The 60,948-nt window shown below is 43.5% G+C and overlaps 1 protein-coding gene across 2 annotated transcripts; it reads right to left on the bottom strand.

The window, feature by feature from the left end:
• Positions 1-11,732: 11,732 nt before the first annotated feature.
• Positions 11,733-58,555, bottom strand: LOC105432026 (uncharacterized). Of its 2 annotated transcripts, none has more exons than XM_011646608.3 (6): positions 55,904-58,555; positions 37,279-37,534; positions 32,926-33,199; positions 29,804-29,968; positions 14,772-14,848; positions 11,733-14,344 (listed from the first exon to the last, which is right to left on the bottom strand). In XM_011646608.3, exons 1-6 carry the CDS (start codon positions 56,445-56,447, stop codon positions 13,753-13,755), a joined length of 1,908 nt encoding a protein of 635 aa, XP_011644910.2. In that variant the 5' UTR covers positions 56,448-58,555; the 3' UTR covers positions 11,733-13,752. The 2 variants fall into 2 exon arrangements, with proteins under 2 accessions (XP_011644910.2, XP_088927342.1); XM_089071216.1 differs by having other exon boundaries at positions 11,733-14,332; positions 55,904-58,554.
• Positions 58,556-60,948: the final 2,393 nt, after the last annotated feature.

Genomic DNA, 60,948 nt, shown 5'->3' with positions numbered 1-60,948 from the left:
CGTTCCTGTAACGTCATTATCATTGGATATTTGTTGATTATTATTAATTCAGTTTGTAAGAATATCCTTTTCGATATTTCTGAAAACAGGATTATATATCTGATTAATATATCTACTTGATACCGGGAAATAAAAATTGTATCCTTACTAATTGGAAGTTATCCTTGCAAAAGGTTGGATGCAAAATTAGGGTTGACACACAACCCGAAAGGAACTGAATACATCTGTATTTAAGTTGCTTTCGCGTGACGACGACCGAATGATGTTAGGCCTCCGGTTCCGCGGAATCGCACTTGCACGCTTCATTTTTTGCGTTTTCGCGCACCTGTTCGACGGTAATTTCTCCTTTGGCGATCCTTTGGCTTGTCACTCTGTTGGCACCGCTCTCACAGAAGCGTATACGTATCGCAGAGAGACAGCTGACAGTCAGTTGGTATAATTCTTCCTTAATAAAAGCAGTCTTGCTTTCATACGGGAGAGGAGCAATCATATTTGAAGCGAATTATTCTGTACACCTCATTGCAATTATTTGTATTACTCGTTATTTTATTCGTTATTTTAAATGATTTATCTAATACAGCATTATAAAAATTATAACTACTCAAAGAAATTACGCAAGTATAATTTATAATTATTTTAAACTTTAAATATTCTTTTTTATATTTCTCAACGAGCCTTTCTAAGATTTGCAAAGCTTCAAGGATTTTGGAACTCTAAATATGAAAAATTTGCTGAATGAAAAAAAAGCAACGCAAAGGTCGATATGATGAAACATGGGCGGGTGGGCGTCAGTTAAACAATTCTATAGTAAAAGGACGAGCAAATGGACGCATTTGGCGGAAGGAACTGTAACGTCCCTTCGAGTTAATTACTGCCAGCGAGACGGCGCGAACTCGAACCTTCTCTCTCTCTCGCTCTCGCTCTCGCTCTCGCTCTCTCTCTTTCTCTCTCTCGAGCGTCTTGTGCCCTTTACCTGTAATTTACGTGCCGGGCTTTAGATAACCGCCGCTGTTGTTCCTCGCCGCGCATTTCACTTCAGGTACAACGCTTAATTAAACTCCGTGTGTAGCTGCTGAGACGCGAGAGAGGGCGAGGAATGCTCCTCGCCCCGGCTGAAAATCAGCCGGCCGGATAACAGGATTTCGCATCGCGTGTGTCGCCCGGGACAAACAATCAGCGAGCATCCACCAGCGAGCTCCAGTTGTTAGGAATTAAGGCGGCTCCTTCATAAGTATTTTCAAGCACGGCAGATGGGAGTTATTCAGCTTCGCGGAAAGGTCGGTTATATCTATAGAGAATACATATTACAGATATAAAAAAAGAATCTTCTCAGATCTTCATCTAGAATACGAAAGACTCTGGCTCTCGTTCCTTGCATACTCAAAATGATAAAGAACAAAATATCTAAATAATTTATATCGAATTTAAACGATGCTCGATCGGCGCTATCGTAAAATTAACGCTTATCGCGGACTTGAAAATCTTTCGAGGATGTCGCAAGTTCTGCGATTGACAGTTAACATTGTTTTTCGCTTGAGAGAGTTGAAAATTCACAGGAGAGGCCCGCGCGAAAGTGATTCCAGGGTGATTTCGCGAGTCGATCGTGGCGGATCGCACGAATTATCGGGTTCCTGTTAGTTGCGTGTCGAGTGTTGCGCGCCTTGGCCGAGCAGCTCTTCTCCTCACGACAGGACAATTGCCGCGTTTCCTGATATAGTTTGCGCCCTTCCAAGTGTAACGGACGGAAAGTCCGCCGCGGGATTGGACGTCGCTCTTCCGAAGCGAAGGGTCTCATCGCGAAAGATTTCTCCCCCCCCCCCTCCCCCCTCGATTTTTACGCCGTCCCGATAAATTCACATTTCTATAATTCATGTAATAGCTTAATGGGAATGTTACATCGATCACAGCTGGCTCTATTTATCTTTAGGACGTTCAACTTGGGTGTTAAATAATACAACAACGGAATTTTTTTAATATTATAAATTAATGGGAAGTTATGTATATCGCGTGGGAAAGAGTCAATCAGTATTTTGATTCTATCAATTTATTTAAGCTCAAGATGTCGTAAAGGGAAATCTAAATATAGTATTCAAATAACGCACCCTCATATGTTATTGTAGTCAAATATAACTACACGAGGTAGGGAAGCGGTAACAAAAAAAAAGTCAATCGTCACAAAAATTGAGATGCGGAATAATGTATGAGTACACACGGAACGAGACAATGAAAAATGAGTAATGCTTTAAATATATGTGTGTGTATATATATATATGCTGCCGTTTTCCCCTAAATGCACAGGGTGGCCGCGGTAATGCGGAGGATATCATGGGGAAGAAACATTTTGATATGGGGAATAACTAGAACCTAATACACTATTCCCCTTTATTTCTATCCTACACTCCCCTCGCGTTTAGTGACGATATGTGACAGCTTATTTTCCAAAAGAGAAAAGAGAGAGAGAGAGAGAGAGAGGGGCTCACCGACATCCCCTAATAGGACCGATACGTTTCGCAAATATAATCGAAACGATCATAGTTTATCATCACTCTCGCGTTACTCTTCTGCATCAATCTGCATATCGGAATGACTTTACGCGAATGTTGTTTGCAGAAATATAAATTTGCCTGTTTTATCCGTCAAATAAAGCTCGGAAGTTACATTCCGCATTTCCGGAGATCAAATGTTGAATGTTGTTTACACAAGTCGAGCATCGCGCATGAGATAAGTAATTAAAAAGAAATTCATCTAATACGTTCAGTAATTAAATATAAATTAAGACATACGAAAAAATGAGATTAATATAATATAATAATTATTTAATATAAATTCAAGTAATATATATATATATATATATATAAAAAACAGCTTCTTTCAAATTTCTTCTTTTCTTGGCAGTTTATTCGTGTAGCGTGTAGAAATTCGAAGAATTGGCTGACTACGGATTCGCATCGACGATTGCAGTTGCAATTCTTACCTGCGAGGGGAGCCTGCGCGCTCAGGCCAATCATCGTTGCTCGAAGGAGCGTGAAGTAGGAGGAGCCGAAGGACATCCCCGTTATCCGTGTCCTGACGTGGCGTGCGCGGTGCAAATTGGCAGCTTCCTTCCTGCCGACGCTTGATTCGCCACCATCGAAATCGCTCGAGCGTCGAGATCGAAATCGCGAGCGGTTACCTCGATCACGGATCTCCTCGGTTTCGATTTACGAGCGAATCAAGCTCACGCGATCGCCGCTCTCGGGAATCTCTCGAATGGCCCCTTATTGTATCGTTAAACAACGAACGCGGCATTGCAAATAGTAATTTTTGCAATCTAAGGAGGAGATTGCTACGTAAATACATTAGCGAAGATCCTTGAAGATTGTCAATTGTTACAAAATAATCGCATTAACGCAATAATATCCCTTTCGAGATTTCCTTGGTCTACTGCACGTCGTAGTAGATTGTTGATGGATAACGATGGATAAAAGCGATGGCGGACCAACTATTTTATCGAACAACGTTAGAACGTTAAAAATGAAAAATGTGATCAGATGTAGATGCGTAAATAAAGCATCGTGTTTTTCTATCGAATGAATAAAGTATTGCGTATCCTGTGTAATGGCAATGGTAGATTTAGCGTCGTGTCCGTTACATAACTTCTCGAGCTGGCGATCTTCCATTTCGTTGCATTACTTTCGGAATTTTTTTTATATAATGCGAAATATACATACTTTATATCTTAAATTACGTTACATTCGTTTGTTATGTAATAACACGAGAGAATTGAAACGCACAGAATTAAGATGTGTAAGCGATTTGAGATACGTGTAATGTACATAATGCCGTTCTGTAATCAAAGAATAGTGATATAAACGAGCGATCTATAAAAAGAAAACACGTAAGAGCGCTGTTATGTTCTCCATGGATTACGAGATCCGTCATGGAGATGAGAGTGAACACGCTCCTCCCGTCTTCGGGTTCTCCAAGGGAAGCCGAGAACAACGAGAGAGAGAGAGACTCAACGAGAGAGTCGCCCGCTTCATAGCCGAGCGGCACAATGGGATCAATATCCCGCTCGGGAATAAACCCCATAATCCCCCAGCATCTGTGGGCCACCTGCAGTCGTGCGTTTCGTCACGGGTTAGCCGTGCGTTTTTCCTCGGTGTCACCCGGCCGCGAGGTGATTTCAAATATTTGGACAAGGTGCCGTCTAGGTCCCCCCCCCCCTCCCCCTCCCGCCCCCTCCCTTTAGGCACGATCGAACCAAAGATTTTTCCGTGATCCGCTTGACACAACAACGCTTAACAACTGACACCGTAATCCTCGACTTCGCGACTTTGTAATCGCTTCGTAAATAAATTGAGTTTTTCGGTTAGAGAGTCGATAAAACTAAAATGAGATAATCCATACCAATTAAGCGTTAAGAAAAATATAAATTTAAATTGTGATGTTGCGTGTATTACATATATTTTTTTTACATCACATTTTTTTTATATTAATAAGATCAAGTTCACGAACGAATCTTATTTTTCTATATTTCTAAATAATAATTTTTTAATTTTCTCATTTATTTATTTTTTTTTATTTTTTCCGATAGATGTCTCGTCGTTGATTTCTTTGGATTGTGATCATTGTCCGAATACGCAAAGGTTAGTTAATTTTAAACTCGAGCGGTCGCCCGTGATCGACGAGGTAGTATTCCCAGAAACCAGAAAAGAAATCCCCAGGCTCGATCGATCATGATTCCGACCGGCGACAGCCCTGAACACGGGATTACGCGGTGAATCAAGGACCATAAGGACTTGGTTTATTCTTCGTTGTTGCTCTTTTCCTCGTCACCTCGTACTCTTTTTGAAAAGGGCGGGGACGATCGCACCGGTCGAATGACAATTCAGGAATCCGTCGCAAAACTCCAAATATTTTCACAACCACGCCAACCTATTGTCAGGCTCGGGGATTACCCTGAAGAGCGCGACATGTCAGCTTTCGAATCCGCTACAAAGATTTCCGTTCGACTTATTTTTGCGAGCAAACTTTTCTCAAGCTCTATGCTAAAATAAAATTAGCGAAAAACATCTGCATGATTTAAATCATAATTACAGAAAATTATAACTGTAATATTTTATTTTGTAATGAAATTCAAATTATCCAAGCTCTTCATTTTATAAACAATACCATTTCAAATGAACAATTTCAAATCAATACTACATTTTCTTTAAAATCTATTCACGTTAATTTTCAAAACAAGCACACAAATACTCTTCCATCCTAATGAAATCCTTTTCGTAAGATTTTTTTCTCCATCAATCTTATATAAAATTTACTTTTACACAACTGTTGTATCATAATAATAAATATTTTTATTAAATTTTTGGAATTTCCTTGAAATCGATAAAACGATTATGTAATGTTCGTAAAAATTGGTGGGGCCCACTTGGGTGGTAGCATCGAAATGTGGACAACGATAGACTCTACTAGCTAACTTTCTTTTCAAATCAAGAGTATGATCGATCATCACGACATTTGGATTACGTTCTATTCAAAGGGACATGCTACAAGATACTCTCAGCAGGTAGCGAGCCCGCAGGACACGAATCGAATCGTCCGTGAAAACATAGATTTAACGCGGGTAACCGCTTGCGTTTTCCGCGCCGTAATCGTTGCGGCTAAAAGCGGCTCGCTTAATCGCACGCGGTCGAGATTTATTATTTATCCGCAGATCCATTGTCCTTAATTTATCGTGCGTTCCGCTTATCGACGTTTACGATCCTAATGGTGCTCGTTATCCGACGCGAAATCCACCGGCGGGGCTGTTTGAATTTTTCAAAAGTCGAAGCGTCGAATCCGTCGCGGATTTCCGAGCGCTTATTTGGTCTCCGCCGCCGTCGCAAACTTTCCGCGTGTCAAACAGATGTAAATCATTCACCGCGCCGACCGAATTTTAACGACTGCGTCGCTTGCGCGTTAAGCGATGCATTGAAAAAAATGCTGCGTACGCTTTTAGATCGGTGAATAAGCTGTACAGTTTCCTCTTGAATGAAAGAGTGAAAAAGCGTTTTCGCGCAAGTTTGAAATGTCGAAAGTGATTTTTTTTGTTTCTGGATCTATATTTCAATTTGTGTAAAAATGAAAAAATTATTACATTTGAAAAATTTTCTTTAGTAGAAATCATGTGAAATTATAGAGGAAAAAAAAAAAAAAAAAAAAAAAATAGAAAATTAAAAAGAACATATCAATTGCTATAGTACAAAATAATATTTTTTACGTTTCTAATCCAATCGGATTGATGCAATTATTTCAGAGAGGAGCAACGGTGCTCGTTTCCGAATTGAGTTTTGCTGAAAAAAACGATAGAAGAGCGAAAAGAAAAAAGGTAAAAAGAAAAGGGAGAGCTGGGTTCGCGACGCCCAGTATCGGAACCCAATTCCGATACACCCGATTGGATGTCGAGTGCGATCGATTTTTCTTCCAGCTGTAAATCGAGATTAGCGGCGACGCGCGGTAGGTCCGTGAGCCGAGCGCACGCTCGAGAAACGAGCGAACGAACGAATGAATGAATGAATGAACGAATAGAGGTGCCTCTATCCGGCGGAGATGGAAAAAGGGAGGAGAGGAGAGAGGGCGAGGGCCCCCCCCCCCTCTCCCCCGGGGGTCGGCTCGGGTTTCGCCCTTCGAGAACTTCTTTCTCTCCACTTCTCTCTTCATCCCCCGTCCTTCTCTCCCTCCGACCGGCTTCGGTAGTTGGGTGGCACCCATACTACCTAGGCTCGTTTCTTAACTTACCTAGCTCGGATGTCGCGAGCCAACGTCCCAAGCCAAGTCCGATCTAACGAAGACCACCGGGTGGTTCTCTCCTTTGAGCGCTGCGAGGTGAAACGTCGTTAAAAGGAACCAATCGTCGACTTTCGGAGGAATAATGAATCTCTTTAACGCGCGGGAAATTGTAAAATCGTATTGATGCGTATCTCAATGATGACAACTTTCTTTTGGCTCACCCGACGTTCATTTAAAATGGGTTAGAATTTAATTAACTGGGCACCTGCGAGATTTATAAGTTTTCTTGGTATTATTTAAGTAAGTAATGTGCGACTGCTGTATGTATTCCACAAAAATGTAAAAAGTAATGAGACACTGAAAGTCAAGACTAACCGTGGCAATAACGTGAGAAATGAATTACAACGAGAAGTAAATTACGGCCGGCTATCGCTTTAACAACACGCTCTATTTACGTTTAATAACTTATTAAATTCGCATATCGCGCAGTCTTAGGATAAATTACGTTTTTGAAATACATTGGAACGCACCAGACGATTATCCAATCGTACACGGGTCCGTAATACAGTTTGCTAATTTGAAATAATCTATTATGAGATAGTAAATTCATATCGTTCTCGCATGACTGAAAGCGATAATGTTATCACTTTCATTTTACCTTTGGAAATCGCGTGCCGTTGCTGTAGTGTGGAAATGTCAATCAGATTAGAACACGTGACTTTTTAGGGCATCCCCCTGGATCGTTTCCAGATCGTTTGATTTTTCAACAAGTTCGATCTTTCGCACGGTATTGCCGGTATCACCCTCTGATGTTCGAAGGGTTATTTCTCGTTAACGACAGGTGTCTCGCTTCCGAATCCCGGGGACTCCCCGCGGAGCCTCGCAGCATCCAGCACGTCGTCAAATTAATTCAATCAATTAATAGGTGCTTAAGCAAACACGCGCGGACGACGTGCATTGGTTAATAACCAACCGACCGGGTGCCATCTCGCCAAGTCGAGATGATCATCCCCCGCGTGCGCGTCCGCAAACGGCACCCTGCCCCGCGGGGCTCGCCGTTATGCGAGATTGTGAAACGGCAGTGGCGGCGGCTGTGCACACGCGTGGACGTGTACGCTATCCAATCGATATCAGTGGCATCCGCCATTTTATTTTACGGCTACCTGTTTCTCTATGGCATCCCGCAGGGCTCACATTTGCAAAAATGTTTCGAAAGAAAATGTTTCCTCTTTTCGTGTATTTCTAAAATCACTACTACTTTTGCCGAAATTCTATTTCTAGGATATAATTTATGCGCCTTCTAGCAAATATTTGCTGTTTTGTCTGCTTTTGAGAACGAGTGACAATAGACTGTCTCCAATGCAGGAAGCGTAGGAAGACGCCAATAAATTCTAATGTCAAAATCTAATCATATGATAGCATATATTTATATAGATTTTGAATACCACGTAATTCAGAGATAAGGCGATTGTTAATTCTTTGATAAATTTAAAAGTTGCTTTTCCAATCATTCAACTCCAAAAAAAGTCTCGTTTCAAATAACAATACATGTATGACAAATATATGTCTAATAATAACAGTTACTCCTAATAATATTAATTTTCGATAAACGAATGTTTATCCTCATTAATTTAATGTATCAGAGAGGTATCTATATATTTATAAATAAATTAAATAGAGACTATCTATATTTTCCATTGACGTGTGATTTGATGATATGATCAAAAATCCTGGTCATCCTTGAAGAGCCTCCTCAAGAACCGAAATACGGTCGGAAGGGGTAGTAGATGCCTCCTTAGTGTTTGAGAATAAATAATCGGAATGGGCGATTGGAGATCTGATAATTAGATTCTTAGCACCTGGGACATTTAATACTCCTAATAAATGTTCCTTCTATTCCTGCTCTTCCCCCTTCCGTTCACTCTCTTCAAATTTTTCCGTGACGTTCAAATTAGACAATTCAGTTCTTTTCTCTCTCTCGTCCCTTTCTTTATTCTTTCTTATTTCCGTCTTTCCTTCGTCGATTTATTTTCATATTCCTTTAGCTTTCAAATGCGGAATAATGCGGCCGTGAATCGGCCAGGAAGTGGGCGTTTCGCTATGGTGCTGCCAAGAGACATAAAGTGCGAGAGGAGAAGAGGAGGAACAAGGAAAAAAGGGCATGAGGTGACTCGATCGTCGTCGTCATTCCTCATCCGAGTCCTCCTCCTGGCCGTTGCTTTTCGCAAACTGGCTCCCTCCGCGTTTGTTCTCTCCAGGTCCGGCACTTTTTAGTCCGATCTTTCTCCTCTCTCCAACCGTTCTTCCCCTGGCTTCACCTTCCCGCGGGGGTAATTAACGATTTAACAGACACGCTGGATGAACGGTGCCGTGAGTCGGTTAAGCAAGTTGTTATTAAGACTGACGCAGTATCTCTCCGAGGAGGGATGAGAGGAGGAGACAAAGGGAGAAAGAAGAAGGAAGATGACGAAGGAAGAGAAACGAACAGAGTCTAGGAGAGAGCGAAAAAGGAAGAGTGAAGTTTATTACATATTCTAGAATACGCGCGAATCCCCCTGCGGGCATTCTATATAGAAGGAATTAGATTGTAAAGTACAAATTAACATAATAAGGTACGAAGTAAGACGAGCGTATCTCGAGGCGAAGAAGAATGCGGCAAATATCAAAAATTGTAAGTAAAGACGGAGCTGCGCGTTGTACATCATATCTGAAGGGGTGTATTATTTTAACGAGCACCGTAGGGTATAAAGGTTTGCAAAGTGCGCGTTACGTTAAGCAAAATCACAATAATCGGACTGGCAGGTCCGGAAAGGGGGAGAGACATTTTTAGAGAATCGAAACTTTTTAGACGAGCTAAAGGTACATCCGTCACGATGTCCTATCAAAGAAATGTCGCGCAAATTCGCAAAGGCGAGTAAATTAAGAAATTCGCCGGGAGTGAGCTAAAAAATCGTTTGGTAAAAACGACGTCACGGAAAGATGCGGGCAGGATCGGCGCCAAGGGTGGACCGGCGCGGCGGCAAGACGGGCAAAGCCCGTTAATGTTTTGTGTATTCAAATAAAGAGCGACGGCGATGGGCGCACATTCGCAAGTCGGGCCCGGGCTCGCCCACCAGCTAATGGGTTTATAATGCCTTCATTCCGCATTAAAACGCCACCGTCAGCTCGCCGACACCTCGGCGACGGTTGTCCCCGCGACGGTGTCCTGCGAGACCATTCAGGAACAATTCGCCTCCTGTCTGCGATAATGCGCCGTTCTTGCGCGAAATTACACGGTTATATAAATGTACCCACGGAACCCACGCTAGATGGGAGCAAAACGTGAATATTTCTTCAAAGTTCAAAGTCGGAAAGATAACTTTTTTTTTTGAGAGAACTAATACACCGTAAAAAAGGTACAATTGAGATCTCTCTCTCTCTCTCTCTCTCTCTCTCTCTCTCTCTCTCTCTCTCTCTCTCTCTCTGTGATATCTTGTACGAGAAATGAAGACATTACAAAGTCTAAAAGTTAATATAATTAAAAAATATTTAATGTGACATATCAAACAGCGCCGAGGTGAGATCAAAGAGAGTCCGAGATACGCCTGAAATGTCCGAGCGATTAAGATGTAAAACTGTGTCTTCTGGTGTCCGTGATAAATTTTTTGTAAATTACATTCTCATCAGAAGTCATTCTCCTGCGATGAAATGTGCTCCACTTTAATGAGCGAAGGCAGCGCATGCGTCCTCGGTCCTTTTACCGATGGCGCGATCGCGATCGCGTGCTTTACGACGGCGGGAGGGTCCCTCCCCTCAAGCGGCCGGACATCCTCGATGTTTACGACGACGAGACATCGTGCCGGCCGCTTTTTCCCTTTTTCCGCCGTAACGCTCTCACCATGTCACTCCTCTCGGCGCCGTCGCTAATACCGGATCCCGTCGCCCCTTTCGTGCCGAACGCGACGCGTGATTTACGACCGAAGGATGGATCGGCCGGCCGCGCGACTATTCATGCCTAATGCCCGCCCGATACGGCCGTAACGACGGAAATATATTCATCCTGCCTACTTTACGACACGATCGTCGCCCGACGAATTAATAAAGCGAACGTCCCGGCGAACGATAAATTTAATCCAAGTTTAACCTACTAATTAATTATTTCAATTAACGACGCAGTGAAAATTACGGCTCTCCTATGCGATCTAACGGGTGTTGGATAAGATAAATACATATCGGGATGATTACAAAAGAGAATCTGTAGAAATTGCTAAAAAGGACTGTTCGGTCGACTTTAATTTCAAAAAAATGCGAGATAGAATTTAATGTGTATAATGCTGTGGAAATGCAAATTCTAATTTCTTTTCTTAAGGTTCTTAAATCTCAACAGATTAAAGTGGAAATGGAAATTAGGTTTTCGTCGTGGTACATGTATGTCACGCGTGTTAACAAAAATTCTCAGCGAAAATGTTGATTGCGAGAGATCGATCTCGTGACCGTGTCGACGAACATGCGGTCTCGCCGGCTTGCGTTTTCAGCGAATGGCGACTCCTTCATCCCCTAATCGCACGGTCGGCTTGAGGATCGCGTGATGATGCCTTTAAACGGGGCATCCTGTAGCCGGTTAACCGTACAGAATCGACAACATTTGCCTAAGCGTGTACACGCCAGCTCGAGCAAAATCATTGCACCCGGAATAATAATTCCTTACCTTCTTGATCACATCACATTTACGTCAAAGATGAGAGAATAGTAGTTGATTAATAATCTGCGACGGGACGAGAAATAATCTATAAGAGAGAGAAGGAAAGGTTGTATTATTTATATCTCTCCTGCGCAGATTATTCTAGATTAAATTCTTGCTTGAGTAGGTGATTGAAAATGCAATTAGATATGTTGTTCTCCTACAATTTTTATAACTTAAAAGGGATAATTTTTGGGAATGAATGTGAAAGAAACGCACCAGATGACCAAAGAAAAAAGGCGGAACGGCGGCGCGGAAATATTCGGTACAAGAGTTTATTAGGGTTTATTTACAAGGGAGTAGCTTGCACAGCAATAGGTGTATGCGTTTCCTCACAACACAAGCATTAACAATATAACGCTCTACACTAACACTAATCGCCGCGGCGATAATAATCCTTTAGGTGCTTGCGGAGAACGCGCGAAGTGCAGCTCGGAGATCCTCCAATAATCCTTATATCCTTCGATTTCTCGGTTTCACCGTAAAATCGAATCTTCAAATGTTCAAAGATCTTCGATTCCTTAAACAATTTATCGTAAAATCGATAGATTTCCTTCAATCGAAACGTATCGCGTCCAATCGGCTCACTTCGCGCTTCCCCGCGCCGAAGTATGGAATTGAAACATAAATAACGATAACAATAGTTCGTGATATGAAATATACAGCTTATATTACAAGAGATAGAGGCGTAGTTATCTTATATCGCAAGTAGATATATGTATACCTATATACAAGTATAGACTTTATTCGCCGTACAACTTAGTTGCCCTTAAGGATGCATATACGTGTATTATGTACGGCAATTATGCCGTCTTGAGAACCAGGATGGTTACATATTTACAATCCGTTTGTATTTCTCGGGCGTGCGATTCGCTGAAGGTACTCGCTGAAGATCACCGTGATCTTTACAATCGCTCGTATTCGACTTCGAAAAAAAAACGTATAATTATATTTCTAACATATGCGAAAATACGCAACTGCGAAGTGATAGTTTTTAGACAAAATGTAGAAATATGGAGCGCACAACAAAAATCTTTCTGAAAATCGAGTTATCTTTTCGTAATTTCTTCTTTTGAGAATTTGCGATCGGACGATCAACCTGTGATGCCGAGAAATGTATAAAAAAAAAAAAAAAAAAATAAAAAAAAAAAATAAAAGCAAATAAAACTTAAATTGAGAATACTTTCTCGATATTTTTTGCAAATGCGTCAAATTTTTGCGCGACGATATTTATCTCTATCAGTTTCAAGATGCTGATAGATCCTTAGGTCTATCCTGACTACCAGGATCGGCAGTCCTATCGCTTCTGATCGTGAATCGAGGCAAGGATATGTACAGATCGACCTCCTCTCGGTCCCAGTTGGTTCAGTCGGAAGGACAACGGAATCGCCGAGTCACGTGAGACGACTCCAGTCCTCTGTGCTTGCCACCATGCTCGCCAAAGGTCGAGAGTTCAGCTGAGAAAGGCCAGCATTCAGACTCTCGGGTAACGTGAGTTTTACGTTTCTTTCCCTTGCTCCATCCGTCGTGACGTGAGAGAAAGATAGAGAGCGGCAAACTCGTGCCGTGGTCAACTCGACTGGCGCCATCGAGAACCTTTGACACTACAATTATCGTCACTATTCATGCTGAATTCTGCACGTTTCATCGATACTCATCGTCCTCCCAATGTCTCTCGACGACGCGTGACACGCGCGACGAAAATCGATCCCCGTTTGCGCAAATATTTTATAATGCTTTATCACGTATTACGCATGCATACGAAGCATACGTGCGAAGGCGCGTTCATCCTGTACTCGTCTAACGGAATAGAGACCGGCTCCTTAATAATACAATAAGGGAAAAAAAAACATAATAATTAACTACATAATAGATATTGCACTTCTAAATGAGAAAATTCTGTAATCGCTAAGAATTCTAGTAATCTAAAAAAGAACGAGATTTATAGTAAAAATAACATGATGGAAATCGACTTTCACCGCGCGCAAAAAGTTTCGTCAGTTCTCTCCATGAAAGAAGACGAATATTGCAAGAGGTATTAATCGCTACGCTCCGGTCTCAGTCAGAGAAAAGTTGACTTTCATCACATGAAGAGCAATTAGATTTTTTTCATAAAAAAATCACAATGCAATTCACGGTCCAATTAAACGGGAATCTTCCATTTCTGAGAATGAGAAAAAGCAGCTTTTATCGCGCAGTCTTAGTAAGTGTCTCAAGCTCCCTCTAGAGTCTCTTCACGAAGAAAAACACGACCAGTACTTTTCTAGCAAAGCGAGGGACTACGAGGGCGAGAGATCCTGGGCGTCCCTGCTGAGACTATCTGTGGGTGACGGCGTGGCCCTTCTGGACGGCGACGGCGACGGAGCAGCCGGCGTCGAGGACTTGGGGACGGTCGCCATGTGATAGGGCGAGAATCGGTGGTGGGCCAGGGCAAGGGGCGACGGATAGAGCGGTCGGGGGGCCGCGGGACCTGTCGGGTTCTGCTGGGAGCTGGACGCGGCCATTTGCTGGAAGAGAGTGGACCCGATCGACGAGGCCCACCAAAGATGATGGCCCAGTTGCTGCTGCTGCTGTTGCTGCTGCTGATGCTGTTGCTGCTGCTGCTGCTGCTGCTGATGGCTGGTACCAGCGGCCGAGGCGCCCGGGTATACCAAAGCGGGATTAACCAGCTGAGCGTAAGGGCTGGCGGCCACGGCCGCGGCCGCTCTCAGCAGCATCTGAGAACGCGCAGCCCATAAAGCTTTCTCCTCGAGACTGAGATTGCTCACGGCGCCCGCCTGAAGTTGCTCCATCTCGAATGGCAATCGATGCGGAAACCTTAGCGACTGTTGTTCAGCCAGCATTGACTCCATCGTCTCCCTGAAAGGGAAGCTGCTCCATTATGCATACCGTCTTCTAGCTACAGAATTCTTCGAAGAGATATTAATCACAAAATTTTCTTAGTCATTACATAGTAAAATTTATTGCTCGGCCATTCGTTCCATTTCCAAATTTTCAGATTTAACTTCTTTTGATATAAATTCTGGCGTCGCTTTAAAAGATTAATGATTTTCTTTTAAGTCTGCGATAGCTACCGACGATTTCATGTTCCAAAAAATAACCTTAACTATATATATATATATATATATATATATATTCAAAAAGGAAAGAGGTATTCGAAAAAGAAATCCAATTTCAATAGCGACATGAAAGGTCCATTTCTAATAAGACTTGACATTGATTTATGTAAAACAAAATTATCTCGTCACGGCAGATTTCGTCAAATTCGTCATCGTATGTCAGTTAGCAAGAAATTTACCTCTCGAAGTCAGTAAGACGTGAGGAGTCTCGAAAGCCCTTGGCGAATGGATTACTGTCGATCTTGAGCTTCGTGATCTGCAACAGGCGGAAAAACGGCGGTCGATTAGTACGTGGCGGACGGGAGGATTGGCGATCGGAGATCCGGTCGCCTCCGGACTCGCATTAACATCGGCGATCTCTCGCAAATTCCCCGATCTTATTACCCGGCGCGCGACAGACCTCGGCTCCGCTCGGGGAAAATTACGTCACCGGACGGCCAACGGCGCGTGGCGGAAAACGGCCGGCTGTTTCGAAACGGTTCGTTCCATCGATCGGGAGTCAACGGCTCGTAAAATTAGAAGAAGGCGGCGAAGCGACGTACCTATACGAAGTGGAGGACGAGGAGGTAGGGGAATCGGGAGGGGGATCGGAGAAGAGATAGGGGGACGTCGGACTGATGCACGGGAATCCTCGCGGGCGGGGGTTACGAGAGCGAATCGGGGATGCACCGGCCCCGGGATTTCTCTCGCGAACCATAGCGGGAAGTCGCATCGATGGCTGATTCATCGCTGGAACTCGACTCGGATATTACTTTTGACCGGGGCGAAATAAGCGACTGCGATATTGTCCGATACTGAATGTCGCACGATAAGCGTTAACCCTTCGATAAAGCTCTCACTGTGACATATAGGTAGATTGGACAGTTTCTCGATTTATCGACGATCAAAAGAGCCGGGGTCGTTTCGAAAGTGGTACAAGAAAAATTATGAGGCGTAACAAATTTAATGAAACTAAAAGCGTAAGTTTGTTTGTATACGTAGGGATGCTCGTGCGTACTATGAATTGTAATGAAATGTCGCTCTAATTCTAATCCAAAAGCATTGTCGAGAGGAAGAAAGCTATTCTTCGTATAATTCTTTGAAAGGTTACAACACTGGTTACAATATTTCTCATTGTCTCGTTTATATTGTACCGCTGTTAGATTCATTCACATGATCTAATAAATGATTTCCTTTCGCTTTGCTATAATATAATGAGTCTATTTTCTTTTAATATCCTTCAACTTCACGTTAGCAGGCCCGCTCGCTGTGAGGGCAAAGAACGGCTTTGTTCACGCTCAGCACTCAAAAAATCATCGGCCGCCACGGTGGTCGACGAGAAGAAATCCGAGAAAGTTTGTCTACGTGTTGACTACATATCGTCACGTTTGTAGTAGCTTCTTAAGTGGTTGGACTGCATTTCCTCTCTGTCCCTCCCTCGTGCACGTCACCCTTACGGAAATCTACCCTAAGTCAAATCTGCACCCTAAGTTGAATGTTTCGCATTACCTACGGGGCCCACCCACGACGGAAAGGGACGGATGCACAGGTGGCCCCGACGGATGTAAAAGTCCCCGATGTTAACGATTTAAACGACGACGCACTTCGTTTTATGCTATCCTTCTTCGGCAAAATCTTTGAGTAGGACAGATTTTTCGTTTGCCTGATTCTCGAGGGATACCTGCGTACCTGGACGCGCTTCCAAGTTTCCAAACATGAAAACTAATATTGAGTCGACACAATTTTCCGCATATTTAAGCGCGAAATGCATAAGGTTTCGCAAGTTATTCAACATTCATGATTACAAGACATTTTTAAACAACAAAACGATAATATTCCGATAATATTCTATACAGAAGACTAGTAAAATTTTTCGCATCACATCTATCATTTATTATCTAAAATATATATTATTAAAAATATATAATTATATATATTTATATTATTATAAATATATTTAAAAAAGTTTTAGAGAATATATAAATGTCTTTCAATCTTTTTTTAATAAATGGCTTAGATACCAAAGGTGTTAGCCAAACTTAAAATCAAGTTTTGAGCTTCGTAATTGGGTAATTAGAAGATGCCGTTAATTAACGCCTTCCCATGCGCGCCAGCGCACGGGAGGTAGGAAAACATCGGCGGTACCGCATAAAAATGTCAAACAAGCGCAGTGATATCCCTCGACACGAACCCATCTAATTTCCGTCCGGCGAGCCAGCAGGCATAAATCAGCCTTGTCTTCCGGGTCGAGTGTCACGGACGAGATGCGGCGCGGTTCGTCCGTACGACACGCTCCTGCCGATGGTTCAACTAGGGGGGTTCCCGACGGGTTCCTTCCTTCGGAAGACCCTCCCTCCCGCTACTCAAGATGAGGAATAACACGCGTGTATTTATTTGGAAAAGAGAGACGCTTGTCGCAACTCGAGTTGCCCGTAGGTGGTCCAATTAATATGGACCGTTCCGAAAAACTGGGAAGCAAACGAGATATTCTATCCTCCCATAATAACCTTATTATAATAATACTGAATATACAACGGATAGTTTCAATCCCCATATCGGGTACCAGTTTTAGAATTAAGTAGCCGATATATTTCCCCCCCCCCTCCCCCGTTTTCGATGTTACGTCTTTTCATTTTCAACGGAAGCCTCTCCCGAGAGCAGCGACGAATCTCGTAATAACATTTACATCTGTAATCTGCAATCGAAGTAGCCGTCATTCTGTTCGCATATACGAGGTAGCCGTCATTCCTGTTCTTCATACCTTTAACCGGTTTATCAATAGTCGCGATGACTCCACGGTAAAGCAATATGTTCTAGATAAGCTCACGAGACACGCGTCAGCATCTCTCCTTTCGCGTGTAGCATTGCGGGACGAGAACGAGTCAGCATTGACGACTGTCGAGGCTGAAAGTCGTCGCGCGACTTTCAGTTTATCTGCCCGTCGAAAGCTCGCCGCCGTTTTTCGCGTCCTCGGTGACGGAGGGCAAGAAAAAAAAAAAAAAAAAAGAAGAGAAGAGAAGGAAGGAAGGCAGTGTGAGGGAGCGACGAGCGGAGAGTGGCACTCTTGGTGTGTCGAGTGGGTGGTCCAATTACCCTACGGTTTCGCGCTCACGAGCAGCACGTGCAGACCTCGGTAATAAGACTCTTTCCTTCAAAGCTGAGGCTAAGCCGGTGCTAAGTCCGGGACCGCCTCGGTTTTAGTTACGATTCCGCTGACATCATTAGCCAAACATCTGGTTCGCCACCACTACCACCACTATCGTCGTCGTCGTCGTCGTCGTCGTCGTCGTCGTCGTCGTTGCTTCCTCGACAGCATCTCGCCACCTCCGACTGCGTTCTCATCTACATCTCCGCCTCTCTGTCCGCATTCGCTTCTCGTCATCGGTCTGCCTGACGATTCGCGTCGTCGTCGTCGTCGTCGTCGTCGTCGTCGTTACTTTACGAGCGGATCGCCGGCGATATTCCGTCGCGCGGGTCTTTGAGATCCGCGAGACGGACCATACCGGACGTGAGTTCAGAATGACTTCTGGTCTTTGATATCGGCGCTCTACCGCGTTTTACCGACCGTCATTCTTGTCGAGTTCTTTGCTTTACGGTAGGTCTGCTGGTTCGCAATGGCGTGGCGTTGCAAGATTTATACTCGCAAATTTTATTAAACGTCATGTTTCTCCATCTCTCAAAATTGTTAACTTAATTTTGAACATTTTCCTGAAGTGCAGTTAAAACTTATCTTATTTGTTAGAAACAAAGAACAAAATTTTAATATATTACTTGCAGTTTTGATTTTTCTAGTGCTAAAAGCGCTAGATTTTCAAATGTTATGGTTCATGTTATTGTACATTAACGGAAAATTAGTAGTTTCATGAATGTAATCAAAGGTCTTACGTTAGACGAAATTTTGAATTAAATGTTTACGTCGACGTGACGTGAACGAAAGTTCGATCGCGTTGATGGATGAAATTTCCAGCAATGTGGCGTTAAAGCCTCGACGCCACTGGGGCGGGCTCCCCGACAAACGTGGTCGACCCGTCGAAGTTATACGATTTCGCTGACACGGCTCGGCCAAACGCTTGGACCACTTCCCAGACCGATTTACGATGTCGGCCGTGTAGCGCGCAGCGAGTGGTACACCGCGTGATAAATTCGCCTCGCATACTCAACGTTCTGCACGGCCCGGTAGCCCCCGAGCCCGATGCCCGAGCGCATCGCCCGCCGCGTGCGAATAAATCCTCGGGGGAGATGCATCCCGAGAGATGACGCTCCGCCACGCATGAGAACGCATGTCGTGTCGGGCGTGATACGCGATGCGCGAACGAGACATCACCGGCGATCTTTCGCCTTCGCGAGTCATTAGGGAGAACGAGACGATTAACCGTAAGATTATCGAGCTATGGCTGATATACGTAACAGGGAAGTTTCCGTGCGTGAAATGAAAAATTCTGCAATTTAAAAGCAAACATCTTGAAAAACTGGTACACGACAAAAATTAATCCAATTTTTTTCAATACACTTTTAATATTATTAATTTTCGTAGCACGTCGCATACGCTCGATCAAAGTAAAAAACGTACCTTCTAAAAATTCTATTTTTCGCTTTTTATTTTGCAGAAAGAGAGAACAGAAATATATCTGTTTTCCGTCATATCAAGACTTAAGCATTTTTATCTAGAAACGAGATACGAGATATGTCTTGGGTCTCAGAAGACCGGATAAAAGTTGCGAACTCGCCTCGTTACCCACGACAATGTCGTGCCGTCATCACGCACGTCCCTTTGTACGGTCCTTTTTGCGGTGCATCACGTCCCGCGGGAGGAGGCTCCGATCTCGTCTTTAAACATCGACCGCCCGGTGTATATACGTACGTCACATACCGCGTTGGCAAAGCAATTTTCAAGAATCCTTCCCGCATCAATCGTACGGAAAGATGCCGTCGTCATTACTGACGCGGCTAATAGGCGCGCAAAAAGTCAGGTATACAGGGTGTCTTGCCGCTATCAAACCTTTAGAGAAATGCTCGTCGAGAGAGAGAATTTTTTAATTTCAATTTCTTATCTTATCCTTTTCACGAAAATTAAATATACAAAATATAATTACACGCTAATTAAATATATATCATTGATTATTATTTGAAACTAAATTTTCAAAATAGTATTTCGAATTCTAGTATTCCGATGATTATTATGTTTAATATTCATTCAACAAGGGTTTGAAACAAATGCGATTCCTCAGTGTAGAAACTGAGTGGGACACCCGGTATACTTGCGAGCGTCGCGGCTTCGACTTTCAAAGCGTCGTGTCACGCGACGAAAACTTCAATGCGAAATTCGCGCGTTTCCAAGGTCCGCGGTGTGGCGGAAAGCAATTTTCTGTGAGGAGCGCACGCAGGCGTCGGGCCCCGTTGTCGACCGGCCGGCCGCCGGCCCGAGGACAGATCGGCACGGCTGATCGAAGGACAGGTAGCCAATTATGTCCAGCTGCGGAGCGCCGGGCCGATGAAAATTGAGAGAGAATTTGCGAACACGGTGGGCGGAGCGGACCCAGGCGGGCCCGGATATTCCGGACGCCGACGTACACGTCGGGGTTAGCGTGCAGATCCGATTGGGTCCGGGACCAGGAAGTTCGCCTTCAAAGAAAACAGAGAAAAGACGAAGGAAGTCGGTACGGTCGAAGATACCAAAAGCCGAACCCAAAATTTACCCCCCTTCTGCTTCTCCCTTCACGCAGCAGATAAAGCTCTAAAGAAAACGGTGTAAATCTAAATCGCGTTCGAACAAGAACAGTTGAACAGTTTAGAGTGTTCGTCAGGGTTCGTAATTATATATTACTTTTTATATAATTAACTAACTCATGAATCTTGTCATTTCGTGATATATTTGTTATCTGATTAACGAACGTGTAAGCTGTCACGAAGTTATAAGAATTGCCGCGAGCGTGAGTTATTAACATGGACACTTTGCGTTAATAAAAGATATATAAAGATAGAAACGTTTCGCAGGATTGTATTTTAAAATGACATGCAATGTATTTTTCAACGCCACCTCGGCGATATTCCATCTGAGTTACGGCATCTGATCTTCGGCGTTTCTTCAGCGATTGATATGATCATCGTAATTGAATAATAAGCGGTTGATTTCTCCCGGTTCCCGGGATAACTCGCGCGGCGTCGTAGATTTTTGATAGGCGAAGTCGTTAATTGCGCGCGAGATAGGTCATTATGAAAATTCCGAGGAAGCGTGCGTGTTCGGGGCCGATTTAAATTTAAAATTGCCGACGGCACGGCGTGCGCACGCGGAGGTGATTAAAAGGCTCGTCTAATAACCGCTCGATAACCGCTTCGCGTTATTGTTCCGGCGCGCGCTCGTAATCGAATTTGCAAGACTAATTTGCGCGAGAGGCGACCGGCGACGCGGCGGATAAGCATCGTAAACTTCAGCTTAGCGCGGAATAAAGTCGACGTTATTTCACGCAACGATAATATTCCGTTTATCGGGGAACGCGCCGCGTCGATCGCGTCAAAATACGCGAGCATTATGCGTCCGCCGCGTGTTGTACGCGCTTAATTGCGATAGCGGCCTTACGCGACGGTAAATTATGATCCCGTAATGGACAGCTTGACGGATTTTTAATCGACATGATGGAAACGTTAGGAAGTCTATTTGTCTCTGGAATAAAGCCTTTGGCCATTGTTGTGCCATTTTGTTGCACATTTTGCATTGTGCAATGTATTACATAAAAACGTTTGCTGATGGTATCTCGATATCTCTTTATATTTTCAAGGGAAGCTTTCGCGTCCGTAAATTCGAAGCTTTTTTGTATGCCCCTTGGTATTTAAAGATTTTGTTATACTTTTAGATTATCGATTGTGATTGGGAAGAATCCTCGGCTGTAAGCTTCTAGGAACCTATATAGCAGAGATTTTCGCCTCCAAAATGCCCGATGATCCTCGAGTTTTTGAAACCGAATCTAATATTTACAGTCTCAAATTTTAGATTCTCGACTTTCCGAATCCCTCTAATGCTCTAATCCTCGCGCCCTTCTAATCTTCGGATCCTCCGTTCTAGATCACGTTAGATCCCCGGATAATATCCTCGGCTCTCGCGCGATCCCCGAAACTCCTTTTTGGGGGGGGGGGGGGAGCTTACGCGAGGCGTTATCGTCCCCCTTTACGCACAGATCCCCGAGACGCACACGCTCGATAGAGACCGCGCGAAATGAAGCCGTAGGTAATTGAAAGGGATGCTTTCGCACCCGAGACCCGGGTATCTAATAATAGATTTAATAGAGACACGCTCATTGAGGAAGAGGAGGCCCCGCGCGCTCGCTCGCCTCGGCGCGCTATTTAGTGCCGCTTGTGTGCTCGCGCCGCTACGCTCGCTCGCCCATCTCGCCGCCTTTTTTCGCCCTTTGCCGCCGAAACGCCGTTCTGCCGTTATGGTGACGACTAGCGATAAAATTAAATTATCATACGCCGGCTGATTTATAAATACGTCGCGACGGTTGCAAGACGCCAAGGGCGACGTTTTAATCCAAACGCGACGCCTCCGTCAACGGGGTGGTCCCGAAATCCGCGAAAAATTCGCTCCAAATTGAACACAAAATTTGTGCGTCCAAAAAATATTAACTTCTCTCTTTATCAATCCATCAATTATGTAACCTACAACGCAATAATTTTAAGTTTCTGATATTAATTTTTTATCCAATTTTACCCGAATACCCAGGTATTAAAATCTTATATTAAAAATCTTTAAATATAAAAAAAAATGCTTTTACAGAAAATAAATATTTGAGTTTAAATAAATTACGTTTTGTTATCTAATGATCGAGTTTCGATAAGCTCGCTTTGCGAAAAGTTTTTCATCTTCCAGTAGAAGTCTTGGATTTATACATACTTAATATTTCAGAAGGAAAAAAAAAAACACTGGTCCCAACACACCAGTCGCTGGTGTGTACCTCTCATTAAAATTACAATCAGATTTTAAGTAGCCTGTATTTACTAAGGAAGAAACACTCTATCTCTGACAGGAACGACCGATGCTTTCGATTATACGCTAGATATATACGCGTATAATATACCGAACTCATGAAAATTCACGCGACCATTTGTTCCCGACGGGCAGCAACACGCATCCGCCGCTCGCTACCGCCGGTGTCGAAGGGCCCCGAGAAAAGTGTAATATCAACACGATCATTAACGCGTCGACGTCGACGAGCGCGAGAGCGCGCATTTTAATCTCCTCGCTCACGTGACGCGCGCGTTGTCTCGTCTGGTAGGCGAATTAATTAATTCTCACACGCGCGATTTATCTCACGGGCTCTAATACAGCCCGCGTCCGTGGCTTTGAGGGACATCGAAATCGAGCGAGATATCTCGAGGCCTCGCGAGAGACGTCGGGCGAGCGACATTTAGTAGCCTTGGTCGTCCTCGCGAGACGTTGTCTCGGGCTGGACCGAGACGCTGGAGATCGCGAGATAAGTCCGTCTATGAGCGTGAAAGCGGGCTCGGGCTCGGGCTCAGCGCGGCGATTCTCGCCGTGTCTTGCCTCCTCCGTGTCAGCTTCCTCTTCAGCTCTTCGCCGAGAGCAGCGCGACGAGAGAGGGCGGAGTAGTATTGCGCACAGGCGGGCATCAGGTTCGACGAGGTCGAGACACACAACCGACGCGCCGCCGTGTGTGGCTCCGAGAGGGGGCCCAGCCCTTCCTCTTCTTTCTTCTTTCTCCTTCTTCTTCTTCTTCTTCTTTCTCCTCCTCCTCCTCCTTCTCCTCCTCCCTGTCTCATTTGAACGCGATTATTTATGTTTTCTTTCGTTCGCGCCCGTGCCGACGCCGACGCCGACGCCTGCAGCCACTAAAACCATCGCCTTCTGCCTCTTCGGCCTCTCTTCTGCCTCTTCTGTCTCTTCTGCTTCCTCTTTCCTTTCTTAAACGTCGATCCGCGACCGCGAGAGGAAACAAATACAGAACGTAAAATCAAAAATAAAAATTTGTATATTGAAAAACTCGACAATTCAAAGATCACAGACATGTCCTGGATGCTCCAAATTCAAGAAATACAAATTCAAACTTTTGTTATAATTCAGAGATCTAATTAACATTAGAATGTTTAAAAAAATCTCTGAGAAAAATCTCTGCGTTTTAAAATTTTTAGAGAAAATTGTTAGGTTTAAAAATTCTTTTTCTTTTAAAGAATCCAATCCAAAATTTCAACAAATTTAACTTCTTTCGCTGTTCCTTGTCATTCCTCCTCTTTCTTCTTCTGTTTCCTTTCTTATTCTCATTTTTATTTCTCTCTTTTACGTTCCGTTTTCTCTCTTTGGCCGGCTCTCTCGGCTCATTTGGTATTGCTCGAACGCGGTGGCAAGTGTCTGAATTATTGCCCGACACATATGGCAATTGTTAAGGGGCATAGTCGCCCATATTTTTGGACATTGCCCTACATAGACTAGCGACGGGTTTATGGTGCTGCCGAGCGATTATTTCTGGCATGTCGTTACATCGAGATTTTATGAATTCAGTCAAGATGTTTCTCTACGACATGATTTTATTCCGGTTTCACTGTGACAAGAATAACATAATTATCCTCCCTCGTTAATTTAAAATAGCTTGCAAAGGCATTTACATGTATATGTGATATTTGCTAGAATATCTTTTTAATAAAGAGTCCGATTTCCCAAATGTTTGTGTATTTGTACAATTTTCCGCATTAAATGAAGATTCCTGCGATTATGACGATGAAAGGAAAAAAAAAACACGAACCATTTTGATGACGCTTGATGATGTTTTACAACCTTGGAACGTAACTTCCGCATCGTGCCGATTGCAAAGCAAACCGCACTCATTTATCATTAATGCGCACTTACGCACCTAATTTACTGCAATTTTGCAGGCGGGAGAATCGTGCATCCTGCGACGAGGACATGACGAGCATGCGCAAACATATCGTTAAACGCGTTTGCAATTACATCACCGGGTATATCGGGTGAGATGCGCATTGTGCCATTGGAAATACAACTTCGCGCACATCCGCAGAACACGACGTTCTGCGACATTCATGATAATTATTCGTAATCGCATAATTATCAGGAGTTCGTCTTTATGCCTCGCGTCTCCGTTTTTCGTTTTGCGCAATTAGGTACTCGGAACTGAAACGCATGCGGTCGTCATGCGTGCGTTTCTTCTTAATTCTGCCGTGGAACGAGAAGCAAACTTGAGGAAAGAGAGCACGAAATATCATTCATTTAGGTACTCTTAACATAATTTCGTGTGATTATTTCAATTAGTTTGATACAACTTAGATACGTGTAGGGTGATCGATCTAACATTACGTTAATCACTATTTGTTTGCTTATAATACAATTTTATATATAGCTGTAACTCCCATTATAAAAGTTATGTTTTATTCTTTATAAACGTCGGATTACAAATTTCTTCGAGATACACGAGAAAAATATTCAGGTGATAAAAATGAAGATGTGTTATTTTAAAATCAAGAGAAATGAAAATAATTTTATATATTGACCATTATCAAATGTATAAAATTTAAGTGCTAATATAAAGCCAATGGTTTCAAATAGATATTTTTCCCATCAAAAAAATACAATATGTAACTTGCGAGCAGTCAAAGAGATTTGAACTTAATAAAGATAACAGTGAAAAGCAGAATAGATGAAAATGGATCGTAATATCGCATGCAGTCGAGAAATTTCGAGCTTGCCGAGCGTCGGACTTCCAACACGACGACCAGAAATACTACAAAGCGAAGTTCCTCTTTGTTGACAAATAAATTTCTAAAAGTGGGAAGTGTTGGGCACCTCCTCGGTGCGGCAAGAGCAACGAAAGCGAGTACAAAGTGCGCGAATAATAGACGACTACAAAAGCGACGACTGTATCGTCGATAAATGTAAAGCAACGAAAAGAACTGAAGTTTGTATTATGGAAGTGATGTAAGCCTTTCTGCAAATAATAAACGATAATAATGAGCTACGATGACAGATTTTGTACTGCTAAATAAATCTGGAAAATCGAAAACTCATTCTCGTTGAGAATAACACGTCGTTCCAATAAATATCTTTAAAAATGGATAACTTTCTTCAATTTGTGATACAAATATTGAGAAAATATAAACGTTATTAATTACAGATAAATTCTGAATGTAAACTCAATTAGAAAATTTGATTTTTTAAATAAAAAATTTGGTAGAGCAGTAATCTACCTCTATATTTTGACCTCTATATTTCTAATTGAATTAAGATATAGTACTGGCATTGATTAGCAAAGGAAAAATATATCAAAGTTCAGCTTGCTTGGAATTATCGCGAACAAGATTTTATAACTCATTTGCGTTCCAGAAAAATCGAAGAAGTGAGAAAGGCCAAAGACTCCGACGGAGTCCGGTCCGTGGAAGCGTTAGCTCGCATAATGGATGTCCACAACGACGGAGGAAAGGAGAACGAGGGGGAAAACGACGAAGAGCACGACTAACCATGAGAGAGGAGGCGACATCAGGGGGCGATAAGGAGTCGGCAGAACGGATGGAGGAACTCCCCGGCGAGAGAGCGTGCGGCCGGAGGGAAGGAAGAGAGGCGGCAGTTAGGATATGAATTATGACGTGGTGCGAGCGAGAAAGACGAATCGAGTCGGTCGCGTAGGTCGTTACGAGGCTCGAGGAGGGAAGCGCGAAGCCTGGCCGGAGAAGCAGAAAGCAAAAAGCGCCGTCCGCAACGATATGCGGCACTGCCGGGAAAAAAAAGGTGGTCCCCGCTAAACGAGCGCACCCCCGACGATGACTGTGACGATGACGACGACGACGACGACGACGACGACGACGAGTGACGAGGAAACGCACTAACCGTGACGAATGGCTTTCGAGCCGGTGTACGCCGGTGAACGGGGAATCTGTTCCAAAAATCGGTAGATTGTACATATGGATATGTACCGGCGCCGATGGGGAGTCCGAACCAAAGTGCTAAGATCGTTTGCCATTGGTAACCAACCGCGACTCGTCGCCGCTGATCTGCGGTATCTTGCGTTTCACGCGAGAATCCTTCATCCTTTTTGTTAACTGTACAGTACATTAGGCATCTCCAGGATCGGAAGATCCCGTCCAGGAAGATCGAACCCATCAGTATACATACAGCATAGATCTTGCAGCTATATTGCAGCAACATTGCGGCAAAGTTGGTGTGCCGTATGGGAATGCTCAAAACACATAGCAAACGCTATTTTGATCCGCATTTATCATTAATGTAAATAAAATGCAGGAATGAAAATTGGCCGTTTACATTGTGATCGTTGAAATTGCCAACGCCATTCATCCCCTCGAGAGACCCTGCATTCCACTAATGTTATTAATATTCTTGCTTTATCTTATTGCCCGCAACTATTTCAGGCTCGTATATCTCTGTAAGCTCATCAACCATCTCTCCGTGCGGTCTTTTTAATATATCGCCGATCCCGATCTTGTCAACAACTGTAGCCTCCTTTTTTTCACCGAATCTCTCGGGGGACTTGTCTCACATTCTAAACAAGTCGTATCTACCTATCCATCTACCACGCAACATCCGCCGCCCGCAGTCGCGCGCTCGACTGCATTTCTACGTCACTAACGCGCATTCCACGATGCACCTCTGTCCTTTTCCGTCTCTTTGCTCTTATTCGACCGCGGCGCCCACCGTCGACGTTCGCGATGATCGCCCGCTGCTTCTTCCCTCCCGGTTTCGCCGCTTTTACACTCCACCCCGTCTATTTTCGAGCTCGTTGAAAAGTCGCGACAGCGATTTTCGCACGCACCGCCATTGGTCGATGCCAGGAAAATTCAAGGGTCATTCGGCAAGTTGTCATTTTTTTTTTCTCTCTATAATTATTAATTGATAATCTGACAGAAGAGGATTAAAGAGAATACTGATTGAAGTTACGAAGAACACTTGGAGAAAGAGATCAAGACTTTGCATAAATGTGAAATTCTCCGGTAAATCTGCCAACATTCATGACAAGCATTTCGCATGAGGTTACTTTCTGACTGATCGTGACTTCCGCTCGGCACGAAAGAACGTTCAGCATGCCAGCTATCATCCCGAAGAGATCTCGACAATCGAAATGACGATCGGTCGACGACATTCGATGCTTCTCTTCAGGAAGACAGGGGAGAGGAGAGAAAAGAAACGGCGACGCACAGGCGGACGGAAGGAGCTCGGAGACGACGAGGAAACCGCAAAGAACGATAATGACGAAACGAGAGGACGCCAGAAAGCGAGAAGCACAAAAGAGAGGACGACGTGGAAGAGAAACTGGCCCGAGGTAATTGCCGGGGCGTCTCTTCGCACCTCATCATCATCATCAACAGCCGCGTCGCTCTCGTCGTCGTCGTCGTCGTCGTCGTCGTCGTAGCCGTCGAGGATCTCCGGGAGACCACCCGTTAGAGTCACCAATGTTGATTCCGTCGGTTTTCGTCTACCAATGCGACAAAGTAGTCGTTTTCATTGAAACGACGACAAATCCAAATGAGATGAAATGTGTTTCGCAATGAACATCACGAATAACGATATCGAACGTAAGATATGTACATTTGTATGCAGTAAGATACTTGATTATATCAAGTTGTTACATTAGCTCAAGCGAATTGTTGCTAACTTTTTCCGTTACAATAATTGTATTGCCATATGTATTTCATTGTAAAAATTATCTATGCCAACAACATTTAAGTAGATATTCTAAATATTTTCTCAGTGAGAAAATAATAAAAATAATTAAAAAATTTTAGCATTTAAAACGGTAAGTTACATAATCGAAGTAATTACTTTAATTAAAATACAAAAGAAATTATTCATGTTGAATAAAAATATCATTATGTTCTTATAATACGATAAAAACAAAATTTTGATTCTTGGTGATGATAAAAAGAATTATAATCATGCCACGTGCGTAGCCTTCCAGGGATTAAAGAATTTCGCCTGAATCGAGAACTGTGCATTTCCTCCTCTGAAAAAAAGCCTGTCATCCCTCGAGGGGATGCACGACCGCATCATGGTGGTTTCTCGCGGCAACGAGAAGAGAAATCGATTAAATGGGACCGGGATAAGCATCGGAAACGATGCCAGATAGTTGTCCGTTGTCGCCTCCGAGGATCATAGATCTTACCTACTGTCGAGATCCGAAATTCCAGCCGCCGACGTGGCGTGGAAGGAACGACGAAACGGAGCCCCCTCGACGGCGCGGCGGCGATGGCGGCGGCGGAACGGGACGCGCCGCGACGCCCGTGGAATGCGAACGACGCTGACCTGGACCACACATGACGTCGCGGCTGGCTCTAAATGACTATCGTGAAATACGATAATACCCGCCGTTCTCGCGCGCTGAACACGGAATCTGAACTTGGACACGGAAGACGGCTCGCCGAGAGGTCGGGACTACGACTGGCAGATGCCGCGTTCTCCTTACGATCGTCTCGACTGTTGCGCGTGCTGCACATTTTGATAGTTGCATTCTAACAATGGCGAGTCTATTTGGAGATTTGCGCGTTCTTAGTATATATCTGTTTTGAGTCGTATGCCACGTCGCCAACTTGCCGCTTAATAATAAGTGTCGAGGAATAAATCTTAAGCTACAATGTATCTAACTCTCTCTCTCTCCCCCCTCTCTCTCTCTCTCTCTTTTATATTACTGTCAAGATTGTTATGTCAAAAATAAAATTGTACTGATTCGAATTCAACATGTCGCAAATCTATAGAAGAAAAATATACATTCCTCGTTTTATATAAGAAACAAAAAAATCATTATCAAAGGGTTACATCGTATTTCAATAAGCACAAGTGATATATACATTTTAAGAAAAGAAGAAAGAGAGTAAAATTCCGGAATATGTGGCGTAATTCGCTACGCAAGAAGGAAGCGAGCGAATTCTTTCGATACGCGCGAGCGTAGCGCATGCAGGGCGCTCGTTAACGCCGACGTATCCGCGAGGTGTTACGCCAGTGTCTTCGTTCGCTCTCGACAGAAACGATTATTCGAGGATGAAAGAGAGCCGCGGCGGGCGAAATGGAGGAACCAGTCCCGTGCGGCCGAGACGTGGTGGTGAGACGCGGAGAACCGGAGGCGACTGGACGGATGACCGGACGGACGGACCCGCCGAGCGAAGGTAGGACGAGGAGTGTGGGGAAAGAGAGCGAGAAAGAGAGCGAGCGAGGGGCAAAAGGAACGACGAGAGTCGCAACGGTAGCGAGAAACAAAGTGAAACTTACGAGCTGATTCTGATAGGCGGTGACAGCGGTGAATATGGCCTCCGGGAATATGAAGGTCTTGTGCGGCTCCTTCTCGAGGTCCACGATCGTCTTCACCACGCCCGAGTCCGGCCGCTTCACCAGGTGGATCCTCGGCTGGTACTTGTGCATGGAGTTCAGGACCAGCTGCAAATTATCGATAAATGTATGTATCGTCAGCCGTACCACTCGGCACACGGTGAACGACGGGAAATAAATACGTTCGCAAATAAAGTCCGGTGAACGTTCGATTTTCCAAATAGACGCTTTCTCCCTCCCCTCCCTCACCTGTCCCTCCGTTCCCATTCTTCATCCAAGTATCAGATGGGCTTTACAATAGACAGAACTTTAGCAATAGTTACTCGTATCGATTTAAAACGCTCCCGGCGAATGAATTCTTCGTATGCCAGGTGCGTCATGATACACAAACGAGCTGCGGATGACCGATGATTTTGAATGACAATGGAACTTGAATTTTCGACACGCTACGTTTTTTTTTTTATCATTAAATTAATCTTCGCAAGGTGAAATTGAAACGGTTGCTCGTCAAGTCATATTTCAAAGAGACGGATAAAAAGTAACAAACACGTTGCAATCGGAAGATCTTTTACAAAAAAAATCGCGGGTGTCCGATTTCGTCCAATTAACGCCGTAACAAACTAACCGAACGATTCAACTGGAACGTGGATGTGGATATCATCGGACGGTTTCTCGCGTCTCTTTGTGCTTCGCATTTCCATCCAGTTCTTGTTTTCGACGGGTACCATTAGGGTTTCTCGAATCGCTGACGGCACATCTTTTCCCGGAGACGAAGACGCGAGATTACATCGAGTTTCACGTTGCGTTGACTTTGGGGAGGGCGGGAGGGGGGGGGGGGGGTTTGAATCGGCGACGAGGCCGAGATAGCATTTAACAACAACGGCGGGGATCGGCCGCGGGATGAAAAAGCGTATGAATTAGGAGCATCTCGGGCCGGGCGCGCTCCCCGTTACCGTTCAAAAGAATCACTTTGCCCGCGTCTGGCAGCGTGTAATACCCTGAATACAAAATGAGTACCGTGAAGAAGCGCTGCCCCGATCGGAGTTCCTATTTACGTCAGTCATCCGATGAATTAAGGGCTCCGATCCGCCGGCGAGAAAGAGGAACTCGGGCTGACAATGAGACGGAGCGGGGGACGAAAGAAGAGCGAGGCGGGCGAAGACGCGCGGCTGAGATTCCCGTGTCTTATGACAAACGAGACAACGGACTGTCAAATTATCCCGTGGAGCGACTAAATCGCGCTACGATGAAATTCGTTTTATCGGCGTCATTTTTCTCCTTTTCATAAGCGAGACGTGCGGTGGGACGTCGCGAGGCTGTTTGAATTTGCGGTGATGACATCCTTGATGACTTTTTGATTTTAAAGCAATATGAAAAATTGACTCGATTAATTCTCTCTCTTCTCCCCCCCCCCCTCTCTCTCTCTCTCTCTCTCTCTTTCTCTCATAGACATAATGATATTTCTGCCAAATGCAAATATAATCTCCATACATTGAGATATCACGCGCACGTTATCATTTAATTATCTTGAAACATCACGCTTTTCAAAATTCTCATAAACGTTTTGCAATGTCATCACCGTTGAACTCTACCAATTGCAGACTCATTTAAATCGATTGTCTCACAGTTACCGCAGTTACAGAAAAAGAAAATTATCCAAGGGGAAAAATGTTTCTTCGATGCGAACGGTGAAACGGTAGAACGTGAGAAGGTAAGATAAATGCGGCATAAAAGCTTTCCGCGATGAGGCGAAATGCTGCCGTGTTGCGTTCCACTTTGCTGAACTTTGTTGAACCTAACAATCGATGCCGGTCGATTTATTAATGCAACAACCGGAGGACGCGGTAGGCGTGCACTCGCTGTCTTCGATGCCGACGATGTCGTACTTTTAGCCGCAGCTGCGCCGAGTAACGTGTAAAAATTTAATGCGCTAGTTGTCTTGGAACGGCCACGTCTGCCCTCTGCCCCCCTCCCCCCCCCCCCTTTTCCTCATCGCGAGGAAACGTAGAAAATTCTCCGTCTATCAGAAAATGTCGACGGTCCGAAAAGAAACTTTCAATTGAATGCGACAATTAAAATTTACTAGCTAAATGAGGTACAGTATGTAATGGTACTTTTTCAAAAATTCAATCCATCTTAAATAAAATATATTCCTGAGATGTAGAGATTTTTGGAAAACTTTTATTACAAATTTTAAAAGTAACGTTCAGAGAGATTATAAATATTATTAAATAAAATAATACAGAATAATTACAATTGTTTTTTATACGTTTTTTATTTCTGCGTAAAAATATAATCGATGTTTCCCTCTCCCTAATATTAGGATTAAACTTGGATGGATGAGAAATAAGGAGCAAGATTTTATTTCATTTCTCCTGTCACCGGTTCGCGGATCATTCAGAACGGCACTTCGAGACATTTTACATTTTCGCGTCGGGAAATCGATGCGCGTTTACTACGTAAACGCGCGCGAATCGTGTGATTAAGTTACTCATCTTGCAGTTATAAGTACTTAATAATAGAGGTCGATCTTCGCGGCGGTCTGACAAGTGTCACTAGGAATTAACCGGATGCCTTCGTGCAAGAAATAGACGGCCGAATGAGGCTTATTAATTAATTAATTCAATAAGAAACTTAGCACATCCGTCGTAACGCGAATTGCAGTCTGCATTTCGTCGGAATCCTGCTTTTTATAGAGAACCGCCGATATGGAAACGCCGGAAGTACGAAGATAATTCATACAGAATGCTCAGCGCTGAGCTACTTAGTTTTTATTCACAGCTTCAAGTGAGTTTGGAAAACTTAATTCGATCAGCGATACAAAACTAATGACGCTCTCCATCACGCGCGCGTTCTTCCTCTTATATTTCTTAACTTATTCGACATCTTTCGAAAATTGGCAGGAGTTATTATAGGAATTCGATTATCGTATCAATCTACGCAAACTCCGTAAATTCAGCGATTGACCTTAATGAGACAAGATCTTTTAATCTTTTAATGGAAGAGGAGAAAGGGGAGGGAGGAGGGGGGAGGAAGGAGTGGAGGAATTTTCAGAAGATACTCACGTGTCCATGCCTGTCCATGTCGTTGTTGGTAAGCTTGACTTTCTCGAACGAGACGACCTGCTTTCGGAGCTGCTCGCCCGTGAAAGGCGAATCCGGATGGACGTAGAGTCTGGCTGGCGCCGGCGGATCCGCCTTTCCGGCCACCAGCCAGCAGCTTCTGTGATATGCGTACCGATACCTCTTATTGTCAACCGGTACAATGTCCATCAGAACCGAGTATCGGCTGTCTGGCTTCAGTCCATTGAATGAGACACGACACGTCGGAAACATCCGCCTGCACACAAATACACACTCTCGGTCAGAAGAGATCTCTCTCTTCGATCTCTAATCAAATCTAAAATACTTTTCAATTGTTAACATACTCATCGTACAGAAATTACTACTATATATACTAATATACAGAAATTAATACTACAATTCTTCAAATCAAGTTATTGATTAAATTGAAATTCTCGACTCGATGCAGAAATTGTGAACACTCTTATGACGATTCCGATATGAAACGGTTTCTTAGAATAACGTTTACGGCTGTTCGATAAAATTAACTGAAACTCAATTGACTTCTTCGTCTCTTCTGCTAATGACAGAAGTAGAACTCTCCTCGGATATTTTCAATGAAATAATAAGAGCATTGCGTTTTAGCGATCAATGATCTGGGATCGTTCGCGATAATTTTAGGGTTGACCCGCTCACGGTCATCGAAGGGGCACGAGAAGAGAATAAGCGAAGAAAGGGCCGGGAGAGGGCGATGGGCCCGAACTGGCGATTAGTGGTAAGGGGACTACGGGGGCAGGGGACCTGGCGTGAATGTTTTGCCTCGGAGGCCAAACATTAATACCGTGTCGGGCCCCCCGCTGCTCGACCACTAAAACGCGGGGACACCCGCCGATCTTATCTACGTCTTCTCCTTGGTCCTTGTCGACTCGGTATGCATTCATCCCGCCAGCGCCACGAGTGTGAGTAATGCTTTTATTTATCAAGCCGTCTTTTGTTAATGAATTGAACGGAGGGAGAAGGTGGGCCCTCACCCTCGCATCACACCGCCCCCGGCTCCCTCCTCCCTCGTTTGCGTCTGATTTTCAACCCTTCCCCCTTTCGCGCAACCATTTCTCTCGTGACGCGGGCACAAGTCCCGAAGATGCCTGCGACTTTTTTTCCACCGGATTATCCGCCAAATTCCCGCTTCGCCACGAGGAAGGTGGCTTTACACAAAATGTATCTGAAAATTTAGTCTGGGCCTTGGGACGCATAGAATTCTTACGAGTAAAAAATATAGACCTTTAAAAATCCTTTGAACAAAACGATTTCCATTGAGAGATACAAATTTTTAAAAAGTATTGAAATTGCAATCAATACATAAGACAAAAATTTTGATCATATATTCATCAAATGGAATAAAAATGGCAAGCTTTTAATATTAAATCGAGAAAATATTTTTATTTTAAACATTACACAAACAATTTTTTACAATCAAAGTTACCAAAATTCAAAAATTCTATGATTGAATTCTGCTCAGAAAATCTTCATAGACAGTAAGAAGCGTAATATGGGAGTAAGACGAGAGTAGGAGTCGAAGAGGGTAGTTCCAAGACTACTTAGGGACTGCTAGCGGAAAGTCTGAGGGACGATAGGGGATGATAAGTTGACGGCTAAAGGGAGCGTCGACCAATGTCGCTAAGACGTAGATCTAATTACCGACGCACGAGTAGGCGCGCACCCGGCTGAAGGAACGAACCTTCCCCCCCCCTCCCCCAAAAGAGGGGAAACCTACGACGAATAAAGAGCAGGGATATTGCCCGTCGTGGCGGGCAATTAGGCGCGCGTCGGCCGCGTCGGCCCTCCCATCTTTTCCGCCTCCTTTCTCTTCCGGAGAGTTTCCCAGTTCCTGGAGAATTCTTCCAGTATTAGTCTATGCGACTACCCTCGCCACCCCATCTTGTTAGCTCGTAGCCCAGGGCCGGCTACGCTTTATTCTTCCTTTACAGACCTGTTTTTTTTTTTCGTTTCGTCCGCGGAAAAAAAATACTTGACAAAAGTATAAAAAAAAATCTTGGCGATAAAATAAGAAAACTTGTGATCTACAGCGTGATTTAACTGAGCGCAATTTTTTCACGATAACTGGCAATAATTAAATTTAATACTAAAATTTGTAAATTACGCTATATATAATAAAATCTACATACGAGATAATATTTTTATTAAACTAAATAACCGATCTTGTGATAAAGCAGCACTTTATCCGCCATATAATTTGCCACGTTATTTTTCGTATTTTCTTAAATAATAACGCGATTATCTTAAAAAGTACATTCTTTATGCCATCATCAACTCGCCATACTGTATGGTATCGATACAAAGAACTCCATTCCCGTTGATAGTTAACTTCGCGTCCGATGTTAGCGTTTTCGTCGTTAAGTCGGAGATATATGTTTGAGAAGGTGGTATATCGCGCGAGCCTCGAGACAAACCGCGAACATAAAACTTCTCGACTGCCTTCCGCGAATAGGCAGCCCTGAGAGATCCCTCCTGGACTTCTCCCCTCACAGTGTGATCCCACTCGAATCCTCACGCCTCCGGTCGCCACCGCTCGTCCCAAAGACCCTTATAAACTGGCGTAAGCTCGCCCGGTTTCTACACCGGCCCGACTAATTGACTGACGGTCAATATAGCAATTTAACCCGCTAGCTTGCCACCAGCTCGTTTCCCACTTTTTATTCTTCTACCTTCCCTCCTCCCGATCCGTTCCCCTCTCCCGTTTCTGCCCCCCCCCCCTCTCCCCTGTGCTCAGGTAGCCTTAACTCTTTCGCAGTTTTATATTACTGAGTATATTTGTGTGGAGTACAGTTTGATTATATTGTGTGTATATGTGTGTAATCTTATCTTTTTTTTTTTTTATTTATGCAATACGTTGTATTATGTTACTTTCTTGTTATCCGCAATTGAATTTGTTTGCTCACGAAGGAGCTCACATCAGAGCGGAAATGTGTACACGTGTGTTAAGCTTACATTTTACCTAACCGATTACTTCTCTTCTCTTTTTACATTTCTCCAGCCAATTGAGCAATTTTATGTCTAAGTCTTTATCCTATCTCTTTCTCGCTGTGTTTCCGAGTTCGTGATCCGTACTTGTATTTCTAGCGGTTTTTATCGGCGGTTGTATCCAGTCACTTGTTAAACAACGTTGGTTTACCGCAAGAGAGATAGCTGCAGCAATCTTACTAATATTCTCGCCAATTTTCTTTTTCTTCCCCTCCCCCTTTTAAATCAAATTTTTGTTTATAAGTAAAAATTGTAAAAAAATGACGAACTTTACGTGTCTTGCGTGGTACGCAATTTAATGTATGCACTTTTTTTTTTAACAACCATTTTTTCCCCGCCGAGTCAATTTCCGCGATTAAAAGATTGTAATTTCAATGCGATTAGGACGTTTGCTTATGTTTCGGTATAACGTGTCAGACGAGTGACAGCTTGCTTAGGGTAACGACACCTCTCGCCCTAACCCTAGCCCGGGTTTCTATCGCCGGGTTCCCCCCTGGGAATTTTCGTGGGTGTCGCGTCGTGACCCGTGGCAGGACGTGATTGAGTTTGCAGCGACATCGCCCCGGGAGGGCGACGGCGGTTTCGGAACCAGGGCCGAAGGGGTGAGCGGCCGCGAGTAATGAGAGAGTCAATCGCCCCGACTGTTGTCCAGGAGAGAAATTCAGCCTGCGATGCATTAGCGGTACATCGTCCCGAGGGAATTCCCCGGAGCATCTGGTTGCCTCGGGGATCGGCGTTTGTCCCCTTCCACGCTTCCTCTTTCGCAGAAACGAGTCTGGAATTGTTTCCGTCTGCGAGCCTTCGATTAATCGTCGTGAAACACGCGCGAACGCTATCCCCTTTCCACCTTGGTATCAGCGTACCATAAAATAATCATTATGTCTCGGGCTTTCAAGTATTGTTACACGCAATTTTAAATTTATCATTTGTTATGTCAACTCTGACGCTGACATAGCTAACTACAGGTTGCGTGCGATTTATACGTATTACCGAATCATGTTACAATAGAAACAGAATTATGTAATCAAAATGCATCAAAAATCAAGAGAGACGTGACTTGAAATTAAAGTCGCGAATAATCGAATAACGCGATATTGAAAAAAAAAAAAAAAAAAAAAAAAGAACGTTCCAACCGTGATAACGAATAATACTGCATAACGTCGTCGAACTTGAAAATCATCGATCGTGTGATTAAAACTTATCAATGGCCCCCAAACATTTATTATCTATGATATCGATAAGCGTTAAACGATCCAAACATCAATCATTCTCTCAGGCAGTGGAAGTTGATAACTTGGAGTACTTTGACCTTACCTGCCAGTCTTTGTGATGATCATCTCCGTGCCGAGCTCGTTAAATTTGTCCCAGAGATCTTTGGTCTCCAGGTGGCAGGCCACGTGTTTCAGCTCCTCGCAATTCGAGCGTTCCTGAAGCAGAGGATTCACCACCGGCGAAACTGGCGTCGTCGAGCTTCCAGTGTCGTCCGTTTCCGCATCGTCCTCCGCGTTGATTGTCTCCGAAACCGGCACCGCAGCACCGCGAGCAACCCCAGAACCGCTGGCTTCCCTCTCTGCAATTCATGTTTTCGCAATGTTCGACATATGGTTCAGGCATTACCGTAGGTGTGGACATTTAAAAAAGGAAATTTAAATTTATGTCCGTAAGGTCTGTGCGTAACGCTTTAATGCGGAATTATCCTCCGCGGAACGTACTCGTCGCCGCGATTCATTACTATGAATTATTATCCAATCTGCAACACAACCGCGGTTTTTATTCGCCATCAGCGCGCCGCCATCAGCGCGTACACGGGTGCACAACCGGAAACGACCGCGAGAGGGAAACCGCTTCCGGCAGCGATCCGATATATAAAAATCGAGGATCGCTGAAGCGTAGTAAAACCTCGCTGCGAGCGGAGGCAGAGCGGAGGGGAGGAGCTTAAGGACCGGCATTTATCACTGCCGTGTCGTATCATTGACGCTCGTTTTTATCCGTTCCGGCCGTAGTCGCACGAAAATAGCGGCGGCGAATGAGAGTTAACGTGAATGAATCGCGCTCGATGAATATTTAAAAGCCGTTCAATTACACAGTTATATCTCTCGCTGTTCGTTCCCCGTTTGTGCGACGTGATATTTTCCTTGCGAGCCGCGCGCACTTTCGCCGGCTTTGCGCGGCGTGCGAAATTAAAAACGAGGCCCGTTCGTCGATTCGTAATTTACGAGAGGCCGCCCATTACCGTAAATTGTTATTAATTTTGTCCGAAGGAGCCGACGCACATTCCGATAACTCAATTCTAAATTACGTACGTACAAGCCCCGGCGTCGATTAATATCTATCTCCGTCCCTCTGCGCTTTTATGTTCCGCCGCATCCCACTTGCGCATCCACGAACCTGCGCAAGTTTCGGTTCGTCTCGCAAGAAAATCTTCTCGCGTTCGCCCGTTTATTTATCGCTTATTCGATACGTCTCTATTAGCGGAATAATGAAAAAAGGGAGTGTCTCCGATTAAGATTTTAATCGAAAATTAAATGAATGTTGAAAATGATAAATGGAAACGATCGAACGGCATCAGAATGATGTCTATCAAACGCTCGGACGATCGTGTCGTTAAATCGAGGATCTCGGTAATACAACACAAAATATTACATTAGTTTAGATAAAAAGTGTAACGTTTGTAGAATATAATAACGACGCTAAATGTTTTTAAAAGAGATATCATATCGGAAGATTTTTCTTGCGCAGCGCGGAAATAAGATCGTATCGCGGTTGTGCCAAAGCGCTTGGAAGACGCGGCGGGAGAGGTGTGGGACTCTGAGAGAGAAAATCATCGTTGACTCAAAATGACTCACTTGATTAATACTTCGGAATTAACTCGGAGACACCGCCGTCGTATCGAGGCGTTTTATTTCGCGTAGATCGCGCTAATCTCTCGCGTTTATATATACGCGCAAATGTCTCCAATTCAGCGTCGTCGCCGGTCTTGCGCACGGTCCCGCGCCGCGTTCAATCACACCGTAATCGACACGTAAATCTAAGCGTAATCCATTTAACGGTGGTTATATTATATCCGGTTATCGATGATAATATATCGTCGGCCGCGCGATAAGCGAGCCCCTTCGACGGTTCGGCATCGCGGCGTCGATTATAAATAAGTGTCACGAAGTGTTCCGCGCGCGAGAAAAGCCAGCTTTACAATTATATTACGCAGATTGTTTCCGATTTTAATGACGCAACGGAAAAGTAATCGGCTGATAAAGCGACATATTGCCGTCGGCAGTGATTAATCGTTGCGCCACGACGTTGCGGCCGACAGGAAGTCGAGCTCTCCTTTTGAGATACACGCGAATTTCTACAGGATGTGATTGTGCGACGCGAAGATTGAACTGCGCTCGGCGCAGTTGTGACTCGCTTGCCGAGGTACAAAGGGTTAATTTTATTTTAACGACTCTCCACCACGTTGTTGCGATAAACATAATCATAAACAAATAAGTCGAATTAAAGAAAGGGGATAATTAAACTCGAGACAAGTTACATTGATTTTATTTCAACTGAATGAATTTACGACTCGCGCGAAGTGAATTCGTAATTTACGCGTCGGTACACCCGATTCTTTAATAAATTCGCGGGCAATTTTTTTGTGGCTTACCCGATAAGGGCCTCCATGCGCGCGGCTGAGATCAGAGTTATTTATACCTAACGGGAACGCGCGAGAGACCAGGCATCTGCCATTTTAACAGGTCCCCTCTCCGCGTAATTCGCGGACACGTATTTACCACGTGCGCCTTTGCGCGAGCGCGGTTTCCATAGTAAGAGCCGTCGTTGTACTCGGGGGAAACCGTAATAAACTTCGTAATGGGCAGTTACGAAGTACCGACTTGGCTGGTATGTCAGGTGCCGGCTATCAATTTTGCACGTTGATGCCGCGCGCGCGAGGAATTAATTGTCCATTCGGCGGCACAAGGCAAAATCCGGCGCCGGCATTACGGCTTTGCCGCTTTTCCGGTTTTCTCTTCGCGAAAATCCGCGAATCGATCGTCGTACACGACTCTCGCGCACGATTTTTCTTACCTACCGGAAAAGAATACAAAATTTTACACGAGATGGAGAAATCGAAATCGCGCGAAATGAGAAATTATTATATGTAATAATAATTAGCCGTCAAGCGCGATCGCATTTGTCGAATCTGCGATAAAAATGACTGAACAAATATCCTTAACAACAAATATATCTCACCATTAATGTTGGTAATTTCAATTTTATGTGCGAACGTGTATGACTCATGCATGGCGAATGATAAAAAATCGACAAACATTCACGCTGCGATCGTTCGGTCCCTTGTAAAAGCCCGCTGATACACAAACGAGGAAGTAAATAAAGTCGGTGGTAAATAAAGTCTCTTGGTTTACCTTAAGTTGTACTGCAGGTTATAATTTCACGTACCGCCGCTTCTGGCCGGCGTCACGCTAATAACGCTAAACTAAAGCAAGCCCCGTCGTAAGTGGATAATTATCCTTTTTCCAGGCGCTACCGCGCACTCATTATGTCGCTCGCCGGCGTGTACGACCGTCATGCCGTAATCGAGGGAATTCAGTCATATTGCATTTAATAACGTCCTAAACCACGACGAGGCCAGAGGAATAAATTCGCGAAGGTTATTTCGACGATGTTATTGATTATTAATTTCGCAAAAATGATTGATACGGTAATATCGACGAGCCACGAATTATCATTCGGTCCGACAAATGGTGCAAATTATCTTCGCGTTTTTTCGTTCCTTTTGCCCCGCATTTACCACGCATCGCATGCACTTTACGGATAAACACACGGCCATTCGATTCCCACCCTACCGACTACCTCGTCGAATGCGGATTTCGCCTTGCGAAGAAATAAACTGTGTGAGATCGAATGAACGCGTCTTACACTCTTGCACGCGTAGAAACAGTGTTACCTACAAATTGATATCGCATAAATTATCGTAATGCTTTCCGCGTAAATTATATAACGTACAATGATCGTTATCTTAATTTTGTTTTACGTTCCATTCGGCGTCGACAAACCCTTCTGTCTCTTTTGCGTCTTAAATAAAATAAATATTTTATGAAGTATCGAAAGTTCTCTCGCATTACGATGAATATCGCATAAATTATGTAAATTATCTCACGATTACAACATCTCCGATTCGCTTCACATTGGCTGTATCGCGCGTTTATATTTTTTGCCTCTCTACGGAAAGTGCATCTTTATAACACGCGTGATAAATTATATAAAATACCGTGTACCAAATTTATATCTTCTCACTAGCACGGACATATTTATTAAACTGTGCAATATGGAAAGCTTTTAGCGCCAATCCCTGGCGGTTGTAACTCGCCAATATAGCATTAATTTACATCTGAGCAAATGTGACGTATAATTCCAAATTTTTTAACACGTAGAAGGCATTCGCGAAAGGCGAACTCTTTTTAATGTAATTTTACAACGTAATTGAAAATCTTCAATTATAATTTTTTTAAGAAAAGTATGAATTTTTTGGAAAATTTTTATCGAGTTCTGAAAAAAAATCTAATAAAATTTAAAACATTTTTTAATCCAGTTCATAAAAAAAAAAAAAAAAACAAAATATTTTACCGCAAAAATTTATTTTGGTATATTTATTAATTATGTGTAATGTCTCTTTACTTTATGCTATTATTAAATCATCAAATATTATTTTTCTTAATAGCACATATGTTTCTTTATAATTTGAATATTTTTCATTTTCGTTGAATGAATTGCTCGCCTGTTTAGATAAATGGATCGTTTTAGCAAAGGTTAAGAGCGGTTTGATCCGATAAACCGGGCGACCGTGTTTGCGCAATAGTAAACTTCTCGGCGGCCGCTACACATCGCGGAATATTAGGTACGAATTACCACTTGCAATAACAGTAATCTTCATTCGTCGGGCGGCTTTTAGCCGTAAAACGCTGCGGAGAGTCCCTTGCGGTCGCCGGACTCTGTATTTACGTTTGCGCTCCGAGCTCTCTCGCGGCTGCAAGCCTTTCAATATAGAAGGGATCTTCGTCGGCGGGGATTATCCGCACGCAACTCGTCGTTTCCATCGCGAGAGAGCCGATAACCACAAAGCAATAATTAATTACCATCGGCACCGATACGCCGATTTATCGACGATTATTACTCGGGATAGAGGGGCCCCGGCATACACCTGCACGAGTCGAGCTACGCGCGCGTTTAACACTCCGCGAAGAAGTTATTTAACAGCCGCGAGATCGAGTATATAAATCCTGAAACGGTCGATCGATATCGCTTCATTAATACAACTCGAAGGGCGTAGCCGGAATTATTGGTTACACCTGTGGCAAGGAACGTGAAGATGTTCGCGAGATTCCCCGTTACGGGTATTATTCTTCAAAATTGCAATAAAGCAATAAATATTTTAACCCTTTCGTCCACGCGTTTTGAAATATTATTGCCTGAGGTAACAAAGTTCGTTCTCTCTTTTTCCTTAGATCCAATTTCTTCTCTCTCTATTTTTATTTCTCTAAATTTTTATCAAACGTGTTCACTTACGATATTAATTCAACATTAAGATTTTTCATCCCCTTTATTTCTCCGTGTGTTTTTTTCTTTTTTTTTTTTTCTTTTTTTGTTTTATCGTTATTGATATCAATGTCCTAGGAATAAACAGAATTTTTGGTATGTTGAAAATTGGGCGACTTTGATTTCGTTGCGTGCGTCCGCGAGCCCGACACTCGTCGATTAGAAACGATAATCACCGACGACGATGTGCATCGCGAGAGACGCATTATTTCCCGGGAACATCGCGTGGCCTGGAATCGAGCGTGTCTCCTCGCTTAATTGCGGAGAGGTAGAGAAGAGCGGCAAGGGAAAGAGAGAATCGGCGTCCTCGGATATTCGTGATTAAGTTGCCAGCGAGAGGGTCGCGCGTCTTGACGCGATAAGAGCCCAGGCATCAGGCGATACCTGCTGCGTCACGCCGATCGCGAAACTTACGACGGGGGGAAACCCCGGTCGGTTTTTCAAGACGTTCGCCAACGCAAATAAGCAGCCGGCAGAAACCGGTGATTTTCACCGGTCGCGCACCGATGTTACGTAAAGCGACGCGATTGGCGAGACGGCGGTTCGATAATAAGTCAGCCTTTGTGCCAAGCACCGGCAGTAGACACTTTTGTTACGTTGATTCAATAATACTAGAATACGAAAATTTGCAAAGTTTCAAGATTAAAATTGCAGCCGAGATATTTGGCGCGATAGAGTTTCATCTTCTGGTCCGAAAACCGGCTGGAAAATGTTCGTGTTTACCGAGGCGTTGCGAGCGGCGGCACGTAATTGGAGGGACGTAGAGGTACGCGAGCGACTTGGAAGACTCTCTCTCGATGTGTGGCCCGTCATCCGCGTATTTTTATTCGACACGATCTACGGCCGTGTTAAACGACTGACGAAACGGATGACGAGCCGCCGTGGCGGTGGCCGGGTATCCCCCCCCCCCCCCACCGGTCTCACCGTCTCTGGCGAGTCTCGCGATTTTACGGGCACGCCGAAGTGAGTTACGGTTGCGAGTGCGCGCGCGGGCCAAAGCGGATCAAAGCGCTCGCGGGACAGATTGAAACGGGTCGTGAGCGCGGACGAACGATCTACGAGGCTTGCGCACCGCGAGCGGAACAAACGGGAACGCCGCCCTCGTCCCTCGTTTGATCCGTGCGAGGCGAACGATCGCGAGTTCGGCGCGATCGCGCGCGAACGAATTCATATAGGACCGCCTAAGCATCGCCAGATTGGTGTCTTCACTTCGAACTACCGCAACGTGAATACGCTCGATTCCGTATCGACCGAGGAATATCACGCGGGGGGGAGATTTAAATAAAAGTTTGATCTTTAAGATAAGAAGAGATAACGACGGGCGTGTCTCTCTTTTACTTTAGCCTTACGAAATGAAAGAAAAAAATGAAAAGAAGCTTCCTTTTTTAAAAACAAAATTTACAGAGAATTCTCTTTGAGAAGATATAATAACTCGGTGCTTCAAGAGTTAACAATGTAATTCAACGGCAGAAACCGCTGGCTGATATCATAAATACTTTCCAACGGAAGTCGCCGTCCGCTCGAGGAGACAAGTTTACGAGCGAGAGCAGCGTGCGCGAATGAATTACGATCGTCACCGAAAATCGAAGATATTTGCGGCGGACGGGAAACGCGGCATTTTCGCATATGTTACGAGAGACCGTGCGCGAGATGTACCGTGTGGCCGATTTCCTCGAATCGCATTTTAATTTAACGTCGACGATAACGGGTCCTCCCGCTAATAACACGAGCGACCTGTCCCCCCTCTCCCCCCCCCCCCTCGCTCGCCTTCCTCCCGCTCGAGGCCTAAATATCTAATTAAGATAACGTAAAACATATTAAAAGAGGCTCTGTCAAGCGTCGCCGGAATTACGCCGACTCATCGATCCGTCATTAATGAAAAGTAAATTAGCGATATAAGCCGGGCGTGCGATGCGCGCGACCGCGCGCGGAGGGAAAGATCGTCGCGGAAGTGTGCGTTTGCCGTGCAACGAGGTAAATTGAGTATTGACGCGCCGTATCTGATCGCGCGGATAGGAGGAACGTCTTTCGGATCGATCAATCAATCTGTCGACAGGTAATTAAAACCGGCACCTTGTTTGTTCGCGAAACGTAAATTAATCTGAGCGTGACGCGGTGCGTTTTCTTCCTCGTTTTGCCGAAGACGATGTAGCTTCGCGTCGCGTCTGACATACGCAAAAAATTAATTACGCCATTCAAAGCGATTCAATGTCTCACTTCGCGTTCGACATTCGCAAAACAATGTTTTAAAAAGAGAACAGAAGGCCATTATGGGTATGAGCGATGTGGAACAAAACGTCTGCAAATTTAAAAATTAACGACATCGATAGACCTGTTGAAAAGATTTCTCCATTAGATAGGAGGATATCTAATGAAAAAATTTATACAAATTAATTAATTAGGAAATAGATAAATAATGACTGCGATATATTGAATTCAATTGCTACCAGGTTCTCTCTCTTTCCTTTTTCGCAGGAAAAGCTTCCCTAAGACCTATTTTTTTAAAAAAGATATAAAGAAAAACCTATAAACATAAAAAGATAAAAGTTTATATCTCACTGAGCAAATAGCTTGCACGCAATGTGCTAAAAAGGAAATACGAGCGTAATAGCTTTTTAATATCACCTACTATTAAGATCAAGGCTAGTTCTTTATGTTAGTCGATGTAGTTATTATATTAATCAAGAATAGTTGACGCAAACATTAACGCTATGTTAAACATAATTTCTTTTAGGCGTAAAATTAATATTAAATTTTCTTCTCAGAGAATTTATAAAAAAAATATAAAAAAAAAAAAAATAAAAAATGTTAAAAGTATGACCCCTTTTGGAGAGATATATTATTCGAATTTTTAAAACTTATTTATTCTGTTTCCTTTATCCCACTTTAAAAATATATTCGACTATAGTTATGAAATCCCTTTGCATGAGAATATGAGAATGGCTAAGAGATAACGCTGTCGCTCGGCTTGGAACCGCCAACACGTGGAAACACAAAAGGAAACACGATTGGCAAACCGAACTCTCTCTCTCTCTCTCTCTCTCTCTCTCTCTCTCTCTCTCTCTCTCGCTCTCGCTCTCGCTCTCGCTCTCTCTCATATCATATGCGTATTTCCTCGATATCACTGTAGGATGAGCGTCAGCGTGGCAGGAAGGCGCTAACAAATGTCGTTCGCGCCTCATATTTCAAGCACTGTCATTTGTACGTTGCGCCGCGCTCTCGACAGAAGTAACGAAGTGACGATGACTTCGACGATTCCTTCGTTTTCTCTTCCTGCCCGCCTCTCGCTATTATGAAATTGAACCGGTCCTCTCCGCGGATTGTCCATCGTAATCGCCGAGTCATTTCAATAAAATACATGCGAATCGCGCGTGCCAAAATATATCGCACGTGAACAATTAAGTGATTCCTGGTGATCGTATTGTATATTTAGAATGACGGAAAGTTGCATCGAAAAATGTATAAATTGATAATTCTATTACTACAATGTAATAAATACTACAAAGTTTTTAATTATAAGAAAGTAAAAAAAAAAACAAAATATTCAGTTTCCTCTCACAGTTCTCATTATTCTTTTCTAATTATTATTCGCATTTTCGCATTTTATTTTTTCCGGTAACAGGAAACTGGTGATCGATAGTCTAATCGTCGGTAAGATTCCGTGGGCAGGCGGAGAGAGGTAATCTATGATTTCAGAGCGTAGAAACCGATCGGTTTTACCCGAGTAAGAACGCAGCGTGTAATATCGCGGCTGAACGGAGCATATCGTCATCGTTCGATGCTCGCCGGTGCTTTCCACGAACGGTTTCCATACCCTGGAAAATCGGCCGATCGCCTGTCATTACCGGCAATTTGCAAAACTATCGGAACGAAGGAATGCGAATGTAATCTCGAGCTCCATCCACGCCTCTCTAATAAGCAGCGCGCTCCTACGTTGCGTTTCGCCTTTCGAAAACGACGTCGTCACTCGTCCATCTCTACGCAAACGTTGTTGTAATGAGTGGTAATATCAACCGCAAATGCTTATCTAACGAACTAAGTAACATCTGTACGCGTGTGTGTACGATGAATGAGGTAATTGTACGATATACGCACATATATCGCTCATTTCCTCTTGTTTTCATATAAATATAACATAACGCAATATTCCATAAATTAAAAAATATGATGATAAAAACACGGTTGTTTTTGATATCTAAAATTTTTACAAAACGATTTGCAACTCACGCCAGGATCACGCCGTGATCAGGCAAAATGTCATAATCTCGTGTAGCTGTCGATCGAAGATCATTTCGCGATATTTGCGCCCACTTGCGTACGCGGAAAAATGCAAAATTGCCGTTCACATTTCAGCTTTGAGATTTCGCCGCACGATTTTCAGATTAGGATCGGACATTTTCTATAAAGAGAATCACGTTTAGTAGAAAGTACAAACCTTACTTCTACATTTCTTTCGTCATATGGTTAACGCTTATCAAGAAATACGTTGTTTCAAACACAATGTATCGCGGATGAAGAGAAGCGGGTCGTCGGGACCACCTCGAAGTGGAATCATCACGTTCGCTTTGAACGGAGAGAATCGTCTTCGAAGCCATCGTGTCCGATGCCCGCTCGTGTCAACGATCGTTTAAGTGTCCGGCGTGAACCAGGTGGGTGAACCCACGAAGTGGGACAACACGAATAAGGGACATAGACTAGATAAATGTTGACTGCACTTATCGTTGTAGTCAACACTTTGTCTCGCGTGTATTAATTATTTGAATAAAGAGACTAAAGAAATGTATATTTGTTTGTGACTCCAATACATATGTCGTTGCATTATTTTAATCGTAATGATCAAGATTACAACTGTTGTATCATTAATATTTTCCTAATGTTTTAAAGAAGAAACAAAACTATAGGATAGTAATATTGCTACTATTTTATATTACATATTAAATAATATATCCTTCATAAATGCATATACATTTTTTTTCTTATTTTTCTTTATTATTAATATAATCAAATTTACGTGTCGTTCGTTAACTTTTGAACAAAGGGTACCTTTATTTCTTTTCTCGCAAATATTTATAATATAATTTCGTTTCGCAACGACTCTTCACAACGTCGTCCTACCACCACCACGACCACCACCTGTTTCCTACGCAAATCGACCGATCCGACCGGTCGAAATTGGACGGTCGTAACTTCGCCGAGTGGCTTCTCGCTTAACTAAGTCATTGGCTATTTATTATGGTTGACACTCCGACGAAACCCTATATGTCCCCGATGTGACGCTCTTTTATTTCGTCGAGTTCAGCGCACGATCCGGCTCGTGAAAACGAGCTACCGTTTATTCCCGCGTATCCCGGGGATACCTGGGGACCGTTTGGGAATTAACGCGCTCCCCGGACCCGCTTTGTTTGCGTCGTCCGCGAACCCGCTGAGTTTCAATCGAGAATTCGCGAGAGCCTGCACCTGCGCATGAAAAAATAAAAGGACAGGGGGGGGCTTAAGGGCCTGCGATTACTCAAACCCTCAGGCCCTCGGAACTCGCGAGCATCGCTCCAAGTCCGTCCAAAATTGATTCAAAGAAACTCGACACCGGTTACCGGAACGTTAATTCTGTTAAAATTCTTTACGACACGCTCGCCGAATTTATACCAGCGAGAAATTCTATAAAAATTGTTGTTGATGTGTTCCGAATATAAAATACATCGACGTCGTCGTTGTTTTGATTACAGCCGCAAAATGACGGTTCCAAAAATACTTGATGTTGTTACCTTCATTTTCTAGCATTTTCTCGCGTTCAATATTTTTAATTTTCCGGCGTTATACATCAGAGATGAAAAAAATATAACAAAAGAGAGACAAGTTATACACTTATCACCAAAACGAAAATGTTTGTCCTAATCAATTCTGTTCACGAGCAGGCAAGATAAAATACTTCAAGAAACTTCCTGCTATTCTACTTCTTACGACTTATCGGTTATCATGGCTCCCGCACGCTGTGACTTCCCCGGGGGCGTGTACAGCTATAAATTTATTCTGAATACACCGTGCATTCTCTCAACGGCGGGAAAAGTATGGCGACGGTCCAGGCCCGAATTCTCTTGCCTATCGCGCACTTCGTCGACTTCGGGCAAACAACTCAAACAAACTCCGGCGTTGAGATAACAATGTTAAGCGCTAAACGCGTGGCCTGCAGCCGAGCTTAATCCCGGAGTTATGCCCGGTGGATACCGGTTTCCTCGCGGCACGTAACACATCGGGATTTAACGCAAATGTTCGATCGCCGATAGTAAAAATAAATCTCGCCTAACGGCCGTCGATTCTGTCGGTCGACGACACACGGTACTTTCCTCGTTTTAACATCTCATTTAAATTTCTCGCCTGCGAGAAGGGAAAGGAGGGAGCAAGGGAGGGAGCGAGCGAGCGAGCGAGCGAGCGAGCGAAGGTGCAAGAAAACAAACGTCGGCAAACAACATCAAGCAGCAACGAGGACCATCGTGGACAGATTTACATAAGGACACGGCCATGGTGCATAAGCGTATCTACTAAAGGAACGCTCAATCTAAATCGCTATTGTCTTTCAGAATTTACACTGAGAATTTCGATTGTTAATAATCCAATCGTGCCCTTGGGCGATTTAATAATATTCTATTCTAATAATGTGTGACTGTCTTTGATGTAACACAAAGATTCGGGCGTGGACCGTTACTTCAGAATTAGAATAGAAAAATAGAAAGCTTGTCTTGAATCAATTATCGGGCGGAAAGGAAGCGACGTACATTTTCGCGATAGGAAAGGAATTCGATATTTTAGATTATTGATACGTGAATTTTAATTTATGCGACGGAAGTCATTTATTAAAATATCAGTTATCTTTTATTCTCTAAATGAAGAGAAAAAAAACAAAGATAATCTCTCTTTTTTCGCATTCGTCGAAAGGATATCTTATCTTCGACGCGACGAATATATCGATCTCGAATGGAAGAAATTCGGCGCGACTAAGTTTTACGACACGACGAAGTTCGCGAAGCTCGTAGACTTATTTCGCCACACACACACACACACACACACACACACGCGCGCGCGCGCGCGCGCGCGCGCGCACACACACACACACACACACACACACACACGTGCGCGTACGCGTCCGCATGTGCGTGTGTCTACCGAAGGAGAGACCCCCGATTCATGCCGCCGTTTGCCGGAGTTTATTTGGGAATGGCGGCCCGTTTCCGTGGGTGAATTGCAGCGAGTCCGACCGTAAATTTCGCGCCGCGTAGGATCTTCGTGGGCGATTATTCGCCGCGGGCGTCCAAGATACGCGATGATGAAACCGAACACCATCGGGTCTCGTTCGGACGTCTGGCTGGGCCCGGAGAGCGGCCACGGCCGTTTCCAGAATTCCGATGGGACACCTCACCTGGCCAAGCCGATACGCGGCATACGAGTTTTTCGGGGCCTTACCTCGGCCCCGAGTCCGTGCTCACGACTATGTATCTCACTACTCACCATCGAAATGTCAATTATGCCCTTTCGGTAGCCAGTGCCGTAAAAGTGCCGAGATAAGTGCGGGACAAGTTGTCAAGAGATCTATTTATAAAACCGACCGGGAATTAAGGCGTTTAAGCGTCGATTAAATTCTGTAAAATGATTTATCCTAAAAATGAATAATTATATGCGAAATTAAAACGTGATAATAAATTGTCTAGGAAATTGCAAATGCGACTTTCGTATCAGTATTAATGCTATAAATTCGGGCATATCTATATTCCCGAAGGCCGAATGTTATCTCCATAATAATCTCCTTTCGATTAACAACATATATTGTCTTAATCTTCATTTCGATCAATTATGTAGATTTTATGAATATATTTTTACACATGTGTGACATAAATATGTATATATCTTTCTCGCTTTATGACTTTGCTCGTCATGTGGAGTAAATAGTATCGATTTTCGAAGATTAAATATCGATAAAGCTAAATTTGAGAATTCCTAGTCACGACTCAGATTTCATTGACGTATAACGAACGTTAAATAACTCATTAGCGCAGCGGTAACAATTTATACGCGAAGATCGAGTAATTTCGATCTCTCGTTGTTTCATCCGTCGTTTCCTTTAATGGATCAGCTCGAAGCTCGACGTTGGTTGATTAATTAAAAATTTATAATGCTAAGCTCGACATGCAAGTAATATTCTCAATTAAGCATAACACGTGTTTTTGAATAATGCAACGTTTCTTATCTTGCTCGATAGTGAATTTTGCTCAAATTTCCCTCAGTCAATAAGACATGACCCGAGGAAGTTTATTTCAATAGTGAATCACGGCAAATTGGCGGGATTATCCTTCACCTACCACGACGTAAAACTAACAGACGCGCGAATACAAATTGTTGAAATAGAAATGTATACCTCGCCCACGTATCCGAATCAATTATTTTGACAAGATAACACGTGCTGAAAAGCAAATTTTGCAGGAAACGAAAAACCTGCCTTGAATATTTGAAGAAATATAAATATAAATATTTACGATCGTTTCTTGAAATACAAAATAGATATCTTAATGATGGTTTTTTTTTTTTTTTTTTTTTTTTAAATTTCGCGTTAATCTACAAATAAAATTTGCATTTGTTGAACTTATTACTTGTTCGAAATTTATTTATTCATTTTAATTATTAACCTACTCGCAATAATCTATTCAGTTATTTTCGCTTGCTCGTATGCGCCTGGCATAATTAATATCCATTGAAACAAATCACAATAGGTATTTTGGGTACCATTGTCGCGCAAACGAGTTTCTAAAGCGACGAAATGCCACGGCCACATACACGCAGCTCATCTCTCGCATAAAATATTCGCGGCTGATTATTTCGCGAGAACGAATTTCGACGATTTAGATGATCGCATTGTTTGCCATTCCATTCACGCCGGTGCGTGTTAAATAATTCATTAATGCCGATATAATTTACGGTCGTTATTCGAATCACGAAAACATTGGCGTCGAATTTGCTACAATCCAATCTCCATTATCAAATGCATAATCAGATATGCCGTGTACGATTTCCAAAAGAAACGCATTGATTAAATCAATTACAGGAAGACTGCAATACAAGTCGATTTGGAGATAATTTATTATAAAATTATCTTTTTTTACTCAGATAACTGAAAATATTAAATTCATATAGAGAATCATTCAAGAATAGTACATATGAAATATTTATATCATGATACTATCATGATATTAGTTTGTAATTTGACAATTAAAATCAACTTTATTGACTTTGACAAATAATGAATGGAATTATTACTATAATAATTTTGAAAACAGGGCAAGAATCACAAATTCCATGGATTAAAGTTGAAATTAAATAAAGCTTTGTCCTCACACGCGCAACAATTTTGTAACAAAACTGAAAATTTTTCTTGCGATCCTCAATCAAAGGAACATAGGAAATTCGATTATTTTATTTACATCAAGTCCAGTAGTTAATAACGTCGACTGCTTACGATAAAAGAGAGAGTGCAATTAAATTATTGGTTACTTTGGAAAAAATATTCACACTTATAAAATATAGTAAAATTATTAGGAATAATGACGCACTTGCACTAATGTAATATTGTAATATTAATCATTCCTATTTCTCTTTTACTATAACGATAATAATTCCCTTATCGTCTACAGTAATTTCCTTGCATATTGAGTGACTCTCTAGTAGCTATTTAGGTCGATTTACCTTCCATTTATGAGATATAGCTATCCAAATGTGCGCGACAGATTACGGAGTGACTTCACCGCGCGAATCCCCGCTCCGGACGCCTTTTTCGGTCGTTAAAAGAAACGAAAGTGACGGGCCATTATCCCGTTTCCCCACAAAAACGATCCGCTTTCGTCCCCAGCTACGAGCCGCGGCCCTTCCCGGTCATTTATCTCGATAATGACAGTTCGGAACAATTTCTATATTAGAGGGCCTCATTAGAGCGCCGCGCCAGCTTGTAATTTACCTCGTCGACATTTTTACGTCCGCAAATGCGCGAATTAAAACGACGGCGAGCATATTTCTACACTCGTTACTCCTTAGCACTCGAACCTTGACTTAATAGTGAATATCTTTTTTAGAAGAAAAGATTCTACTTGCTGCTCAGATTTCTATATCTTCCACGGCAGAGAAAAGAACAACGGAACGGATTTTCGAAGCAGTAATTTTTGCTAGAATTTATAGTAATCTAATAAATGCTTATTTTTTTTTTTTTTTAATTAATATTATCTCAAGTAAAAACTAAGTAATAGTTAGTTAGTAAAAAAATAATTGAACTTAAAATCAAACTTATCACGATTGTTATGTGATTGTATTTCATTGAACTAATTATTATGATAGTGGTATTTCACAGAGAGCAGCACAATACAGCGTTTAAAAATTTTTTGCGATAACATCGAGGCTAGAGGTTTTATACAGCTCACGTTGACAATTGTCGGCGGACAGATAATCATAGTCTAAGTTTCGACGTGCGTCATCGGCGCTTCCGGAATTAATACTTAAACGTGAGAAGACGTCAAGCGGAAAACTTTCCGCGCAATTCACGCTCCGTCGAGGAGGTTGTCGCCGTATTTTATTTCTCGGCACGGAGACACGTCTCGTTCGTTTCCCAAGAATTTCTCCAGCGAATGCAAAAACGAACTATAAACATCAGAAAAATTCTCGCGTTGATACATTTCTATGATGCATATAAAAGAAAATATATATATATATATAATAGATGCAAAATTTTTCTTTTTCTAAACGAAAAGTTCAAACACTGGAGAGGGGGGGAAAAAGAATTTTTTTATATCAGAATATTTGCTTTCTGTTTAGATGTAAAATTGTTGTACAAAAATCGTTATAAAACATTTGCGAATAACTCGACGTTAAAGCACTTAAATTGGACATTGGTAATATTTTCGACGTTTCATATGTATTTTGCAATACGCATCCGCATGCGATGGCGTCGAGACGGATCCAAAAGGATCGGAATATGAGTGCAGTACGCGCGATAAACGTTAATGGCCGAAAATTAATTGGCAAGTTTTTAACGGGATAATAAAAATAATGGGCCGTGACGGCGGACAGGTAGGCCGTCGGGTACGACGCAAAAATCGCGCGATAGACTGGCCGCTCCATTTTCGTCGGGAATGGCCGCATTAAACGTTATGGATGGCCGTACCGAAAGGGGTGAGCGATTTTTCTTCGAGTTAATGCGCTTCGGTAAGAGAGGTGCGCCGCACGAAGAGAGTTATGACTCGCGCAATATCACACCGAAGCGGCGACGATGCTCCCGCGAAAGGCGCGGGATAACAATAAACGTAATAGTGTAATGAAGCTGCTGCCGGCCGTTAATGAACGACGATCTCAAAGACCTCGAATATCTCTCGCAAGGACCGGAGCGAGACAAGTTGCGAGTGACAAGTGTATCAATCGAAATGTTTGATCGCTTTAAATAAATAAATGAAATGATATTTCAAAGTTTAATTTATATTCAATATTTTGAATATTATCGTGAAGAACATAGTGTGTGTTGTTAATTCTTAAATATGTTGCGTCGTTAAACATTATATTCTCATTTTGTTGAATAAATAGATAGACGCGCGGTGTTGCAAGACACTGACCTAAAGTAGAATATTAAAAATTAAGATATCTGGCAGTTTTGATAGATATCAGCTTTTTGGAAAAGTTTTAACTTTTATTTTTTTCAATGGCTGTAATTTCTCTTTGAAATATTTCCTAACGATAAAATTGGAGTTGCAATATTAATCGCAGCCGCATAGACGAGTAATCGCGCGTTGATATACCAACGTGAAATGTCAATTACGCGACTGTCGAGTAACGAGCTCTCGCGAGCCAAGAGAAAGCGGATTTGCGAATTTATATCATGAAATTTTCAGAGAAATAAATGCGATCGAATTTAAAGTTAATGCCAGTGACATGTGATCTGCATGATCGTATTTATCATTTTGAGCACAATGACAGAGCAAATTGTGTGAAAAGGTTTTACCACACGTTATAATAGATATTATTAATCAAAATTAAAGGTTAAAATTGTTTAACAAAAATGTGGAGCGGTAGATACGGTCAAAATCTAAAATCTATTATATATGTAAATTCGAAGATAGACATAGATTAGACATACTAAAATTCAGTCGTGACTCTAAATATCAATTTTACATATTTTTAATTAAAATACTTTGTCGGTCTACAAATATTTATGTTATGTACGGCAAAATAAAACATGTAGATGTTTGATTACAAAGGATTACATGTTCCTTAACATTAAAGATAATTGTGCTTTACGCAAATTTTCCTATCCATGTGAGTTTTTTAATTAAAATAAATGTTATTTAGTGAAGTAACATAAAAGTTAGTAATGAAATGTCAAAAATTCTACGCGACATTTAATACATGATTCATAACTTATTTAAACAAAAGAAATATTTAATGATTCACGTAACAATAACGCTGCAACATGCGATGCGTTGCATCGAGGCTTTCGAAGCCAATTAATTTTTATCGGCAAAGCGCGCCTAATTAAGACGCTCGTAAAATTTACACGGATGTTACAAGGCTTACGATCAATTGCGAAAGAATTTTATGAAAATTTCAGAAAGCAAAACTTTAATAACATACAATTATGAGTTAGAAAAAATTCATATGGCAATTTATAATAATTTTCAAAAGAGAAATAGATATAATCATCCGGATATATAAAGTTTCACACAAACTTAAAATCATATAAAACATAACTAATATAATACAAGAAACTTAAAAAGATATTTATGTAATAAATATTTGTAATTTGATAAATTATTAGTAAATGTTTGCATAATTGTGTAATGCGGAAGACATTATTAATAAAAAATACATTAAGAAAATAGAATAACGTAAATAAATTGGAGCATCAAGTAAATCCTAAAAAAAAATTTATTTAAATAGAATTTAAATAAAAATAACAATAGAATTTTCACTCTTTTAAAAAAAGAAAGATATATAAAAAAAGGAGTTAAAGAACTACCTGAAATTGGTTTTACTTCTAGTATTTAGATTTGCAAACCAAAGAAAATTCTATTCTTTTGGAAATAAAATTACCACTTTTTCATATTCTACGCTGTAATACGTTTTTTAAGCAAAAATGCTATTAATTTTCACCTCCTATTTATCCTTTGAAAAACCCTTTCAGATAATCTTATTTCGGTTTACGGTTACGGTTACGGGTGTTTCCATAATTCTTACAAGTCACTTCTACAGATTTGCCACATTACAAAGGTCTGCTCCGGAATCCTTTCAAGTTCGATCATCGACCAATGTCGATTCCGAAGAAACTCACCGTGCTGATGCAGCTTGCCGCCACCGACGGCCTGCTGCTGCGAATGTTTATGATGATGAGGTTGTTGTTGCTGCTGCTGCTGCTGCTGCTGCTGCTGCTGCTGTTGCTGTTGCTGCTGCTGCTGCTGCTGCTGCTGCTGCTGCTGCTGCTGTTGCTGCATTTGCTGCTGCTGACGCGAGTCCCGTGCCATGATCGCAGCGATGCTGAAGTCGGTCGCGCATTGTCGATTCGAATTGCAATTGTTGTTGAGATTGTTCAGGAGGCTGCTGTTCGGCGACGGGCTCGAGCTCTCGTCGCCGTCATCGCCGGCACATCCGGATAGCCCGGTGGATACCGCGGGGGCGGCGGTGCCCTCGCCCTGCATCTTCCTGCCCAGGTAGAGGTGATGTCGGGATTCCTCGTCGTCCTCCTCGCTGCCGGCTCCTCCGCCGCCACCGCCACCGCCGCCGCCTCCGCCACCACCACCGCCGCCACCGTCGCCGAACGAGGTCAGTGTCAATCCGTTTCTCTTCCTACCGGTGAGGCCTCGCGACTCCAGCAACATCACCTCGCGCGCTGCTTCCTGGGCCACGTGGGGTCTACCGATAAACTAATTGAGGCGCGTCTCGAAGCGGAGGAGGCACTTGACGTCGCGACGTCGTTACGGGTGTCGTGCGTCACGACGATGCCAGTGATCGCGACGATGCTGACGATCGCTGTTCGAAAGATAATTTACGTTTCTATCCTCGATGCGCGAGCACCGCTGAAGCGGCATCAGCATCCTCCTCTCCGGACGCGCAAATCAGCTTCGATTCCTCGTCGTCGACACATGCGCGCGTATATACGCCCGCGAGGAAGTGACAGAGCGCGCGCGTGCACGCACGTGCGCGCGAAGAGATACGGGCGAAATCGGACACGCGGATTGGTCGATCGCACGATCGCCGTGTTCGTTGCACGGCCCAATGCGGATACGGATGAAAAAAAAAAAAAAAAACGTTAAAACTAATCAATGTTCCTATCGGAGAGCGACGATAAGAATCAGAGCACAACACTAAAACGACGCCAAATAGCTGGCTGCGACATTTATCGATCTGTACGGTGAACGTGATCCAAAGTAGTCAAGCCCGATGAGAGACACTCCCCCCTATCGAGGGTGCGGGGACTCGAGTAAAAGCTACGTCGTCGTTGTCGTCGTCGAGGACACAGTCGCTTCTCTTTTGCGCGCGCGAAAAAGCGGAGCTGTTTGATGTTATATCGTTTACACTCCAGACCGTGCGCGAGCGAAACGTGGCGCGAACAGAGCAGGGAACGACAGACCGACCGGTTGCCCGACAGACTGACCCGCGCCACCGCCGGTCGCCTCTTCGTTTCGACCCCCATCCCCCCCTCCCAAAGCGATCGAGCTCGGTCGGACGGAGCTAAAGGGACGGTAAAACATGAGCGGGAACGAGAGGAGAGGATGCCCGGCGGGTGTCGAGAGGCGGTTCCTTGGCACGCTCCACCTCCACGATCAGCACTCAGCTCCGCCTGCAGGCTCTCTCCCGTACGAAACCCACCTCGAGGTTCGCCTAAACGTTATTACCGCGTCGTTTCTTTCTCTCGTGCCTCTGCTCGCCCCCTCTCTTTCTCTCGCGCCCATGTCAGACCGAAACTGCCAACCGGGAGCCGACGATACATACAAACACGTACGAACGTTCACAGGAGGAGTCCTCTCGGTCAGCCGGTGGTGGTCGTCGCCACCGTCGTCCTCGTCGTCGTCTTCGTCATCATCGTAGTCGTCATCGTAGTCGTCGCTGCTCCCCCAGGTCGTCTCTCCTCGTCCCCCACGTCGCTTTTTTCTACACCGTCTATCTCTTCTCGCTCGCTCTCGCTTCCTCTTCCCTCTCGCATCCTTGTCCCTTCTTCCTCACGCCTCTTCCTTCCGCCCTCTCCTCTTTCCGCCCCTCCCAAGCGTGGCAACCCGCTCCGCCCGTCGCGCTCGCACGCTCCACGTCCACACGTATAGAGCGAGATAGGGTGGCGGTATTATGGTCTCGTACGCGCCATCCAGCGACGGCAGCTGCCATTTTTTCTTACGAGAGAGGGGCAATTGCTGACAGGGACCGCTTTCCTCCACGCTAGTATGCCGCACGACTCTCGCCTCTCTCTCTCTCTCTCTCTTTCTCTCTCTCTCTCTCTCTCTCTCTCTCTCTCTCTCTCGTCTGTTCTCTGTACCTTCTTCCCTTTCCCTCTCTCGCACTCTGCCACTCTCTCGAGCGCAATTTATTGTTTTACTGGCGGAGCTTTAAACACGACCGAACGACAGTGGCGGCGGCTTCAGCGTCAGCGTCAGCCTCAGCGTCAACGGCGGCCGCGGCCGCGGCTAACGCAGGTGGGTGGTTAGCTCGCTGCTGGCTGGCTGGCTGGGCGGTGGATGGAGGCGAGTGGGTGGTGGTTGCTCTGGTAGCTCGTCTCGGCTGGGTTCGTCGAATGGGAGCGTGGGAGTATATCGTCGTACACCTCTCTGGGAAATCCCGTCAACGTCTACTACCGCGGCTATGCCACACTTCGCCGATCACGCTCTTATTATTTCCGATCCCGCTCTCCCCCATCGCCGTGTATTCTCTATCTTTCGAATCTTGTACGATCCGACCGTCCTCTTTCGACATTTGCGAATATGGATCGCGAAAGTGCGTTGCACTTCGCCGATCTCACGATTAGAAACGGCAATTTTCATCGATCATTCTGTTGTGCATCGTCTCTTCCTTTTAAACTAGCACACACAGTTTTCTCGATGCAGATCATGGCACACACACACACACACACACACACACAGTCTTGTGTACGGAATGTTTCCATATTTTTATATTTATATATCTCTATTTATTTTTGTAATCTACCACTGTTTTGTATCGCTTTATTTTTATTTCTTAGTATCGTTATTCTTAAGACACAAAAGATAAGGATAATAAGATCTGAATTAAGATCTTTGCTAATCGCTAAGACTACATCGATCGCAAAATCCGATGGGATCACGAAGCTTCACGTCTTAGTTATATCCACGGAGGGGGGAGAGGCACCCTCGAAATCTCCTTTTATCCCTCCTCTTCACGATTCGGCGCGCTATTAACGTCGTTATTGCCATTTGTCGAGGAGCCGAGAAGTACGCGTGCGCCAGCAGCTGCAATACCAAACTGCTTTTTCCGCTAGGCGATTCTCCGACAGAAGTATTACGGTAGAAATAACGTTATCCTCGGCCGGAACGAGCGTCGAAGATGAATGGGGGTTGAAGCCCGCTTACCCTGCATCGCTGGCGCTTTTCCTCTGCCCTCCTCACGCTTTCTCTTCCCCCCTTCTCTCTCTCTCTCTCTCTCTCTCTCTCTCTCTTTCTCTCTCTCTCTCTCTCTCTCTCTCTCTCTCTCTCTCTCTCTCTCTCTCTCCCTGCATCCCCGGGATATTATTTCGTCGAATATCTCGCGAGTCGTTTCGAACGCGGCATTTCGCTGTAGATAAGTCTTGGCTTTAACCGGTTTGGATCCTCGTAAAAAACCTCGCAATCGTTAAATCTCGCGCAACGAAGCAGCGCAGTTACACTTTTTCTATCATGATTAAATCGTCAATTAATTGAATTGGATTTCTAGAAGATAGTAAATCACGTATGTCTCGTGATTATCAAACTTGTTGCAAGATACATGAAGTAACGGTATAATTCTCAAGTAATTTTCTAATAAAACCGAGAAATTGTCACTGCGATAAAAGAATCTTGTATATTTTTAATTTTAATTCTTTATGAAATCTTACGCGTCGTTATCTCCCAAATGTTGCGAATCTTCAAATTATCGGTTGCAATTAGAAGAATTGATAATTTGGTAATTTCTCTCGCGGCCAAGTGCGGCGGTGCGAAAACGCAAAATTACCATTACAACTGCGCAAAATAATTAACGTCGCGCTAAGGCGGTACGAGGTGGTTAACGAAGAGAAGCGGCGTGCTCGAAAATAAGAAGGTATTCGGCGCGCAGGCGGAGGCATATTACCCCGGATATTATTATAATAAAGCAGGAAATTACCTCGTGTGATAAATGCGCGGGTAGCGATGCGGCCTCGTAAATTATATCATCAGCGGATTATCGTAATTACACAGCGCGGCATATCGCGAGTGAAACAACGCGCAATGCCGTAGTTGTTGTTGCTGCCGCTGCGGAGGAGAGAGGAGAGAGGAGAGAGGAGAGAGGAGAGAGGAGAGAGCAGAGAGAGACAGAGAGAGAGAAAGAGAGAGAGAGAGAGAGAGATCTGAAAATCTCGCGATTCGCGCGGTGCATTCTGTTATTATCTCGCGGGTGGTAAACGTAATCGTTCGCGCACAAATTGCGAGCCGTGCGAAACAGTTAATCGAGGCGTGACGCGATTCGGCGGCCCGATTTATGCACGATCGGATCCCGCTTTTATCCCAGCGACCGGAAACGACCGACGTGCTCTCGGTTATCATGTTATCGCTCCCGACTTTCGGCGAGGCTGCGCTCAATTCGCGCGCGGTCGCGTCTGCGGCTCGATCGAATTAATTCAATTAATCGATCCGGCACGCCGACGAAGCCGTCGTGGGATCGCTAATTTCGGTGCGCAAAAGCGCGAAAATACACTAAGCTAAAAATTCCTCGATCTGACGCCATAATTTTCCACGTTAAATATCTTGACAATTAAGCTATACATAAAATTAAGCCTGTCATTAAAATAAAATTTTGTTATATTTATCTGTATTTTTAAATTAATTTGTTAAATTCCTTTAATTCAACTCTGAACACTGAATAAATTATTATTTGTTTTTCTTACGTTAACGAGTAAAAAAATATTAAATCTACAAGCAGTTTTAATTAGAGCTATAAAAATCTTGTTGACTTTAATAAGCACCAGAATCGCGTGTCTTGTTACCTTAACGAAGTCGTTCGATTTAATTATCGCTACGACGAAGAATAGGGATTTTCTATTCGCAATTAGCATACTAAGCAATACGTGCGGGAATGTATCGGCATAACCGAAACCTGCCATACGGATTTTGCGATCTAATCGTCGCGGACACCAGTAATTAGACA

The sequence above is a fragment of the Pogonomyrmex barbatus genome, unplaced genomic scaffold (assembly GCF_055798465.1).
Source record: "Pogonomyrmex barbatus isolate J1 unplaced genomic scaffold, ASM5579846v1 scaffold11, whole genome shotgun sequence".
Lineage (NCBI taxonomy): Eukaryota > Metazoa > Arthropoda > Insecta > Hymenoptera > Formicidae > Pogonomyrmex > Pogonomyrmex barbatus.
This window is presented reverse-complemented; position numbering and strand designations above follow the sequence as displayed.

What these genes read in the sequence shown, in the direction of transcription:
- LOC105432026 (XM_011646608.3), bottom strand. Translation starts at nt 56,447, where the DNA reads ATGTTGCTGGAGTCGCGAGGCCTCACCGGTAGGAAGAGAAACGGATTG. An exon ending in CCGCCTATCAGAATCAGCTC is followed by an intron (nt 14,849 to 29,803) that starts GTAAGTTTCACT and finishes CGCCTGTTGCAG; the next exon opens with ATCACGAAGCTCAAGATCGA. An exon ending in CGTCTTACTGACTTCGAGAG is followed by an intron (nt 14,345 to 14,771) that starts GTAAATTTCTTG and finishes ATAATGGAGCAG; the next exon opens with CTTCCCTTTCAGGGAGACGA.